Genomic DNA, 72,089 nt, shown 5'->3' with positions numbered 1-72,089 from the left:
TTAAAAGATTACAAAATAAATAGTAAATATTTTTACTGGTTCAATTTCAATTAATTACAGATATATTAGAAACAGAAAATATCTACAGTGTATAGAGAATTCTAGCTCAAAAAGGCTCTCCTCTAAAATTTGCAGGAATCTACTCTCTTGTCTTATAAGAATAGATTAATAGCCAGCTTCTCACTTGAGATATAATGAATAAAGACTAATGCCAGACATCTCTGAAGGCCAAAGGAATAAAGCTCCAAATGGAATTATTCTTTAATAGGAAGATATGATTAAAGCCAAAGTTATAAATTAAGTTTAAACTTAAGCAAACTGTACCACCATCATGCTTTTAAATTTTATAGCGTGTTGACCATGAAAACCAGCTTTGTTAAATGGCCAGAGAGATATTGTAGTAGAATTGAGTAAGGCACACATTTTGGAAGGAAAGAAGGGAAGAAAAGAGGGAGGAGAGAAGGAAGGAAGGAAGAGAAGAACGGGGGGAGAGGAAAGGAAGACAGTCCATGGCTTCTAGAAACTTGAAGCTTTATGGTAATTGGTCAAAACATAGTTCCAACAAGTACAGACTGTGTGAGGCAGAAAAGATACATTGTTTTGGCAAATTAAAAACAGAAAAGGCTGGGTTAATCTGGAAATTTTTCCTGATTAACCCAGTCCTTTCCATGTAGGACTAAATCAGTGGCTCAGCTGACACTTACCACGAGACTATCAGTATTCCTAAGAAACTACTGGTAGTTTGCCCAGCTCACTATTTGGCAACAATCTCATTATAAGAATAGTGGATCTGCAGCAACTCCCCCAAAGAATTTCAGAGAGGAATTGCCCCTATACCTTATACCCCAGAAATGTGGACCATTTGAGTGAGTACTTTCTTCAAAGCCAATTTCACATCCTTGTTTCTTAAGGTGTAAATCAAAGGGTTGAGAGAAGGAGTGACAATATTATTCAACACTTGAATAACAGAATCTAGCCAGGGGCTGGAAGCAGGCCTGAGATAGATGAGCATCACCGGCCCATAGAACAAGAAGATTGACATCAGGTGGGCACTGCAGGTTGAAAAAGCTCGGCGCCTGCCTTCCGCAGTGCTGATTTTCAATATAGAAAGGACGATGTGACCATAGGAAGTAAGGATAAGGAAAAAGCATGTAAGCGTCACAACATCCACGTTAGTAAAACTCACTGTCTGAGCTAGAGAGGTGTCTGCACAGGCCAGGGGTAACACCACTGGGATATCACAGAAGAAATTGTCCACCTCATTGGAGCCACAGTAGGGTAACTTAAAGACCAGAAAGGTGAGGATACTTCCATGGAGACAGCCGCCCAGCCAAGTGCCCAATGTCAAGCCAGTGCACACCCTGCGGTTCATGATGACCGTGTATCGCAAAGGGTGACAAATAGCCACAAATCGGTCGTAGGCCATCACGGTGTACAGGAAACACTCAGTGCCACCCAGGAAGTGGTAAAAGAAGAGTTGGCAGGCACAGCCCTGGTATGAGATGGTCCGGCTTTGCCCCATTAGGTAGAGCATCATTTTGGGGGAGCTCACAGAAGGGAAAAATATATCAAACACAGACAGGTTTCCCAAGAAGAAATACATGGGGGTGTGCAGGTTGGAGGAGACCAGAATGGTGAGGAAAATGAGCAGGTTTCCCAACAAGATGAAGAGATAGAAGGCCAAAAATAAGACAAACAGCATGTTCTCCAGCCCTTCGGTATTGGGAATTCCCAATAGGATGAACTCCATCACAGAAGTGTAGTTCTGCATGTTCACGCATCAGAGGGTCCTGGAGAAGTAAAGCAATAATCATGATATAAGACCACAAATAACTGCAAAAATATCTTCCAAGTCAAATTATTTATGAGGCACTGGCTACAGGCAGAAGGAGACCAAAAAAAGAGAAAGGAGACCAACACTACATCTGGTCCTGGAGCTAAGTCATGTGTCACATTTGGCTTCCTTTTTCATGTGTTAAATTAAGTAGCAGAGGAATGTTATCTTTATAGTTGGCAAACCTCTTGCAGGAATCAACTCTTATTACCAGTTTTTTGTAGTTTCTCCCAATATGATTTATTGTCACACAAACTGGCACATTTCAGAATCATCTTCTCCATGGAAGATTTGTCATCAGGTGGCAATCTTATTTTAATATCAGCCAAGTCATAATCAGTCGGTGGTAAATAGGCCAACTACCCAAACATATACACATAAAAACATGAACCTACATAGAAATGATATACACTTAACTACTCATTTTTACTTTCAACAATATTATTTCCATTCTCCAGTGTTTATATTTAACAAATAAGTGTACAATTTATATTTATAACCTACCCACACACTTACAGAAATGGGACTGAACCTAGAAGAAGGCACTAGGTGATAGAAGGTAATAGAAATACTATATCCCACTAGAAACATATCTCTCTACAGATAGATTTTATTTCTGTACTATAGAGCTCCAAATCTAAATTCCAATGACATTAACATCATTTAGCTTTATTAATGAACGTTGGTTGATAAACCATAAATAAAACCTCAATTATATTTTCAGAAGGACAATACCTTCTTCTGTTCATTTGTATCCCATTTTATGTTAGCCTTCCATATAAATATTTGTCATCGAATATAACTCTGTGATCAATATTTGTTCATAGGAAATCATCTGATAAATATTTTCATACCAGCTTTAAATGGCTGATCTGTTACTATTTCCTGCATTATTTCCATTTCACAAGGTTAAAGAACTTTGTTATGGATAAAAATCTCAATAAGTAGAATTTCTAGCAAGAATTAAGAAGTAGAGAAAACAGGAGTTTTCAGACCATTCTTGAAATCAATCCATACATGACGTATCAGATAAAGGGCTAGTTTCCAAGATCTATAAAGAACTTATTAAACTCAACACCAAAGATACAAACAATCCTATCATGAAATGGGCAAAAGACATGAAGAGAAATCTCACAGAGGAAGACATAGACATGGCCAACACGCACATGAGAAAATGCTCCACATCACTTGCCATCAGGGAAATACAAATCAAAACCACAATGAGATACCACCTCACACCAGTGAGAATGGGGAAAATTAACAAGGCAGGAAACCACAAATGTTGGAGAGGATGCGGAGAAAAGGGAACCCTCTTGCACTGTTGGTGGGAATGTGAACTGGTGCAGCCTCTCTGGAAAACTGTGTGGAGGTTCCTCAAAGAGTTAAAAATAGACCTGCCCTACGACCCAGCAATTGCACTGTTGGGGATTTACCCCAAAGATACAGATGCAATGAAACGCTGGGATACCTGCACCCCGATGTTTCTAGCAGCAATGTCCACAATAGCCAAACTGTGGAAGGAGCCTTAGTGTCCATCGAAAGATGAATGGATAAAGATGTGGCACATGTATACAATGGAATATTCCTCAGCCATTAGAAACGACAAATACCCACCATTTGCTTCAACATGGATGGAACTGGAGTGTATTATGCTGAGTGAAATAAGTCAGAGAAGGACAAACATCATATGTTCTCATTCATTTGGGGAATATAAATAATAGTGAAAGGGAATAGAAGGGAAGGGAGAATAAATGGGTAGGAAATATCAGAAAGGGAGACAGAACATGAAGTCTCCTAACTCTGGGAAATGAACTAGGGTGGTAGAAAGGGAGGAGGGCGAGGGGTGGGGGGTGAATGGGTGATGGGCACTGAGGGAGGCACATGACGGGATGAGCACTGGGTGTTATTCTGTATGTTGGCAAATTGAACACCAATAAAAAATAAATTTATTATAAAAAAAATCATCCATACAACCACACCCCTATATAAAGCTGGCCTTGTTCAAAATGTTTGAATAGACTTTTATCCAAGCAAAGATAGACAGGAAGACAAAAAGACTCTTTTCCAGCCCAAAATATAATTTAAGCATTGAGTTTAGGCCATAGCAAGCAATTTAATCTCACAAACATTTATTTTTTAATCTAACTGATAGAAATATAAAGATGAATAAAATGAAATATTCTTTCTGTAAAACCTAGCTCTAGAGTTATATAAAATGGGTTTATAACCCTGACCCTATCTCTAATGCTGGAGCCATAAGCAATATACTTAATGTCTCTGGGCCTCATCTTCTGGAAAAAGAGTAATGGGTCATAGTACTATCTGCCTCAGAAGGTCTTTGTGAGGTTTGAGTGAGATAATCAACATGAAATGTTTAGCTCAGTGCTTGGCACTTAGTAGTAAATGTTCAATATTAATTTAGCAACTAACCTCATGCATATAAGACTGTGATAGTGTAGGTGATAACGTAGTAACAACAAAAGAGATGTGATGGAGTTATAATTAGAAATGGATTTGAAAAAGATCTGTGAGATTTGAAAAAGCAGAGAAAGCATAAATATGATCAAATGATCTTTGAAAAAAGAGCAAAGGCAATACAATGGAGAAAAGATGGTCTTCTTAACAAATGTGTTTGAAAAAACAGTACACCCATATGAAAACGAAAAAATCTAGACACAAACTTTACACCCTTCACAAAAATTAACTCAGAATGAATCATGGACATAAATGTGAAATGCAAAAGTATAAAATTCTTAGAAGGTATCATAGGAGAAAAGCTAGATGACCTTAAGTATGTCAATGACCTCTTAGATACAACACCACAGGCACCATCCAGAAAGAAAAAGTTGATAAGCTGAACTTCATTATAATTTTTAAAAATTCTGCTTTGCAAAAGATAGTCAAGAGAATTAGAAGACAAGGCATAGAGTGGGAGAAAATACTTTATAAAAGAATACCAGATAAAGTACCATTATAACTCTTGAAACTCAATAATAAGAAATCAAACAACCCAATTAAAAATTGGGCCAAAGACCTTAACAGACACCTCACCAAAGGAGATGTGCAGATGTCAAATAAGCATATGAAAAGATGTTTTCCATCATTTGCCATCAGGGAAATGCAAAGTAAAACAATGAAATATGCTACAAACCTATCAGGATTGGCTAGAATCCAGAGCACTGGCAACACCAAATACTGGTGAGAATGTGAAGCAATGGGAACTCTCATTCATTTCTGGTGGAGTCACTTTGGAAGACAGTTTGGCGGTTTCTTAAAAATTAAACATATTCTTACCATATGATCCAGCAATCATGCTCTTGGTATTTCCTCAAAGGAGTTGAAAACTTACATCTCTACATAAGACCCTGCACATGGAAGTTTATAGAAGCTTTAGTCATAATTGCCAAAACTTGGAAAGAACTAAGATATCCTTCAGTACATGTATGAGTAAATAAGCTATGGTATATCCAGAAATAGAATATTATTCACCACTAGCAAGAAATGAGCTATCAAGCCATGCAAAGATATGGAGGAAACTTAAATGTGTGTTACTAAGTGAAGGAATCCAATCTGAAAAGGCTACATATATAATTCCAAGTATATGACATTCTGGAGACAGTAAAAAAAAAAAAATAGTGGTTGCTAGGGTTTGAGGGCAGGGGCAGGATGAATAAGTAGAGCATGGATTTTTAGGGCAGTGAAAATACTCTGTGTGATACTATACTGGTGGATATATGTCATTATATATTTTCCAAACCCATAGAATGTGCAACACTGAGGGTGGACCCTAATATAAACTATGGACTTTGAGTAATTATGATATGTCAATAGAGATTCATCATTTAACAAAGAACCACCTGGTTGGGGGGAATGTTTAATAATGGGGCAGGCCGTACATGTGCAGGCAACTGTGATATAAGGGAAATCTCTATACTCTTTGTTCAATTGTGCTGTGAACTTAAAATTCTTCTTAAAAAAAAAAATAAAGTCTTTCCTTAAGAAAGAAGAGAGAAAAATACTCAGGTTAGGAAAATGTTATTTTCATTAGACCCACAAGAAAGTATTAGGAAAGTATTAGGTAAATATACCAGCAGAATTAAAAGATCTCTGCATAAACTCTCCCGTTAATCTGAACCTTTCTGTTTCTAGCTCAGCAACCAAATTCACAAAGGTGTCTGGTCCAAGCTTTGCCCTAGGCAAAAGTGTAAATTTCACAAATTACCTTAGATCCAATTTCAAAATATTTCTCAGTCCTCCCCTGCAGTCTGCATTCAATGACTCATCTCCATCCAAACCTATTCTCAAGAAAGAATGTGACATCAGTCCAAAAAAAAAAAAAAAAAGTTTTTCTAAGAACAGATGTTGCATAATCACAAAGTTATTTGGAAAAGTACTGAATTTCCATCGCAGAAGATTTTCAAGCAGAATCTATAGGCTCATGTCTTGGGGAAATGAATGAAGGAATTATCCTCCTGCAAAGGAAGGTAGATGAGATGTTTTCCTCGAACTGGAAATTCTAAAATTTTATATTATTAGCTTTTTATAAATTTTGTGTTTCACTATCACCCCATTCACTAAAATTTGCATTTTAAAGCCTTAGTCTTCAATGAAGGAATGAAAACATGCCTGTAAAAGGAAATTCTCATATTGATAAGAGTGGATTGATACTGATAAGATGTTAAGAGCAGAGATAATTTCTAAATTTTATACCATCCGCAAGACAGAATTCATAAATAAAGACTATCCCCTTCAATTTCACCATCTTCCCCCTACCAGCCACTCTCCTGCTACACAAGCACACTTTAATCCCCTTCATTTCTTTCTGGGTGGAGACTTACTATGGGTCGCTGAACTCAGCCACATATAAGAATTTTCTAAAGTTCCGGGATTTTCCTTCTTCAGTCAGTTGAGCAGGGAAAATGACCAGGACAAATACAAAGAAGAAATAGGGTAGAGAGAGAGGAAGGAGTCATATAAGCAGAACAAAAGTTAAAGAGAAGCAGACAAAGTTTTAGATGGATACCAGCTAATGGAAAACACATCTAACATGAGAGATTTTTCTAGTTTCTAGGCAAGAAGAATGTGTTCTTAAAAATAAAATCTTATTTTGGTGTAAGATGCCATACATAGAGCCAAGGTTTTGCACCATCTGCTCTTAAACCCAAGACACTTAGATTCTACACTCAGCACTGCTGTGTAGTCTGATCCTGAAATTCAGGATTTATGTTTGCGAATTGGAGAGTTTCTTTTGAGACAATATCCCCAGTGGCCTAATACTCAGACTTATGGATCATGAATGAACAAAGGGAATAATTAAAGGACTTCCTCTCTTCCCTCATACCCCTCTTCCATTATATATCTCATTATTTCATAACAACATATATTCATTATAAAAGTAGCATTGCAACTTTATATGCTATTTGGTAAATTTCCCAAAGGCAAGAAAATATACAGTTGTTCTTCTACCTTAACATTACCAATGTTAACAGTATAGTAGTTTCTTTCCAATCACTGAGCAACATGGTTATGGTATATTTTTAACAACTTACAATCATACCACATATGTAATTTTGTATGTTTGTCTTTTAATTTCAATTTTTAAGTTAACAGTTATCTTTATATCCTTATCTTTCCCAAAATAAATAAAGTAGATAGGTAGGTAGATAGATAGGTATATACATAAAGCACACTGTGATAAACCTCTTAACTCATACAGTTATCCATACTTGAGACCTTATTAAAAATAAGCTAACCTATGGGGTGCCTGCATGGCTCAGTCAGTTAAATGACTGACTATTGGTTTCAGCTCAGGTCACGGTCCCAGGGTTGTAGGATTAAGATCCACACTCAGCTCAGAGTCTGCTTGGGATGGGATTTCTCTTTCTCCTTCTCCCTCTGCCCGGACCCCTGTTTGCACACACTCTCTCTCTCTCTCTGAATAAATAGATAAATTCTCTAGAAAAAAAAGCTAACCTAAATAGAAATGTCATTTATGAATACTTTGGGGTTTTTTTTTGAATACTTTGTTTTTAAGATTATTATCAAATTATTTTATTTTGTTGGGAGTAATGCTTAGGAGAGCCAGTTTCACCAGCATTTTGCAATAACATTTAGAAGTTGCAAAAGATGTATCATAAGCAATTGACAACCCACTGTTTATTAATATTCATTTTTGGTAACTCCTAACACTCAAGGGTAACAAATTAAGAATGTAGATTGGTCAGTAAATACTTTTTATGCACATTTTTAAAATTTAAATTAAATTAATTAACATATAACATATTATTGGTTTCCGAGGTAGAGCTCAGTGATTCATCAGGCTTATGTAATACCCAGTGCTCATTACATCGTGTGCCCTCCTTAATGACCATCAACCAGTTACCTCATCTCTCCACCACTTCCCCTCCAATGACCCTCAGTTTCCTTCCTGTGATTAAGAGTCTCTTACGGTTTGTCTCCCTCTCTGATTTCATCTTGTTTTATTTTTTCCTCTCTTCCCCTATGATTCTCTCTTTTGTTTCCTAAATTCCACGTTTGAGTGAGATCATATGATAATGGCCGTTCTCTGATCAACTTATTTCACTTGGCATAATATCCTCTAGTTCCATCCATGTTATGGCAAATGGCAAGATTTCATTTTTTGTAATGGCTGAGCAGAATTCCATTGTATGTATATAATACAGTTTCTGTTTTCATTCCTCTGTTGATGGATATCTAGACTCTTTCCATGGTCTGGCTATTGTGGACATTGCTCCTATAAACATTGGGGTGCAGATGTCCCTTTGGATCACTACAGTTGTATCTTTGGGGTAAATACCCAGTAGTGCAATTGCTGGGTTATAAGGTAGCTCTATCTTCAGTTTTTTGAGGAACCACCATACTATTTTCCAAAGTGGCTGCACCAGCTTGCATTCTTGCCAACAGTGATGAGGGTTCTCCTTTCTCCACATCCTTGTCAACATCTGTTGTTTCCTGACTTGTTCATTTTTAGCCATTCTGACTGGTGTGAGATGGTATCTCACTGCCATTTTGATTTGTATTTCCCTAATGTCAAATGATGTTGAGCATATTTTCATGTGTCCGTTGGCCATTTGTATGTCTTCTTTGGAGAAATGTCTGTTCATGTCTTCAGTCCATTTCTTTTTTTTTTTAATTTATTTTTTATTGGTGTTCAATTTACTAACATACAGAATAACCCCCAGTGCCCGTCATTATTTGTTATTTGGGTGTTGAGTTTGATAAGTTCTTTACAAATTTTGGATGCTAACCCTTTATCTGATGTGTCATTTGCAAATATCTTCTCCCATTCTGTCGGTTGCCTTTTGGTTTTGTTGCCTGTTTGGCTATGCAAAAGCTTTTTATCTTGATGAAGTCCCAACAGTTCATTTTTGCCTTTGTTTCCCTTGCCTTTGGAGATGTGTCTAGCAAGAAATTGCTGCTGTTGAGGTCACAGAGGTTGCTGCCTGTGTTCTCCTCTAGGATTCTGATGGATTCCTGTCTCACATTTAGGTCTTTCATCCATTCTGAGTCTATTTTTTGTGTGTGATGTGAGGAAGTTGTCCAATTTTATTCTTCTGCATGTGACTGTTCGATTTTCCCAACACCATTTATTGAAGAGATTGTCTTTTTTTCCATTGGATACTTTTTCCTGGTTTGTCAAAGATTAGGTGGCCATAGTAAGTATATTTTAAGAACAAGAAATCCAACTTTAAAACAGGTAAATGACTTGACCAGTCTTCACTAAAGAAGAAATACAAATAACCAATAAACAACAAAATATCTGCTCCATCACCTGAAGAAATAGGAAATGAAAATTAAAATTGTAATAAAATTTGCTTAAACTAGATGCCCAAATCATCAAGTACTAGAACTTTCACATTGCTAAAGGGAGAATAAATTTATAAAACCACTTTAGAAAATAGTTATCATTTTTGTATGAAGTGGAAGATATTTTACCTATAATACAGAAATTTCTCTGTAGAAACCCAAGCACATGTGGATCAAAATAGTGCATGAGTATTCAAGGCAGAATTTTTGCTATAGCTAAAATTTAAACACACAAATATCTACCAAGAGTATGTTTTACAATGGAATAATACACATTAATATAAAGAATGAATTTACAGCTATGCATATCAAAATGTACATGTCATTCAAACACAATTTTAAATAATAGAAACTAGAAATTAAGTAGTAGTACATGATCCCATGAATATGAATTTTAAAAAGACAAAGTTATGCAACTGTCTAGTTGTAACTTCAAAATTAATAAGAAATTAGAATTCCTGTAAAAATCATGATAGTTGAATGGAGTGGATTGGCTTCAAGGAAGGGATATGTGAGGGCTTCTAGGTTGCGACCAACAGTTAATTTCTTAATTTGGGTTGTGGTGACATAGTGTTTGCTTTACAATAAATTCTAACTGTACATTTATGCCTATGTGCCTTTATATATGTAAGTCATATTTCACAACACTAGCAAATGACTAAATTAGAAATTAAATAAAATTTTTTAATTTTATAAAATTTTAAATAAATTAAAAATAAAAACTGTTGAACTAGGATTTTCTATTCTGGCCTATGATAAGATAATAGGGGCTGTATTTATTCTTCAGCAATAAATATAAAGCTAAATCAAAAAATATGAAAACAGGTATTTTCACCTATTAGACAACAGTCAATAAGACTGTAACTCCTGACAGAGGAAAAACAAATGCAATGAGCACTTCTGCTAGGAGACACCTACCGGACCACGATACATGAAGGGGATACTCACATTGAATGCCAATTGTCTTTCAGAAAATTGATTAAGTGACAAACTTTCCGACACATCCTATGATTCCAGCATTACCTTGATACAAAAACTAGTCAAAGACATTGCAAGAGGGCAGCCTGGGTGGCTCAGCGGTTTAGCGCCTGCCTTCGGCCCAGGGCGAGATCCTGGAGACCCGCGATCAAGTCCCACATCAGGCTCCCTGCGTGGGGCCTGCTTCTCTCTCTGCCTGTGTCTCTGCCTCTCTCATTCTCTCTTTCTCTCTCTGTCTGTGTGTCTCTCATGAATAAATAAATATTCTTAAAAAAAAAGACATTGCAAGAATAAAGGTACTAATTAATATCCTTTATAAGCATAGATACAAAAATTCTTTTTTTTTAAAGATTTTATTTATTTATTCATGAGAAACACACACACAGAGAGGCAGAGACATAGGCAGAGGGAGAAGCAGGCTCCCTGCAAGGAGCCCAACTTGGAACTCCATCTTGGGCTGAGCCACCCAGCCGTTCCTAGATACAAAAATTCTTAACAAAATTTTATCAAATTAAGTCCTTTATATATGAAAAACAACCATACATCATGATCAAGTAGGGTTGATTCCAGGAACATAGGCTTGGTTTTACATTTAAAACTCAAGCAATATAATTCACCATATTAACTTGTGATCATCACAATAGTTGCAGAAAATACATTTGACAAATTCTAAAATACATCCTTGATTTAAAAAAAAAAAACCTGTAGCTAATTAAGAATAGAAGGTATCATTTTCAACTTATTAAAGAGAAAAAACTGAAAAACTACATAAACTCACACCTTCCATCATACTCCATGTTTAAAAAAACAACATTTTATGCTTAAGATCAGGAGCAAGACAAGGACGTTCACACTCACCATTTCTATTCAACATTATATTAGAGTTTCTAGATGGAACAATTAGGCAAGAAAGAGAAATAAATGTCATCCAGATTATAAAGGAGAAGTAAACAGTCTTACATGTGTAGACAACAGGATCATCTATATACTAAACCTGATGGAATATCTGAAAAAGGTACAAGAACAAATAAATGAGTTCAGACAAGTTGTAGGATATAAATATTATACAAAATCAACTGTATTTTTATTTGTTAGCAATGAATAATTAGACATTGGAAGTGTTAAAACCATTGAAAATAGCATCAAAATAGAATATAGTGATAAGTCTGACAAAAGATGTACTAGGCCCAGAACAGGAAGGTGATATGACACTATTGAGAGAAAGGGAAGAGATACCCAGTATTCATGGTCAGATACTGCTAAGATGTCAATTCTCTCAAATTGATCTATAGATTCAATGCAATTCAAATGAAAATGTCAGTGGGCTTTATATGTACACATTGATAAGATTATTCTAAAATTTATACAGACATACAAAAGACCTTGAACAGCAAAGACATTTTTTTAGAAATAATGATGTTGGAGAAGTAGTTCATTGGCAGCACAGGCCCAGTGAAGAAGAGGGGTGGCAAACACAAGTGCATGGGGCTCCGCCTTTTCCTAGTCTTTGTTAAAATATTAACAGAAGTCCCAAGAATGTGTGGGTGGTCTCAGCTGTGAATTTTCCTGTGTGCAAAAGACTATCAGTGCAGAATTTTCAATGATATTGGAAGTTCTGGCTCATTTATCACCTAGAACACTATTGGGTTTCAGTGAAATATAATCCAGAAAGGTAGATCACTCCTTTCTCATTCCTGAAGAAGGTAAAAGTCAACAAATGTCATTACTTCCTGAAGGAATAGGGACTGAACAAATTGTACAGTTACACATCTAGTTTAGCACATCTAGCTAAGTAATACCTGAGCAATAAAAGCTGGGCAACAATAGTGGTTTTGACCAATGCAGTAAGATAGAAAAAAATTAATGGGTGTCTACTTTTGGAAAGGAAAAGAAAATTCATATTTTATAAAAATATGATTGTATGTCCATACAGCTAGAGAGAATCAAATAGAAATTAATAGCTTTCATAAAAACATATAAAAGAAATTGATGAGTTTAAAGTAATAAAATTATTGGTATGTATTTTATAAGGTGACTGTAGAATATATTAACTGGAGCTAAATTGCAAATAATTCTTGAAGTAGCCATTCAAGATAGCATTGTGACTTCACGGTGATTATATATGCCTCATACAAAGTGATTAATCAATATGAGAAAATTGTGTAATGTGATAGGCTACCTGATAGAAATATTAATTTGGAGGACTTCAATTCTTCAAAATCCATCCTACGAAGGGTGATATCCTTCACACATGGGTAAGCTATTCTAGCAACAAAAGGCTAGTAAAGCTACAACTTTCTTTCTCCAAAACCAGCAGTGCTTTGGGCTTCTGCTGCATTAGATCAGGTTTTCTTTGTTTCATAAAGCCCTTTTCCTGCGAGGACATACATTAATTGTAGAAGAAAAGTGTATTTCCCCCTCTTCAGTTATATTGATTCAAGTTTAAAAACATCAACTTTCACAGAGAATCTAAACATGTTCTAAGAAGGAACAAAGGCAGGAGTCCCTGAAAAAAGAAAATCTCTGAATCAGACAAGATGAAGTGGCATATATTCCTGATTAGAAACTTGCACTGTCTCAAGCCCTGGAGGGAGAAAGTTTAATTAGTAAAATGTTTATCTAGGAGGAGTAATACTCTGATCATCCCTGGAGCAAAAAAGCTCCAGAGCTCTGGTTCATACTGGCCACAATCACCAGAAAGTAAAGATTCATCAAGGAGACTATGAACCTCATTAGAGAATTGTCCCTTTGGGAATGAAGGCCCATATTTTCTACCTTGAATTTAAAGAAGAAATGTTCTTCCTTAAATGTTCTTCTGTTCTTTACTCTGAAAGAAAAACAACAACAACAACAAAAAACCGTAATTGTATCATCATCAGGATAAGGCATTTTGGTTAGAAAATGTGTCAGGGTCATAGAGTGTCAGGGTTTTTTATTTAGGAATTAATTTTTGGCTAAATAAAATGTTTTCTGGAATGGTGGACCATCAATATAAAATCAAGTTAAACAAAGGCATTTGGAAAAAATTCTGAGTATTTATCATGATAGGGAAGCATTATCCTCATCCATGAAGACTCAGGGGTCAAGGCAGTATCTTCTGAAACATTAAATCAATTTTAAGCTCTGTTATTTAAAATGTTTGTCTCTATTGATTATTCTTCCTGCGGTTTTATTTATGCAAGAAAAAGAAGCATCCTACTCATCAAAGACTGAGAGTTGCTTTAAATTTTGAATTTTGGCTTATGATCCAAAACTTAGTTGTACAATTGGTATGCAGCAAAAATTGCTAACCTTAAACCAAAAATTTGCTAACCCTCAGCACTTTTTATTGTTGAGAATTTTGTGGTGATTATGATGCATTTATATTCATAATTTTGCTCTTAAAAATTTTTTGCTTTTCTTCTTCTGTTTTGGCTTATATTGCTTGGTTGTGGTGGCAGGACCAGGTTTGCAGTTTAATAAAACACGCAAAATTCTCTAAAATCATGGTCAATACAGTGCTTTCTCTATAAAACAGCATTACATCTGTGAAAAAGTTGTAATTACAACATTACAACAGGAAAAGTCTGTTTTTATCAGATGCACCAGAATGGAGACATGTTTCTGACTTGACTTTGTATGGCAGAAGCACCTTAAAAATTAGTAAACAAATGCTCTTTTGGGATGTCTGAGTGGCTCAGCGGTTGAGTGTCTGCCTTCGGCTCAGGGCGTGATCCTGGAGTCTTGGGATCAAGTCCCACATCGGGCTCCCTGCAGGAAGCAGGGAAAAAATCCCTCTGCCTGTGTCTCTGTCTCTGTCTCTGTCTCTCTGTCTCTGTCTCTGTGTGTGTGTGTGTGTGTGTGTGTGTGTGTCTCATGAATAAATAAATAAAATCTTTAAAAAAGTGCTCTTTTGCTATCAGAGAGTTCCAAGTGTGGAATCAGATTTCTCTTCACTTCTTCATCCCTCTTTGTTTTCTCTTTGGACATATAATTTCAAGGACTTTCAGATCACTCAAAAGAAAGAAACTATGGAAGAAACAAAGGAAGGAAGGAAGGAAGGAAGGAAGGAAGGAAGGAAGGAAGGAAGGAAGGAAGGAAAGAAGGAAGGAAGGGAGGGAGGGAGGAAACCTGCAGTCTGAGCTGTGGAATAACACTACATACTTTTCCTTTATTTTTGAAAGAACATTGGTGTCTGTCTTACAGTAAACATAAATATTTGGTCTTGGAATTCAAAACTCAAATATGCGGTTTGGTCCTCTTTACTAATTAAGCAGACCTAATGCTTCATGGACACCTCAAAATATACTCTGAGAAGATCTGATGACACTCCAGAAGGAGGATGATTGATTGCTTAAAGCTCTGGAGAGAGAAATAATAAAAATTTATAAATAGAAATAAACATAGGATAAGAGGAGGTGGGGAAGGTGATGGTACTCTGACCGCTACTGCATCAAGTAGGGGTCAGACTTCACAACTGATTAGAGGGTTATGATCATGGCTCAGCGTAGGACTGATGAACCTGTGATGCTAAAACCTTGCTAGGGTCCTGCCCTGACACATCTGCTGCTGACCAGAGAGCTTTAGGAGGGAAGTTTTCTCAGCTACTATGGATGAAGCTTTCTTTAGAAATCTGTACTTATAGTGGAAATTATCTGATGAGAAGAGATTAAATCTGTATATATGCCAGTGTGTGTACATGTTCACGTGTGTATTTATGTGTATTTTCTAGTGGGGGGTGTGATGGTTAGAGAGGAAAAGAGAGAGAGAGAGACACCTGGATAAAGACTTATCCATGAGAGAGCATGCCAACTCTGGAAAGTTGTTGGTTTGGGTATAGCTTTTCTAATTCTACAGAAAATAGAAAACACAATTTACCTCTCTTTTCTATTTGGCTGATTTGGGTACTGTAATAAGGAAGTGACCAAATCTCCTCAAAGCCCCATGTAAAGTAAAAATGCCATATAACACATAAATGACAATTACATCTTGTGTTTTTCCATCAGCAAAAATGTAGTTGCCATAAAATATGATCTCAGTAAATGTTGAATTTGCTTTCCTTCCAATAGGGACAGAACTCCATATGTGAGAAGAAATGACAAACATGAGTGTAGTGACAATGTTCATCCTCATTGGCCTTCCCCATGCACCAGCCCTGGACATCCCCCTCTTCACAATCTTCTTAGTGATTTATGTACTCACCGTGATGGGGAACCTCCTCATCCTGCTGGTGATCAGGGTGGATTCTCACCTCCACACCCCCATGTACTACTTCCTGACCAACCTGTCCTTCATTGACATGTGGTTCTCCACAGTCACTGTGCCCAAAATGCTGATGACCTTGGGGTCTCCAGGAGGCAGGATGATCTCCTTTCACAGCTGCATGGCCCAGCTCTACTCCTTCCACTTCCTGGGCAGCACCGAGTGTTTCCTCTGCACAGTCACGTCCTATGACCGCTACCTGGCCATCAGTCACCCACTCAGGTACGCCAGCATGATGAGGGGGAGAACATGTGCCCTCCTGGCCACCAGCACGTGGCTCAGTGGCTCTCTGCACTCTGCTGTCCAGACCACACTGACGTTCCGTTTGCCCTACTGTGGGCCCGGCCAGATCCAGCATTACTTCTGTGATGCCCCTCCCATCCTCAGGCTGGTCTGTGCAGACACCTCTGTGAACGAGATGGTGATCTTTGTCAACATTGGGGTGGTGGCCTCGGGCTGCTTCCTCCTCATAGTGTTGTCCTATGTGTCCATCATCTGTTCCATCCTGAAATCCGCACCTCAGAGGAGAGGCATAGAGCCTTTCAGACCTGTGCCTCCCACTGCATTGTGGTCCTTTGTTTCTTTGGCCCTGGTCTTTTCATTTACCTGAGGCCAGGCTCCAGGGATGCTGTGGATGGGGTCGTGGCAGTCTTCTACACGGTGCTGACACCCCTTCTCAACCCTGTGGTGTACACCCTGAGGAACAAGGAAGTGAAGAAAGCTGTGCTCAAGGTGGGCAGAAAGTCAGTGTTGGATCAATGTAAATAAAGAAGAAAGGCCAGATATGACTAGCTTCTCTTTTATTTATTTGGAATTAAATTGAACCACCAACCTGAACATTATACTTGTAAGGAACATTTCAAATTATCCAATCTTAATTTTTTAATTAAAATTTAATCCATGTTTAATTTTTACTTCTGCATTGCTTGCCAGAACTCCAGTAGAAGCTGCCATTTATGGTGATAGGTAAAGACTCTGAACAGTTCCAAGACTGTAAGGATGTCTGATGTGAGGATGTTTAGCTAATATACATATTGGCCACTCAATAAAGCTATCAAATATTAGTAGTTTAATTGATAGAGGGTTGGATAAAACAACTTTGGATTTGTTTTATCCAGACCACTAACATTTTTTATGTTCTTTTTTTCTCTCTCCTGCTGAAATCCACCTACTTATCCATTCAACATATAAATATGTGTTAAGTCCTACACACCACAGATACAAAGATTACAGAGACAAAGACATCCCTTCAAGGAGCTTATAGCCCCAATATAAAAGATGCATAGGGGCATAAGAAAAGGAGTCGGAAAAATTAGACAATAAGAAAAGGACTTTCATCTTGCACATTCTGGAAAGTTATTAAAATACACAAATGTGACAGCAATATGATGGCATTTCCATTTAGAGACATAATGGCAACAAGGAAGATAGTTTAGAGGAAGGCAAGCTTTAGGGGAGAAACATCGAGAGAGCCTTTTCAGCTGCATCTCAGAAAAGAAGAAACACACACTCTTGATGATCCAGGTGAGGCAGTAGCAGACATTGAGAGTGGTGCAGCAGGTGGCATGTGGTAGCCAAGTGTGTGAGGAGGTCGAGTTTGATGGAGAAGTTAGTATGCTCTGACAGCTGTGACATAACTCGAGAGTAGAGAAAGTAACAAAGGTGAGTTCTGGGGGTAGAATGAAAGTCTCATTTTGGAACTGTTTGGGCTAAGTACCTGAAGGGGCTTCAGGTGAAATTATCTGGTTGACAGTGTAACTTAGGAGACAAGGCAGGTAAAGCCCATGAGGTTAAGTAAGCAAGAGGACTGGTCACTACATTCTCTGGTCTGTTCTGGCCTTAAACATCTGTTTCCTCCTCCCATTCAATGAGTGGCATAAGGAGGGTCCGTATAAGGAAAGGGTAACCTCCAGCTTTCTTACTTTTCCAAGTAAGCCCAAGAAGCACAGTCTTTGGGAGATTTGCTCAAATCTGTTGCTGAACCTTACAGAACTGTTTGTCACAATAACACCCAAAGACTTTTATAGAGACTGTAAATTTAAAGATCCCCAGAGATAGTGCTTCTAAGAGCATCTACGTCTTGATAACATGGCCCTGGGAGATACCAAGGGACGGAAGGCCCAAACTTCAACCCCAAAAGGTGTAAAGATATCCCACAAGTCAATAACCAAAAACAAATGACTCATGAGAAACAGGCATAAAACTTGGCCACACACTTCACAAAGAAAATATGTGAGTGGCCAACAGGAAGATGAATAAATACTCAACGTTATTAATAAACAGTGAAATCTAAAGTAAACCATAGTAAGATACTACCACACATAATCAAAGGGCTAAAATTTAAAAATTGACAACATCAAATATGCATAAAATGCAGAGCAGTTGGAACTCTTGTCTTGCCAGTGGAGATAGAGAAGGTACAATCAATTTGCAGAACAATCAGATAGTTTCTTAAGGAATTAAACATGCATTTGTAACTTGACTTATCATTTCACTTAGCAGTTCCACCATCTGATATTTACTCAAGAGAATTGAAAACATATGTCCACACAAATTTTGCAAATGATTCTACATAACATCTTTATAAATAATATGCCCAGACTGGAAACAAGACAAATGTTAAGCAATGGGTGATAAATTGTGACATATTGACACCATAGACCACATTCAATGAGAAATGAATTATTGATAGGCACAAACACAGATGAGGGAGAAGAAGATGGATGAGTGAAAGAAGCTGGTCACAGAAGTGTAAGTACTCTCTGATTCTATTGTTGGAAACTCCAAAAACACAGGTGTCATCTGCAGTGAGAGAAAGTAGATCAGTCTGCATCTCAGACTGGTGAAGAACAACAGAAAGGACACAGGGATTCCATTGGGATGATGGAAAGATTTTTATCTTGATTGTGGAAGTAACCAACATTTGTTAAAGCATCAAAGTGGGCACCTACAATGGGTACTTTCAGCATATGCAAATTATACCTTTGTAAGGTTGCTTTTTCAAAGCAGGCAAGCAAATAAGTCAAATTCTAAATTAAAAAGCCATACCTGGGTGGCTCATACCTGGGTGGAACCTGCCTCTGGCTCAGGTCATGATCTAGGGGTCCTGTGATGGAGTCCCACATCGGGCTCCCTGCAAGGAGCCTGCTTCAACCTCTGCCTCTCTCTCTGTTTCTCATGAATAAATAAATAAAATCTTAAAAAAAAAATCCAAATTAAAAACAAAAAGAAAGCCATTATTTTTATACAAGCGTAACAAAGTAGCTGTCAGATATAACCTACCTCTGAAAAAGAATGAACTGCATAATAAAATATAAAAATTACTAAAAGAAATTCCAAAATTGAATAAAATGATCCTAGATCAGGGTACAAGAAGGAATAAATAGGATCAGAAGGGAAATTATAGGTAAATATAAAAACACTATTAGGTATTTAAAGCACATTAATAATAAAAATGAATTAAATAATAAAGCACCAATAATAATGTCCTTTGAGGTTTATAAGATAATTAGAAATAAAATACAGGACAAAATATAAAAATATTTAAGATATTACATGGCTTTAAATGATTGTAAGAGTCTTGGATTATTTAGGATTTGATGAAAGTACTAGTGTAAGTAAGTTATAATATTAAAAATTATATTGAATATCATAAAAAGATAATGGAATAATGAGAATAGTTAAATAACAACAAAATAAAATGATGAACTCTTGTTTAATACATTAAATACTTTATTAATACAAGGAAAACAGAAAAAGCACAGGAATAAAGAAAGAGAATTTTTAATGTATTTTTTTTATTGGAGTTCAATTTGCCAACATATAGCATAACACCCAGTGCTCATTCCATCAAGTGCCCCCCTCAATGACCCGTCACCCAGTCACCCCCACCCCCCGCCCACCCTCATTTCCACCACCCCTTGTTCATTTCCCAGAGTTAGGAGTCTCTCATGTTCTGTCTCCCTTTCTGATATTTCCCACTCATTTAAGAAAAAAGAATTTAAGGTAGAATGAAACAAGTAGCAAAATATTCAATTTAAATCTAACTGTATCAGCAATTACAGATACAGTAATCACCTCAAATAAAATAAAAGTATTACAGACAGACTTAAAAATTCCTAATTATCTATCGCTTCTCGGCCTTTTGCTAAGATCAAGTGTAAAATTCTTAATTATCTACTTTAAAAGAAACTGTATCAGATACAAAGAATGGAAACTTGGAAACTTAAAAATGGAAACTAACAGTAGAAAACATATGTCACAAAAACACCAGTAGAAAACCCAAGTCTATATACATCAAATAAAGTGATTTTTAAGGTTGGAAGTAAGAAGCATAAAGTTATTTTTTTATTTTTATTGAAGTCTAATTGACCTACAATATTATATTGGTTATAGTAATGTGACAATAGTCTGCATTAGGAAATGTAGGATAGGTGTAGTCACCATCTGTCACTACAGAAAATTATGTATTTGCTGTATTTTAATCCCCATGACTTATTATTTGAATACAGGAAGTTTTTATCTCCTTATTCCTTTCACCTACTTTGCTCATCCTCTTTTGACACCATTAGTTAGTTTTCTATTTAAGCCAATTTGCTCTTTGTAGAGCCTGCTTCTGTTTTATTATTTGCTTGTTTGTTCTTTTGTTGTTTAGATTCCACATGTAAGTGAAATCATATAGTATTTGTCTTCCTCTGTCTGACTTATATCACTTAGCATAATGCCCTCTAGGTCCATCTATGTTGTTACAAATGCAAAATTTCCTTTGTTTTGTGGCTGAGTATAAGGGGCATTTTATAAAGATAAAAGAGTCAACTTAAGAGGAAGATATTAAACTCCCAAACTCTACCGTATTAGCAGAACAGCTTCAAAATATATGACTTGTGAAAATTGCTATTAGTAAGTTATTCTTCAGTGAAATATTTTAACAGCTGACAGAGCCTCAGCAATGATACAAATTGACAAATATTGACATAAAGTGCAAAGAGTGTGAGAAGATAAATGTCAATCAAGAATGTTCTGCTAATAAATACAGAGAACAAACTGGAGTCTGCCAGAGGGGCAGGGCTGGGAAGGGGGTGAAGTGAGCAAAGGGGACCCGGAGGTTCAGGCTTCCAGGTATGGAATGAATGAGCCATGGGAGGAAAGGCACAGCATAGGAGGTAGAGTTGGTGATATTGTAACAGGGTTGTAGGCGACAGAGGAAGCTACACTTGTGGTGAGCAGAGCATAATGCATAGACTTGTGGAATAATATATGTTGTACATCTGAAATTATTATACATTGTGTGTCAACTATACTTCAATAAACATAAATACAATTCAATGTTGAGCAACTATCAAATATGAGTGAAATAATGATATTTGGAGACGTTAAAAAATGGAAAGATTTTACCACTACTACAACCATATCTAGTAACTTAAATATATATAACATAATAATAAAATTAATCCTGAAAGGAGTATTTGAGCTATAGGAAGGATCAGAAAGTTTAAAAACTCAGACATATAAACAAATCTGAATAAATATTATATCATTAAAAATGTTCAGTTGTTGAGCTTAAGAGTTATGATTTGTGACTTCTAGTTTCATCTCCAGTATTAGAAAAGGCTTGGAAGCTGTCCCTTGCCTTCTTAAAACAAGACAAATTGGGACATATTGAACATCAAGGCTTTCCTTGGACCCAGCAGAAAGCTGAGGTCACAGGGCAAATTGGCCCATGTCAGTGATGGATTAATTAACGTGGCAGGCTGCCCATTGTACATTACTCTTCTGTGTTGATTTTACAGTTTGTTCACCTATGAATGGTTGGTCACATTTCATTAATGATTTTAAATACTTTCATATCACATCGACACATGTGTGAATATACAGTCTGCAGGCAGCTTTTAGAGGACATAACTAGAAATTCTTGCATGTCTTACCTACTAAATATCTCACTCCACAGGAGCCCTTGCCATCTACTTGTATCTAATGATCATTAGTGCTATCATTAGGGCATCTGACTCCCTGAGACTCGCTGCACAAATTTCCATATTTTCAAAATTCTACTATGGCTTTCCACAGCCCCTGCTCTGACTATGGGTGGACTGGAGGAATAGAGTGGTACTGAATCAGTAGAGTTTCACCAATGTCTTTTCTAATCTAATATGTACATCCCCCAGTCACTTCGATAGTATGAGTATCCAAATATGAGAACAAGGTCTTTGAAAATACTTGATAGTGACAACTTTTGAATAAGGATATGACCCTCCCATTCCACCAAGGAGGATAAGATATGCATTTGTCTTAATTTTACCCACAGTGAGAAGAATAGGATCAGACTGCAAATATTTGAATTAGACCTTAGTCTTGCTTAGTGAAGCCCACCTAACACATCCTTGTCTCTACCACAGGGACATGGCAGGATTATACATTCTGGCCTTCCTGTGGTTGAGAGCGGGCAGGTCGTGGTCAATACATGAGCATGGTCTGGATGTAAAGATTGTCAGGCAATAAAAATAAATGTGAAATGCCTTGGGTTTAATCTCTTGGGTCCCAATTCTCTACTTGTTAGAACTAAAAGAGTCAACATGCATTATGACTTGGCCTGGAAAACAGAAGCTCTGTGAATGTGGAGCAGACTCCAAAACACATAGACTGAAATCATCTTTGTATTACTCATACTCTGTATGGACTAATTATTATGAGTTATGTGGTTGAAGTAAGCATTAGTTATCTGTAAATATTATTTTCTTTATTTTCAGGGAGTAATTCACTGTACTACCTCATCTGTGTTAGATGTCATGATGTTTTCTGTAGCACCCCATATATACTCTAGGACGCTAGTAGATTCTTTTGTCTATTTATGTGTCTCCAATTGGGATCTGGAGGTCTGGAGCACAGATAATATCCTGACGCCCTGTGTTCCTTGTATATTAAATAGGGGTCACCTAATTTAAATTGTTGAAAGGATTATTGCATTGATGATTATTTCGGATAGCATGAGTGAATGAACAAGTATCAGCATTGGGATCATTATAAATTTCCCTTTGTCATTCTGGTTTTGAGCCTGATTTTTCCCATATTAGTCATCTACTTCTTAAAATTCAGCCACTACCATTTTCAACCACTAGTGAACTCAGAAGATAAAGCTTCAAGAAATCAATCAGACACATCATGCTATTACCAAACAATATTTTAAAAGTTCAGGTTAAAGTGGAATAGCACCACTAATAACGAGCCTCAGGGGACAAGTTCAATACTCCAGGTCTGCTATTTTGAGGAGAAACCCAGGAGAATACATCAAAATGTGGCACAATGTGATGAGACATTTGCTCAGATTTCACCGTTCCTTACGTGGGATGCAAACATCAGTTCTCCACTATTTTATTTCTTTTTATTTTCCTCTTCTGAAAAACTTCTAATGGCTCTGGAAGCATACCAACAACACAATGGAGTATTTACAAAATAAGCTTTTCCCAACCATTATTTGATAGTGTAAAACATTTATTATTGAAGAATTAAAATTATCCAACATTTTTCTTTATTTTCTGGAATTTCTTCATGCCATCTTGCCTCTGTCCTCTTTCCCTATTTCTTCTCTTAACCCTTTTTAATTGCACAAAGAAGAAATATGTGAGCTGAGACTATAGGAAGACCTTCGGAGTTTCAGAGTAAATTTTGTCAGGCCAATCATATCCCTAGAGAGACAAATGTGGAAGAAGAAGGAAAAAAAGTTTTGGTTTAGACGAAGTTTGATGTGATAGCTTTATCTTCAAATGGAAATATCAAAAGAACTCAAGTCATCAGGGACTTGAACAAAGAAGATAAGAGCAGCATGGAGAAAAAAAAAAGACGGCCTCTGTGTAGGAATGATATCTAATATTATTGAGTGTGGATTAGAAGTTGAGTCCCTCAAAAAGTAAATATTTGGAAATATAAAAGGTCTGTAGCAGGGAGAACATTCTAAATACATCAGACAAATATAAATGTAGTGGATTAGTACAGCCCTATGACAGTATTTTTCCCAGAGGAACCACAGTTTAATGTGGAACACATAAGTAAACAGATGGGATGATACTGTGTGATGACACATTTGCAATATCAGTTAGTGGAGGTAGAGAAGGCACTTTTCATAATCTATGGGGAGAATATGTAGTTTCTAAAAAAATCCTACATTTTGTTTATAAAATACACATAACTATTCAAAAACCTATGTTTTTGTTACTGCAATAGTTAGTGATATCCATTGATACTGCTCTGCTTCCTCCAAAATGAAACTTTCTTGAAATTAGTGATGATAATGTACAGTAGGTTTTAAAACCATGGGCTTTGGTGTCACATAGCCTGAAATTAAACCTTGATCATATTCCTTACTCTTGCATAAATTTTTCAAGTTATCTAACCTGCCTTCATTTTCTAATTTTTTTTATAACAACAGAAACTATCTTATAGGGTTCTTGCAATGATTAAATTATAAATTGCCTAGCATATCCCAAGCTTAATAATGTAACTTTTTGTCTCATAATTAATCTATAATAATTTAATTCATAATAATTTTAATGTTCCAGGTATTTTCTTATAGTTAAATTCCTTGAAAGCTAGGAAATACAAGGGTAGCAAATATATTAAAATATTTAATGAATCAGGATGATTTCAATGTCCATAATAAACTAGAGTGATTTATTATCTATAATTTAAGGTGATTTTTTTTAAAAAAGCACACATTCATGCATCTTCAAAAATGCAGTTCAGTTGCTGGGAATCATTGACATAATGTGCGAAGGGAAGGATTCGGAGAATCAGGCTAATGACTGGTGGCCCCAGGATTGAACTTTAAAACTTAATTAAGAATTTATTATAGGGACACCGAGGTGGCTCAGTGGTTGAGTGCCTGTCTTGCGCTCAGAACATGATCTCGGGGTCTGGGGATCCAGTCCCACATCGGAATCCCTCCAGGGAGCCTGCTTCTCCCTCTACCTATGTATCTGCTTCTCCTTCTCTGTCTCTCATGAATAAATAAATAAAATATTTTTAAAAAAGAATTCATTGTGATTCAAACCACTTGTATACATCCTTTTGATCCTCATAACAGTATTTTGAGAGAGGGTAATTTTTTGAGATGGAAAATTGAGGTACTGAGTATAAAATTATTATCAAAGGATTTGAGCCAATATTTGTTTTGTTTGGATGCAAGTATAGCATTTCATCCATTACATGTGGGTGCCCACAAGTATGAGCAAGGTAGTCATTACATAGGTATTTTCAGGGTGTTTTGTCCTGGCTAGGGTTTTTTTCTGATTTGCAAAAGAAATATGTGGAAATCTCATGTTGACACATTACTTAAATATCTTTTCAATTTTTATCTTTCACGTAGGAAACATCATTGGTCCCAGCTTGCAATGTGGGGTGCTCTTGTCCCAGAGCAGGTTGTAGTTTGGGGCAGCTGAATTTCTAAGACCCTAAGATGGTGGGAGCGGGGGGACCTGGCCAGATGACCAGCCGCCACCAGCTGTGGCACAGCATCCAGCATGGAAAGGTTTGGTACCAACCGGGGACATCTGTCAGGTAGCACAGGAGACCCAGGTCAGAATATGTGATGGAGACTAGTGGTTTCTGCCCTTACCTTCCTGCTGCTCCACCTCACCCAACCTGGGAACCTACAGGGCTCTGGCAAGATGGTGGATGTTGGCAGTTCCTGAGAGGAACGTGTCAGCACCACAGCCTGTCTTGGCTGACCCCCCAGAGCAATAAGGAGCTGCTCACAGCTTAGAACTCATTCAGTGTGGGAGTAATGAACATGATCAGGATGTGCCATGAAGACGAGTGGTCACACGGGGACCCAAACACACACACACACACACACACACACACACAAAGCCATACACTGCCATTGATAAACTGAGAAGGTAGTCACACAGTTACAATCATGAGTAAGTGACACTGATATCTGCTGTTGTCCTTGGACACTATGACTAGGAGTGTAAATTCCCAAGTTGTGTACATAAGCTTTAAGAAAAACTTAGGTATTAAAACTTAGCTATATGAAAAATACAACCCTTGTGTCAGAGATCCAACCAGAATACTTATTTTTAAGAAGGCAAAACAATGGTATATGTCAATTGTAGCTCCATAAGGTGGAAAAAATTAAAATAAAACTTTCACAAAGAAATAATTTATAGATCAAAATATAAGCAAGCTCAACATCAATAAAACTTTACTTCTGGTGTAAAAATTCCTAAGACCAATATGTGAAACAAATATTCATGAGTGGATGATTGTGGACAACATTACCACGGAGAACTACACATGTAATATATTGCATGTTGATGACTGAATATATCACTTTTTTTAATGAGCACATCTACTTTCCAGTGTTTATTTGCTCTGAGACTGTGTTATTTTGTCTTTAAGCTTCAACAGAGCTTTCTTCACTTCCTTGTTCCTCAGGGTATACACCACAGGGTTTAGAAGGGGTGTCAGCACCGTGTAGAAGACTGCCACGACCCCATCCACAGCATCCCTGGAGCCTGGCCTCAGGTAGATGAAAACACAGGGAACAAAGAAACAAAGGACCACAATGCAGTGGGAGGCACAGGTCTGAAAGGCTCTGTGCCTCCCCTCTGAGGTGCGGATCTTCAGGATGGAACAGACAATGGACACATAGGACAACACTATGAGGAGGAAGCAGCCCGAGGCCACCACCCCAATGTTGACAAAGATCACTATCTCATTCACGGAGGTGTCTGCACAGGCCAGCCTGAGGATGGGAGGGGCATCACAGAAGTAATGCTGGATCTGGCTGGGCCCACAGTAGGGCAAACGGAACGTCAGCGTGGTTTGGACAGCAGAGTGCAGAGAGCCACTGAGCCACGTGCTGGTGGTCAGGACGGCACACATTCTCCCCCTCATCATGCTGGCGTACCTGAGTGGGTGACTGATGGCCAGGTAGCGGTCATAGGACATGACTGTGTAGAGGAAACACTCGGTGCTGCCCAGGAAGTGGAAGCAGTAGAGCTGGGCCATGCAGCTGTGAAAGGAGATCATTCTGCCTCCTGGAGACCCCAAGGTCATCAGCATTTTGGGCACAGTGACTGTGGAGAACCACATGTCAATGAAGGACAGGTTGGTCAGGAAGTAGTACATGGGGGTGTGGAGGTGAGAATCTACCATGATCACCAGCAGGATGAGGAGGTTCCCCATCACGGTGAGTACATAAATCACTAAGAAGATTGTGAAGAGGGGGATGTCCAGGGCTGGTGCATGGGGAAGGCCTATGAGGATGAATGTTGTTACGAGGCTCCTGTTTGTCATTTTCCACAGCTTTGGTGTCTCTCCCTATGGGAATAGAGAGGGTACTCAGCATTTAACTGAAAACTTAAAATCCATTTTCATGTGGCAAGTACATCATCCATGGTAGATAATTCTAGAATTTAACTCAATTGTCTTCATCATCATCCTCTCTCTCTCTTCCTCTCTCTCTTTTTCTCTCTTTGCACACAGAGAAACACAGGCACACACAAATATATGCACACACAGCTACATGTAGAAGAAAGTTTGAAATCCATTATATTAATCTCTGGTATATATCATGAATGAACACAAGCTTAGCAGCATAAAACAACACAAATTTCCATTCTTACAGTGTTGAGTCAGGTAAACTGGGTGTTCTGCTCAAGGTTCAAATCAAGATGTCAACTGTGTCTGGAATCTCATCTGAGGTCTGGAATCTTCTTCTAAGTCTCTGGATATCATTAGCAGAATTCAGTTCCTTGCAACTTAGGACAGAGGTGTCTGACTGTCTTGCTGGCTCGTAGCAGGGTTCATTAGTCAGCTTTAGAGCCCACCTTCAAGTCCTAACCATCTGGCCACCCGATTAAGTGGCAGTAAGCTCCTTCAAAACCAGTAGGAGAACCTCTCTCCAGTTTGCTGTGACAAATTGTGATGTAAGAGAATACATCAAGAGTGTTATGCCAGGACAGTCTCAAGGGGAGACGATTCAGCCAGGAGTGTACACTAAGGGGCAGCAATGGGGTGGGGGTGGGGGGCTTTTGCAATCATCTTTTCTTTCCAGTTCATGGGGAAATTAAAAAAAAAATCAAGAATTTAATGGTTGATAGCACTGCACATTTCAAAAGTCTACAGTACTCCTGAATAATGTTCTCGGGTCCTCATATGCAATTCAGCAGTAGTAATGCCAGCTGAGATATAAGTTAAATAAGACAGTAGTTGTAAAATCCTTAATAAAGTCTGGTACTTGAGAGATACTCAAGAAATGATAATGAATCATACAAAATTGTTGCCTTGTGATACAGATCTACCTGCCTATCTATATCTACCAATCTGTCTATCTACCAATCTATCAGACTGGGAATGGATGGGAGAATAAATTTTCTTTGTGCTGTAGAGGCTTCTCAGTTTCAAAGCTAGATGTTTGAGGAGCCCTTCATCACTGTATTGGGACCGGTATCACACTACAATCACTAATTGGTTAAAAAGGAACTTCTATCAAAAGAGGTTGAGAAACTCAACTCCATGACATGATCCTTGTAATCTTTCATATGATCCAGAAAATTCCAAGCCTTGTACATTGCTGGCTCCATGCTTCTCTTACACTAGGCTATCCTTTCTGAGGCTCCAGGAACATAAAATTCATATGTGTCCTCCCAAACACAATCCACTGGCAGTTTTCTACTTATATCCTTCCATCCTAAATATCTGGATATTTTCTAATTTGCCATACCTTGAGATAATATCCGTCTATCCACCGTCCACTCCTCATATTCATAAATTCAGGCAATGTCCTTCTAAAAGAAGACCTCTCCATCAAGTGTATGGCTCTTATTTATAACCTACTACCTGAGACAAGAAAAACAGAACCAACTCCAGAGGAAAGGATGCATGTCAGCTTGATGTCAAGAAATGTTGGGACTCTGTACAATGAAAGGTCAGACAATATTGATATTTTTATTTAATCCAAATTTGTCTTGAGTGCAGGATTCTTATTATTATTGCTGTTATTGTTATTATTTTTTGAAGGAAGACTATGTAACTGGCTCCACAATATGAGAGAAGCCATGATCTCTGTTTTCAGCAAAGCTTAGGCAAAATATATCCTGTGTTTAGACAATGTGGCTTAAGCTAATCAAAGCTACAATTTTCATGGGTGAAAAAGAGTGGGAGATTCAGGCTTCCAGGTGTGGAATGAAGAAGTCATGGGAATAAAAGGCACAGCATAGAAAGTACAGTTGATGGTATTGCAACAGCGTTGTATGGTAACCCATGATAGTTATGTTTGTGGTGAGCATAGCATAAAGTACAGAGAAGTTGAATCACTATCTTGTATACCTAAGAATAGTGTAATATGGTGTCAGTTATACACATGAAAACACTTTGAAACCAGATATTTCAAATCAGAGAATAACAGAGCCAGAATTATCATAATCACCCATATGGATATCAGAATTCAAAAAATGGTACAAATGTATCTGAAATTTCTTCTTTACCAGTGGGATCCCCTACTCAGGATAACTTCACAATCAGATTAGATGAAATAGGAACCTTTTCATTGGGTAAATTGCAAAGTAGCCTAAAACTTAACACAGACTTTCAATCACATGTGTCAATGTGCGTGTGTGTGTGTGTGTGTGTGTATGAAGAGAGAGAGGGAAACACACAGAGAAAGGGAAAGAGAAACTTGGTAACCCACTGTGGAAGGAGGTCTAACAATGCCCAAGCATCTTATCTCTCAGTGGAAGTTCAGAAGGGAAAGTAGGAAGACTAAGAGAAATCTACTATTTTAAGAACTCACCTTACAGTATATGATTCATTTCTGTATAAAACTCATCTGTGTTTTTTCTTTCTTTCAATTTTTCACTGTCAAGGCAGTAGGTCACAAGTTATTACTCAAAGAACCAGTACACCTATGATTCTTTGGTGAGAAAGAATGGCTCATATCTATTCAAGATTCAGCTAGTAGAAGTGCAAGGAATGGAAACTAAGATGGCTAGATAGGCGGGAACTTAACTTGATTTAGTGTCTAAGGGAATGGATTCCTCTTGGGTCTTCAGATTCCCTTGATGAGCAGAAAAACAACAAGAAGAGACTAATGAAAGGTTTCTGATAATCATGAATATTTTACCCACTGTGTTTGCTTTTTGAACCCTCCTGAGAAGAGTTCATTTCTTTCTGAAACTGATATTTATACCTAAGTAGAGGGAAGGAGGACCTTTTCCCCCAACAGGGATACAGATAAACACATAAGTGGTGTCTCTCAACTTAATATTGTCCAGAATCCATAAATGGTCATCATCTGTTCCCAAGCTCCATTTCAATGCAACTCTCTCTTCCACCATCTTTTTAAGGTGTGATAAAACATCTAAATTTCCAAACTTGTTTTTTGTTGTTTAGAGTTTTAGAGTGTCTTCACTGAAGGAAATACCTAAGGACACATAACTATTTCCCAGTTGTATAAGTAATAGAGTGCATTGATGTCTCAACTTTTATGTTCTTATAAGCATGTGTAAACACTTGATATATTAAAGTAGTTCTTAATTTGTAAGTAAGCTTTTTATGAACTTTATTGATTTCTTTGTTTTGAGGCAACAGTCTTTTTCTTATCGGTTTGTCAGAACTTTTACAAAAAAGATAACTAATTTAAGTTACTAATATCAACGCTGTTGCTGGCTTGGATACAGTGAAAAGCTTCATCCTACTAATATTGGTACAAATCTATACAGTTACAGAGCCTTCTTTAGGAAAGCAATATGACAGTAGTTATTGATGTTTAGAATTCATATGCTCTTAATTCCAATAATTCAACTTTAGGAATCTATTCATTGGTAAAAAAAAAAAAAAAAAACACTAATCAGAAGTGGCCTATTTCAAACAATTGTGTTGGATATCCTTGCTGGCTCAGTCAGAAAAGCCTCGGACTCAACCTGGGGTCATGAGTTCAAGCCCCACTTTGGATGTAGAGATTACTTAAAAAAATAAAAAATTTAAAAGTGTGTGTTCATACATGATTTCTAGTGATGAAACAACTGAAAACCAAGTGAATATCCTTAAAGAGAAATTGCTGAATAAAGTGTGGTACTGCTACATCATAAATATTAAGCAGTACCTGAAAGATTATAACTACACCAGTTAACTCTGTGTGGCTTTCATGAGATATTTTCAATAATGCACAGTAGTGTTGTTAGCACTGTACCATCTTTTTAAGGAAAACAATGACAATTTGTATATCGTAGGAGATAGATAAAGGAGCAGAAGGATAAAAATGAGATTATTGATCTGCAGTTAAGAGGTGATGTTGAAAAAAAAGACAAAAGGATTTTAAAGATGGGAGCAATAATATATCATATATGATACAATCTAATTAATTTAAATTAGGTACATTGTTATGTGCCTAAAGACACCAGAAAATTAAAGATTTGGAAATTGATCAGTTGACTTGCAGTGATGGTCACAATATATATTTTAAGTGTAAAAAGTAAGCTAAACTAAAATTTATACTTCACTTGAAATACATTCTTTCCCTCTCCCCACGACCCACACACACTCATGTAACAAACCCCTAGAAAAGCCAAGTTTGATTAAACTTGGAAAAGGAACAGGAAACAGGAAAACCAGGAAGAATTATTTCAGAATTGTGCCTAATAAGTTTGTGGTGATGGTCCACTGACATTTCCATGGAGAGTTCCTGTCCACGGGGGCTTATACCCCCACCACAAGCATGAACATGCTGCAGGATGTTGTCACCCTGCCTTTCAAATCTCTATGCTGCTAATCCTGTCATGGTCATCACCCAAATCATCCTCTCTTGCATGTGCCTTTAATTGCCCTTACTTCTGACCCAAAATCTAGGTTGATATATCTTATTGGTCAGTCCAGATCCCATGACCATGTTCCATATTTACTAGAGAGAATGGGAAAGTATCTGGTATTGCTGTTTCTGTAGCAAAATGCATGCCCACTTACTGCAAGAGTGTTTAAATGATACATAGCCAAAGTGTATGAACAAATAAGTGTGCCAATAAAGATCCATGCCTGACCATGGCACTGACTGCACATCATCTGTATACATCCTCTCCTGCCTACTTACATGCACACAATGTCAGCACCTGCTACAAAGCAGTTGTATTCCTCACATCATTCCCTTCACATAGGGAGCCATTCTGATACATCACCATTTATTCCATCCAGATCCAGATCTGAGTGATGTCAATTCCATCTCTAGTCTGAAACAACTCTAACTCAACACGGTGTGCCTTATGGACAAACTAGTAAAATTTCTGTGAACACATCTTAGATAAAATAATGGACTGCATAGAGAAGAGGAATGAAGCTCTGTAAACACATACATGCCAAAGTAATGTAGAAATATATGTAGAAGTACAAGACTTATTTTGCAACTGGTTATGAGGAAATAGCTAACATTAAGGACATCTTCTTCAACACATCCTCTTATAAGGAAACTCAGCATGTCAATGTTGCCGATGGGGTGAATCATGCCATTGTTTCTGCAAGACACAACCATGTTTTGATCTTGCCAATTTATGCTGCAGTCATTTATGATTAACTTTTACGTCTGGATGTAGTTATATGCAGGGGCTTCCCATGGAATTACCTAGCTTCACTGCCCGCGTCAGGAAGAAAGCAAAGTAGACAAATTACTGCCTTACATGTTTGCCCAAATACTTTTTCAGCCGGGGGATAAATGCCAGCAATTCTACATTTTATGTCAGATGACAGGGCAGATATTTTTCATCATGTAATGGGCCAAGAAAATGAAACCTTGGAGATCCCCGCCATGTGGAAATAGGAATAGCAAGGGAAGTCGTGTCCTTCATCCTATGTCAGTACATCACATAGATCCTTGAAACTACGTATTTGGTATTTCAGGAGTAAAATGAAATAGAAGAAACTGGAGCATAGTACAAGCTGACATTGCTGAACATTATCAAACTGGACCGGATATTGTGGACTAGCCTAACTCATCCCAAGACAACTAGATGACCCCAACTGTCATTGAGGTGGCAGTTTGTTTCTGTAGGTTTTACTCCCACAAATCAGTACAGATATGAATTTGCAGGTCATCTTGGTTATCTTCTATTTCCTGCACACCAGCTCCTATTAGTGTTATGTCACCAGTATAGTTAACTGACATAATATTCTGTGTGTCCATAAGTGCATGAGTCACTACAGCTAAATCTTTACCCAACATAACCAAAACTGTACCTGTCATATATGTGATAAAATCCATTCTCCAGTCAACGGACATTTGGGCCCTTTCCATAATTTGGCTATTGTTGATAGTTCTTCTATAAACATGGGGTACATGTGTCCCTTTGAACTAGTATTGTTGAATCCCTTGGGTAAATACCTAGTAGAGTGATTGCTGGAACGTAAGGTGGTGAGTATTCAGGTGTGCACTTTTGATGAGCCCCAGGTGTTGTATTTAATGCTGAATCACTAAATTGTACACTTGAAACTAATATTACACTGTATGTTAACTAACTGGAATTTAGATAACAACTTTTAAAAAGACACACAAAAAGTTAAGTAGGAATTCTTAATTTTGATAAGGATGAATTATCAAAAACATTCTAAAGATAGAGCAAGGGGTAAGTTACACCTTGAGAGAACATGCTTACTACACATAAACTAAAGAGAAAAGAAAAAGTATTAGTGGTAATGTAGAAAAATATTTAAATCAAGAAGTAAAAGAAAAACAAATATAATAGGCAAAAGTCACATATAGACTTTACAGAGAAATGGGAAATAAGAAAGGTTGAAAAAGCAAAGAAATCATGCTCAACTTCCTTAGTAATCATATAAATGCATATTAAAACTACAATAATAGAGTCACCTCGGTGGCACAGTCAGTTAAGCATCCAACTCTTGGTTTTGACTCAGGTCATGATCTCAGGGTCATGAGATCAAGGCCCTCATCAAGCCCCATGCTCATTGTGGAGTCTGCTTGAGTTTCTATCCCTCCCTCTGCTCTGGTCCTCCTCTCCACCCTCTCTCTTTCTCAAATAAGTAAATAAATCTTTTTAAAAACCTACAACAATATGTAAATCTATGCTTTTAAGATTGGTGGAAAAAAATGTGTCATCTGCGAATATACCAAGTACTAGCAAGAATGTGGACCACAAGAGCTTATATATATATATATATATACATATATCTATATATATGTATATATATGAATATTGCTCAGCAATTAAAAAAAGAATGAAATCTTGCTGTTTGCTATGATGTGAATGCAACTAGAGGGTATTATGCTAAGTGAAATAAGTCAGTCAGAGAAAAATAAATACCATATGATTTCACTCTTATGTAGAATTTAAGAAACTAACAAAAGCAAAGGGGAAAAAGAGGGAGAGAGAGAGAGAGAAACCAAGAAACAGATGCTTAACTGTAGAGAACAAACTGATGGTTACTAGAGGAGAGGTCAGTAAGGGGATGAGTTAAATGGGTGATGGGAATGAAGGGGTGCACTTGTTGTGATGAGCATGGTGTGATGAATAGAATTGCTGAATCACTATATTGTACACCTGACACTAATATTCCAGTTAACTAACTGGAATTTAAATAAAAATCTTTAAAAAAATAGTCCCTCCTTACCCCAGCATCAGGAAGCCTATCTGGAGATTCTCTCAGTTGCTGAGAACACCAATTCCACCCTCACACTTGTGAACAAGGAAATAATTGCAGGGTAATTTCACATTCTGCTAAGGTGGACTTGATTCAGATCAATGTTTTTATATATTATAATGTCCCTCACATTACTTGTAGATACGTATCCTTGATATTTCAACCAATTCAGTTTAGATCTCTCTTCACATCTAGTGAAAATTTTTTTTTTTTAAAGAACAAGCAGTAACAGGTGTTATCAGATGTAGAGAAACTTAAATCTCTTTACATTGCTTCTAAAAAAGCAAAAACGTATAGCCACTTTGGAAAAAAATTTGGCACTGTCTCAAATAATTTCACTTGAATTTACCATATGATCTAGTATTTCCATTTTTACAAATCTTCACAAGAGAAATGAAAATTTATGTCCATAGAAACATGAATTCATAGCAGAATTATTCATAATAGCCAAAGCATGGAAACAATTAAGTCTGTTATTCATTGACTGGTAAATGGATTAAAAAAGAGAGCATATTCAAACCTTGAAATAGCATTCAGCAATAAAAAAGAAAAAAAAAACACTAATGCAGTTTATAAAATGGATGGAACTCAAAAACAGTGTGCTAAGTGAAAGAAGCAGACAGAAGCCAGACACAAAAAGTCACATATTGTATGCTTCCTTTATGATGACAATCTATAAAGAGAAAATGTAGATTACTGGGTGCCTGGGACCCAGCTAAGACAGGAAATGACTACAAATGGTCAAACAGTTCTTCCTGAAGTGATGGAAATGTTCTAAAATTCAACTGTGGTAATAGTTGCACAACTTTGTAAATTCACTAAGCATCATTGAATTGTATACTTAAACAAGCGAATTTTATGGTATGCAATATATACTTTAATAAGCTGCTGAAAAGAAAGAAATCTAAAGAAGGAAAGTCAACGGAGTGACAAAAAACAGCATTTAAGTAAATGGAAAGATAATGTTTGCTCAAGAATGAGTATAATAAAACATTTAAATTTCTCCTGAGTTTTACAAATTTTTATTTTGAAATGTTAAATTTACAAGAAAGTTTTAAAAATACATGTCATGAAAATAAAAGGCACAGCATAGGGAATATAGTCAGTGGTACTGTAATAGTGTTTATGGTGACAGATGGTAGGTATACTTGTGAGCATAGCATCACGGGTAAACTTGTAGAATCACTATGGTGTACACATGAAACTAATGTAACATATTATGTCCACTATATTCAAATAAAATTTTTCAAAAAGAGTAGAATCACATATAGTTGGAGCCACCTTCCTCTAATGTTAACAATTTATAAGCCAGAATAAAAGTACAAAAATCAGGAAATTGACAGTATCATATTATAAACTCAACTACACACCATGTTGAAACATTACGAGTTTTCCCCCAATATTCTTCTTCTACTCCAGAGTCAAGCACAGGATCTTAGTCATTTCCAATCTGTGACAGTCCTCATTCATCCCTTGTAGTTAATGAGCTTTACCATTGTTTCTTTTGTTTTGTTTTGTTTTGTTTATAGCTTTACCATTTTGATGAGTACGGGTCAATTATTTTATACAACGTCTCTCATGTTGGGTATGCATGATGCTTTTTCCTGGGTAGATTGAGCCTATGCATTTGGGGCAATAATACCACAGAAATAATTTTATATCCCTTCTAGGGCATCATTTCAGGGCATACATGATGTCAGTATGTCGTATTATTGGTTATGTGAAATGTCTTGGGGTGAGATACTTTGAGGCTATGCTTAAATTCCATGTCCTGCCAAACTATCACTCACTGATTTTAGAATTCATTCCTGTATTTTGCCTAAAAATATTATTACTTTGTTGATTTGTCTAATGGTGACTTTAAAGAAATTTTCATTTGATTCTCTGCATTATTAATTGGAATTTTTGTATGGAATAACTGGTTCTTGTTCCCCAGTTATTTATTCAATTATTTATATAGGTAAGGATTCATGCATATTTGATTCTGAGATTAAATAAAATCCAATATGATAATTATTTATGTTGTTATTCAATTGTACTCACTTTGGTTATTTGGAGATCCTCAGTTTGTCCCCTCTATCTTCTTGACATGTTCCATTTTTTTCAAAGACTTCCTTATTTCCTAACACAACAAGATATTCCAGGATCCTCTTGTAATAAAATATATATATATATATATATTGGACATCTGGGTGGCTTAATTGGTTAAGCATCCAACTCTTGATTTTGGCTCAAATCATGATCTCAGGGTCATGAGATCAAGCTCTACATTGGGCAATGTGCTGGCATGGAGCCTGCTTGAGATTCTCCCTCCCGCTGCCCCACTTCCTCCCCTGAATGCTGTCACTCCCTCATTCTCTTTTTTAAAAAAAAAAAACTACAAATATTGGAAAAAATGGTGGAGAAAATGGAGCTTTCATAGATTGTGGGTGTAACTGTAAAATGGTGCAGATACTTGGGAAAACAGTTTGGAATCTCTCCAACAAGTTACCATAAGGCCATTAAGGAGGGCACTTGAAGTAATGAGCACTGAGTGTTGTATGCAATTGATGAAATACTGAATTCCACCTCTGAAAGTAATATACAGTATATGTTAATTAAATTTAAATTAAAAAAAAATTAAATTACCATATGACATGGCAATTCCTCTCCTAGTTAGATACCAGTGTTCTCATGAAACATGTTCCAGGGCAGCCCCAGTGGCGCAGCGGTTGAGTGCCGCCTGCAGCCCAGAGCGTGATCCTGGAGACCCTGGATCGAGTCCCACATCAGGCTCTCTGCATGGAGCCTGCTTCTCCCTCTGCCTGTTTCTCTGCCTCTCTCTCTCTCTCTGTCTCTATGAATAAATAAATAAAATCTTTAAAAAAGTTCCATTAAAACGTATCTATGATGGGACGCCTGGGTGGCTCAGTGGTTTAGCCTCTGCCTGTAGCTCAGGGCATGATCCCGAGATCCTAGGATTGAGTCCCACATCAGGCGCCCCGCAGGAAGTTAGCTGGACTTGGGTTTACAACCCATCATCATCATCACGGTAGCCTTTACTCTATGACATGTGACATAGCACAATACCCTCACTTTTTCTGAACTGGTTCCCCAACCCAACAATTTCTCCATGACCCTTTCCATATGAGATATTACTACTTCAGAGAAAAACCTATTACACAATTGACAGTTCATATATATTAGAATATTCTTTACATGCAGTTTAAATCAAGATACCTCATTTCCATCATTTGGTTCTATCATGGCCCTTTGCATATCAAACTATGCAATAAATGCAAACAGAAACAAATTTTTTATAAAATTGTCCATAGTATATTTTATCACTTCTGGCATATGAAGAAATCTGGCTAGTAACTGTCAATCTCTCATATTTCTATGTGATTCCTCTTTTCCTATCTCTCGTCAAGGAACATTGCCTGCATATGCCAATTTTCATGAGCAATTAATAGAAGCCCTGGGAATAGAGGAATGATAGACCTTTCGAATATCAAAATAAAGAATAGCATAGAGATCGTGTTGCTTAACTTTATTTTACAGGTAATAAAAATGAGTTCTAGAGAGATTAAGTGAAAGAGGGGTAAAGTGAAATGTTCTCTAGGAACTTAGAAGTAAGGATAATCAATTTCTTGCTGAATATTAAAATTAAGAAATCATGGGGATCCCTGGGTGGCTCAGTGGTTTAGCTTCTGTCTTTGGCCCAGGTCATGATCCTGGAGTCCCGGGATCGAGTCCCACGTCAGGCTCCCTGCATGGAGCCTGCTTCTCCCTCTGCCTGCGTCTCTGCCTCTCTTTCTCTCTCTCTCTCTCTTTCTCTCTCTGTTTCTCATGAATAAATAAATCTTTTTAAAAAATTTAAAAATTACTACATAAGTGATAAACAGAAATATAGAAACATAACTTAGTTAAAATGACTATTAGGTCATGACAGCAAAACATATAAGTCAATGCATTTACAATAACATAATATACACTATAAAACACAAGATATAAATAACATATTTAATAATACAGAATATTTGTATATCCACTGAAATAAATCTGAGAAAATGCTGGAAGTATTCTAAGCATGAATAGAAAACAGTTCTACTAGATATTTAAAAGTATTTTTTAAATGCAGCTATTTAGGGATCCCTGGGTGGCGCAGCGGTTTGGCGCCTGCCTTAAGCCCAGGGTGCGATCCTGGAGACCCGGATCGAGTCCCGCGTTGGGCCCCTGGTGCATGGAGCCTGCTTCTCCCTCTGCCTGTGTCTCTGCCCCTCTCTCTCTCTCTCTCTCTCTCTCTCTCTGTGACTATCATAAATAAATAAAAATTTAAAAAATAAATAAATGCAGCTATTTAAAAGTTTGTGCTAACAGACATATATTAATGAAATTTGTATTTATTCGTACCTATATATAAAGGATATGCATATATAGTACATATTATATAAAGGATATCTGAAATAAGATTAGATACATGTATGAATTTAGTACCTTTGGAAGGTAGCATATTCAGCAAGCATACGTGTGTGTGACAAGTATTTAATAAGGGAATGTGACAATTAGTCATTTGGGATAAAAGTTAAATTCCCAATCTGCTTCGTTCTCTAATATAAAATTCTAATTGGATCAATTATTTAAATTTTAAAATATGAAGCCAGAGAGTTACTTGAATTTTAAAATATGAAGTCAAAGGTAGAAGGAAGCCAAAGCATAATGAATATTCAAACTCTAAGCAGTGGTATGTTCTGAGTTTCCATTTTTAACGCTGGAGAAACATTCAGGCTGGTACTTTCCCTCCACTTTATTTATTCCCACTCCCAAGCCTAGATAACCTCAAAACAAACTTGAAAACAAAACACCCTCCCAAGAGGTGAAGTTCCATAGGAAACATTACTCCCCGTGGTTCCTTCTAGTGAAGAGTTCAAACTCTAGACTCAGACTTAGGTTCACCCATCAGCTCTGCTGCGGCTGTAACTGTGGTTGGAGGCTGCAGTAAAATTTGTTGTGTTATGTTTTTAGATGTCTTTTTTTAAATTGAAGAAACATATATTTCTCTGTTAAAAGTCAAACAACAAATGGAATTTTTGATGTAAGCCTTCAGTTTTGTGGATGATGTGTCATCAGCCTTAGTGGGAAGAGAAGTCCTTATGTTTGCTTTCATCCAACTTCTAGGTGGTCTGTTCTGGCCCAGAGGCTTATTCAATTCAGCCTCCTCTTGGACTGTGGGATGTTGAGGTGCCCATGACACCCGAGTTTGTTTGTGTGCCAAGTAGAGTTTGTAACTGCTTTTTCCTAGCCCCAGGGCTTCTCCTCCTAAAATAGGTATCTAGACTTTTCTAGAACAATTCTCTTAGGATTATCCTTAGGGGATTTTTGTTTTTCCCTTCACACAAAAACTTCTATCTATTCTTTTCTTCTGAATAGATTTTTCAAGACCTTCAAACCATAATGCCTGCTTTACAAAATCTAGACCCAATGCCCTTTCTTTGTCCCCTTTTCCTGAACTACTACGTACTTATTGTACATCTCTGCCCCCTTTTCCTGAACTGTACCAGTTGTTTCTTACTCATTATCTTGTCATAAATTTTATTTCTATGCTCAGATACAAATGCATTTCCTTCTCATAAGACTATAAACTCATTTGAAACAGACAAAAATGTCACACTTTGTAAGTTACACTGAATACATTTCTGTTGAGTTGAACTGGCTTGCCTCCTCACGCAAAGTTAGGTGTGCAAGCTTGCATTCCCTGCTCTTACAGCAGACAGCAAGAAAAGCCACTGACCATATACATTTCATCTCTGAGAGTTTCTGCTCCATAGTTCTTACTCATTATCATAGTTTTTTTTTATTAAACAATTGGAATTGGTTTTAGAGACTATAGTGATCCTTTCTGGGTTGCACTCTCTCACATACATCCGAAACAATGAAACCATGTCTTGCAGCCTGTAACCATAACCTAGGAATGAAGGGCTTCCACTACATACTAGCAATATTGTCACAAGGAAAACCAACAGGACTGGCTTCAGATCATCATCTCGCAACCAGGTCTATGCCCCACGCCGTCCTTCTCCTCATTCATGCTCAACAGTTGTGGGAAAATGCCGGAATGCGGTAGCACATACATTCTCACACCACCTCATATGATCTGTTTCACTGCTGTCCATGGAAACACCAGGGGATCTGGTCTATGTTTGTGGAGAGATAAGCTTATCCTTGACATACTTCCCTCAGTTTTATCAAAGTGGAGCCCTGTACAACCCACAAAGGCTAGAACTGGTGAGGTAGTGATGCAGTGCACACAAATGGCTCCCTCACAGTGTGGTGGAATTGCCTCCTCAAGTTTAAGTTCATCAACCACTTTTGTTAAAGTAAAAGGTTGAGAACAGGAAATATGAAAAAACCACTCCATCCCCTGGCTTCAGTTTCCCGCAGCTACGCAGCTACGTTACAAAATAAGATACACTTCAATATGTCATGTGTTCATACATGCTTATAAGACCATAAGAGTTATGACAGCACTGCAATCTAATATTATACAACTAGGGATAATTATGTATCCTTAGATATTTCCTTCAGCAAAGATATTCTAAATCTCTAAATGACAAAAACAAGTTTGGAAATTTAGATATTTTAAACAAACTTTAAAAGATGGTGGAAGAGAGAGTTGCTTTAAAATGGAGCTTGGGAACAGGTGGTGACCATCTATGGATTCTGGAAAATTTTAAGTTGAGAGTCACCAGTTGTATGTTTATCTGCATTAACATTGAGGAAAAAGGGTTACTGGGTCCTACTTTCTTTTTCTTACATATAAACATTAGTTTCAGAAAGACATGAGCTCTTCTCAGGAGGGTTCAAAAAGCAAACACGGTGGGTAATATATGCATGATTATCAAAAACCTGTCATTAGTCTCTTCTTGTTTTTCTGCTCATCAAGGGAATCTGAAGACCCAAGAGGAATTCCATCTCCTGAGACACTTTATCAAGTTAAACTCCTGTCTATCTAGCCATCTTAGTTTCCATTTCTTGCACTTCAACTAGCTGAGTCTTGAATAGAAAAGAGTCATTCTTTTTCACCAAAGAATCATAGGTGTACTGGTTTTTTGAGTAATAACTTGTGAACTACTGCCTTGACAGTGAAAAATTGAAAGAAAAAACTAAGCTGAGTTTTATGCAGAAATGAATCATATACTCTAAGGTGAGTTCTTAAAATAGTAGATTTCTCTTAGTCTTCCTACTTTCCCTTCTGAACTTCTACTGAGATAAAAGATGCTTGGGCATTGTTAGACCTCCTTCCACATTGAGTACCAAGTCTCACTTTGCCACTGTCTCTGTCTGTATCTCTCTGTTCTCTCTCTGTCTCCTCTCTTTGTCTTCTCTTTGTCTCTCTCTCTCTCTCTCTCTCTCTTTTTCTCCCCCCACACACTCAAAACTATTAAATAAAAACCTACAGATAGAGATTAAATTGCTGCATCATGGGCAAACAAGTCAAATGCTGATAGCTCTAATTGATACTCCTGCCTTAAATCTGAGGCTATTTGCCATTCACATCATGAAAGGTTCCTATGTGATCTAATCTGAATATGGTGTTATCTTGGGAATGGGATACTACAAGTCAAGTAGAAATGTCAGATACATTTATAAAAGTTTTTGAATTCTGATATCCATTAGGTGATTATAATAATTTTGACTCTTATTTATTCTCTGATTTAAAAAATATGCGTTTAAAAACTTTTTTGTATATATACTTCACATAATGTCACACTAGATTTAGATGTACAACATAGTGATTCAACTTCTCTGTGCTTTATGCTATGCTCACCACAAACGTCGCTACCATGAGTCACCATACAACGCTATTGCAATACCATCAACTGTACTTCCTATGCTGTGCCTTTTATTCCCATGACTTCTTCATTCCACACCTGGAAGCCTGAATCTCCCACTCTTTTTCACCCATGAAAATTGTAGCTTTGATTAGCTTAAGCCACATTGTCTAAACACAGGGTGCATTTTGTCTAAGCTTTGCTGAGAACAGAAATCATGGCTTCTCTCATATTGTGGAGCCAGTTACATAGTCTTCCCTCAAAAAAATAATAACAATGACAGCAATAATAATAAGAATCCTGCACTCAAGACAAGTTTGTATTAAATAAAAAATATCAATATTGTCTGACCTTTCATTGTACAGAGTCCCAGCATTTCTTGACATCAAGCTGGCATACATCCATTCCTCTGGAATTGGTTCTGTTCCTCCTGTCTCAGGTAGTAGGTTATAAATAAAAGCCATACACTTGATGGAGAGGTCTTCTTTTACAAGGGCATTGCCTAGGGGGGAACCCTGGGTGGCTCAGGGGTTTAGCGCCACCTTGGGCCTGGGGCGTGATCCTGGAGACATGGGATGGGGTCCCACGTCGGGCTCCCTGCGTGAAGCCTGCTTCTCCCTCTGCTTGTGTCTCTGCCTCTCTTTCTCTCTGTATCTCTCTCATGAATAAATAAATAATCTTAAAAAAATAGAAGGGCATTGCCTGAATTTATGAATATGAGGAGTGGACGGTGGATGGAGGGATATTATCTCAAGAGATGGCAAATTAGAAAATATCCAGATATTTAGGATGGAAGGATATAAGTAGAAAACTGCCAGTGGATTGTGTTTGGGAGGACACATATGAATTTTATGTTCCTGGGGCCTCAGAAAGGATAGCCTAGTATCCTAGTAAGAGAAGCACGGAGCCAGCAATGTACAAGGCTTGGAATTTTCTGGATTATATGGAAGATTACAAGGATCATGTCATGGAGTTGAGTTTCTCAACCTTTTCTGATAGAATTTCCTTTTTAACCAATTGGTGATTATAGTGTGATACTAGTCCCAATACCAGTGATGAAGGGCTCCTCAAAGATCTAGCTTTGAAACTGAGAACTCCTTACATACAAAGAAAATTTATCCTCTCACGCATTTTCCCAATCTGATAGATGGTTAGATATAGATAGGCAGGCAGATCTGTATCACAAGGCTCAATTTTCTATGATTCATTATCATTTCTTGAGCAGTTCTCAAGTGCCAGACATTGTACTAAGGATTTTACAGCTACTATCCTATTTAACTTACCATTTCTCAGCTGGTATTACTACTGCTGAATTACATATGAGGACCCGAGATAAAATTCAGTACTGTAGACTTTTGAAGTGTGTAGTGCTATCAACATTAAATTCTTGGTTTTTTAAATTGAACACCAATAAAAAATAAATTTATTTAAAAAATAAATAAATAAATTCTTGGTTTTTCAAGTTATCACATGAACTTAGGAGAGAAAATAGAATTCTAATAGCCCCCCTGATAGTTACCCACTTATGTCTACTTCTTGTTGAATGTCTTAATCATGGGTGACATCTGAGACTGTGATGGGTTAACACTCTTGATGCATCTGCTACATCACACTTTTTCAGAACAAACTGGAGAGAGGTTCTACTGGCTTTGAAGGAGATGGTCAAGTGGTTAGGACTTGAGGGTGGGTTCTAAAGCTGAGAATGATGATCCCTACTAACAGTCAGCAAGACAGACACCTCAGTCCTAAACTGCAAGGAACTAAATTCTGCCAATGATCTCCGCAGGCTTGGAAGAGGATCCCAGCTTCAGATGAAATTCCATTCTCAGCTGTCATCTGGTTTTCAGCCTTGAGCAGAACATCCAGCTCACCTGACTCCAACCCTGTAAGAATGGAAATTTGCATTGTTTTATGTTGCTACATTTGCGGTCACTTATAATGCATAACAGAAGACTAATACAGTGGATACCTAGCATTTTCTACTGCATAGATCTGTGTGTTCCTCAGTTTGTGTGTGCATGCCGTTGTGTGTGTGTGTAAGACAGAGACAGTACATGCGGGAGAATGATGATGAAAATTCTATCATCTTTACCAAAAACTTTTGTAAGAAACAAAGTTGAATTAACTCTAGAATTATCTACCAAGGATGATGTACTTGCCACATGAAAATGGATTTCAGGTTTTCAATTAATGCTGGGTGCCCTCTCTATTCCCATAGGGAGAGACACCAAAGCTGTGGAAAATGACAAACAGGAGCTTTGTAACTACATTCATCCTCATGGGCCTTCCCCATGCACCAGCCCTGGACATCCCCCTCTTCACAATCTTCTTAGTGATTTATGTACTCACCGTGATGGGGAACCTCCTCATCCTGCTGGTGATCAGGGTGGATTCTCACCTCCACACCCCCATGTACTACTTCTTGACCAACCTGTCCTTCATTGACATGTGGTTCTCCACAGTCACTGTGCCCAAAATGCTGATGACCTTGGGATCTCCAGGAGGCAGGATGATCTCCTTTCACAGCTGCATGGCCCAGCTCTACTGCTTCCACTTCCTGGGCAGCACCGAGTGTTTCCTCTACACAGTCATGTCCTATGACCGCTACCTGGCCATCAGTCACCCACTCAGGTACGCCAGCATGATGAGGGGGAGAACGTGTGCCCTCCTGGCCACCAGCACGTGGCTCAGTGGCTCTCTGCACTCTGCTGTCCAAACCACGCTGACGTTCCGTTTGCCCTACTGTGGGCCCAGCCAGATCCAGCATTACTTCTGTGATGGACCTCCCATCCTCAAGCTGGCCTGTGCAGACACCTCCGTGAACGAGATGGTGATCTTTGTCAACATTGGGGTGGTGGCCTCGGGCTGCTTCCTCCTCATAGTGTTGTCCTATGTGTCCATCGTCTGTTCCATCCTGAAGATCCGCACCTCAGAGGGGAGGCATAGAGCCTTTCAGACCTGCACCTCCCACTGCATTGTGGTCCTTTGCTTCTTTGTTCCCTGTGTTTTCATCTACCTGAGGCCAGGCTCCAGGGATGCTGTGGATGGGGTCGTGGCAGTCTTCTACACGATGCTGACACCCCTTCTAAACCCTGTGGTGTACACCCTGAGGAACAAGGAAGTGAAGAAAGCTCTGTTGAAGCTTAAAGACAAAGTAACACAGTCTCAGAGCAAATAAACACTGGAAAGTAGATGTGCTCATAAAATAAAAAAGTGATATATTCAGTCATCAACATGCAATATTATTACATGTATAGTTCTACATGGTAATGTTGTTCAAAATCATCCACTCACGAATATTTGTTGCACAAAGTGGTCTGAGGATTTTTTTATATCAGAAGTAAAGCTTTTGGGGCAGCCTGGGGTGGCTCAGCAGTTTAGTGCCACCTTCAGCCCAGGGTCCAAACCTGGAGTCCCAGGATTGAGTCCCACGTCTGGCTCCCTGCATGGAGCCTGCTTCTCTCTCTGCCTGTGTCTCTGCCTCTCTCTCTCTCTCTCTCTCTCTCTCTCTCCCCCTCTGTCTCTCTGTGTGTCTCATAAATAAATAAGTAAAATCTTAAAAAAAAAAAAAGAAGTAAAGTTTTACTGATGTTGAGCTTGCTTATTTCTGATTTATCTATTGCTCATGAATGGTTTATTTTGTTTTCTTCCACCTTATTGAGCTACAATTGACATATACCATTGTTTTGCCTTCTTAAAAATAAGTATTCTGGTTGGAGCTCCGACGCAAAGGTTTGTATTTTTCATATAGCTAAGTTTATAATATATCTTTTTTTTCTTAAAGCGTATCTACCCAACTTGGGAATTTACACTCCTAGTCACAGTGTCCAAGGACAACAGCAGATATCAGTGTCGCTTACTCATGATTGTAACTATGTGACTACCTTCTCAGTTTATCAATGGCAGTGTATGGCTTTGTGTGTGTGTGTGTGTGTGTGTGTGTGTGTGTGTGTGTGTGTTTGTGTCCCCGTGTGACCACTCGTCTTCATGGCACATCCTGATCATGTTCATTGCTCCCACACTGAATGAGTTCAAATTGTGAGCAGCTCCTTATTGCTCTGGGGGGTCAGCCAAGACAGGCTGTGGTGCTGACACGTTCCTCTCAGGAACTGCCAACATCCACCATCTTGCCAGAGCCCTGCAGGTTCCCAGGTTGGGTGAGGCGGAGCAGCAGGAAGGTAAGGGCAGAAACCACTAGTCTCCGTCACATATTCTGACCTGGGTCTCCTGTGCTACCTGACCGATGTCCCCGGTTGGTACCAAACCTTTCCATGCTGGATGCTGTGCCACAGCTGGTGGCGGCTGCTCATCTGGCCAGGTCCCCCTGCTCCCACCATCTTAGGGTCTTAGAAATTCAGCTGCCCCAAACTACAACCTGCTCTGGGACAAGAGCACCCCACATTGCAAGCTGGGACCAATGATGTTTCCTACGTGAAAGATAAAAATTGAAAAGATATTTAAGTAATGTGTCAACATGAGATTTCCACATATTTCTTTTGCAAATCAGAAAAAAACCCTAGCCAGGACAAAACACCCTGAAAATACCGCCACCGTGCAGTCTGCCTGCACAGTACCAACAGATGTGGATAAGTGGTTCCATCACCAGAAAAACTAAGGAATCTTCTCTGGAATACAAGCTGATATTCCTCCATCCTATTCATCTGGAGAATTAGATGCAAAAGTAGTAGCTTTTCAGAATTCATAGAACTAATCTAACTAAAGCAAATTCTGCTGTGACCAATATATTCAGGATGTTATATATCTAAAAGCATTTTTCATATCTCATCTAAGATAACTGTTGGTACACTCTTCAATATCAAAGCAGTTGTAATTTGGAAGTCATTTGTGAATAAATGTGCAAGATGAGTGCATATTGGATGTATATGTTTACCATGTGTTAGAAAATAAAATTATTTTGCTGAAATTGCAAAAAAAAAAAAAAAGCTATTTAGTAGCTACCTTGCCCCTACTTGCGGGCATCCACATGTAATAGATGAAATGCTATACTTGCATCCAAACAAAACAAATATTGGCTCAAATCCTTTGATAATAATTTTATACTCAGTACCTCAATTTTCCATCTCAAAAAATGACCCTCTCTCAAAAAACTGTTATGAGGATCAGATGGATGTATACAATTGTTTTGAGTGATACTGATTCATTATAAATTCTTAAGTAAACTTCTAAAGTTCAAACCTGGGGCCATCTGTCAGGTAGCCTGATTCTCAGAATATTTGCCTTCAAACATTATGTCAATGACTCCCAGTAACCAAAAATAGCATTTTGAATGCATGATTGTTGCTTTTTTAAAAATCATCTTAAATTATAGATAATAAATTACTCTAGCTAATTATAGGCAATGTAATCATTCTGGTTCATTAATTATTTTGATAAATTTGCTACATCTATATTTAATGGTTTTCAAGGAATTTCACCTTAAAAAAATACCTGAAGCATTAAAATTATAATGAATTAAATAATTGTAGAATAATTCAGAGGCAAAATAGCAACATTATTGAGCTTGGAACATGCCAAACACTTCCTAAATTAATCATTATAAGAGCCCTATAAAATAGCTTTTGCTATTATAAAACATGAGAAAATGAAGGCATTCCACATAGGGAACGATGAAATCTGAGCAAATGTCTCATCACATAGTGCAAGATTTTGATGTATTCTCCTGGGTTTCTTCTCAAAATAGCAGCCCTGGTGTATTGAACTTGTCCCCTGAGGCTTGTTATTACTGGTGCCATTCCATTTTTAAGCTGAACTTTAAAATATTGTCTGGTAATACTATGATGCATCTGATCGGCTCCTTGAAGCTTTATCTTCTGAGTTCACTAGTAGTTAACAATGGTCTGTTTTATAAAAGTAGTAAGTGAATTATAAGGAGTAAATAACTAATTTAGGAAAAATCAGGCTCAAATCCAGAATGAAGAGGGGGACTTTATAATGATCCCAATGCTGATACTTGTTCATTGACTCCTGCTACCTCAAATAAATCATCAATGCAATAATACCTTCAACAACTGAAATTAGGTGACCCCTCTATTTAAGATACAGGAAACACAGGGCATGAAGACAGTATATGTTCTCCAGACCTCCAGACTCCAATGGGAGACACATAAGTAGATAAAAAGAATCTTCTAGGGCAGCCCAGGTGGCTCAGCGGTTTAGTGCTGCCTTCAGCCCAGGGTGTGATCCTGGAGACCAGGGATCGAGTCCCACGTCAGGCTCCCTGCATGGAGCCTGCTTCTCCCTCTGCCTGTGTCTGTGCCTCTCTCTTTCTCTGTGTCTTTCATGAATAAATAAATAAAATTTAAAAAAAAAAAAAAAGAATCTTCTAGTGTCCTAGAGTATATATTGGGTGCTACAGAAAACATCATGACATCTAACATAGATGAGGTAGTACAGTGAATTACACCCAGAAATAAAGAAAATAGCATATACAGATAACTAACGCTTGCTTCAACCACATAACTCATAATAATTAGTCCATACAGAGTATGAGTAATACAAAGATGATTTCAGTCTATGTGTTTTGGAGTCTGCTCCACATTCACAGAGCTTCTGTTTTCCAGGCCAAGTCATAATGCATGTTGATTCTTTTAGTTCTAACAAGTAGAGAATTGGGACCCAAGAGATTAAACCCAAGGCATTTCACATTTCTTTTTATTGCTTGACAATCTTTACATCCAGACCATGCACATGTATTGACCACAACCTGCCCGCTCTCAACCACAGGAAGGCCAGAAGGTATATTCCTGCCATGTCCCTCTGGTAGAGATGAGGATGTGTTAGGTGGACTTCATTAAGCAAGACTAAGGTCTAACTCAAATATTTGCAGTCTGATCCTATTCTTCTCACTGTGGGTAAAATTAAGACAAATTCATATCTTTTCCTCCTTAGTGGAATGAGAGGGTCATATCCTTAATCAAAGTTGTCAGTATCAAGTATTTTCAGAGACCTTGTTCTCATATTTGGATATTCATACTATCGAAGTGACCAGGGAGGGGGTGTACATATTAGATCAGAAAAGACATTGGTGAAACCTTACAGATTCGGTATCACTCTATTCCTCCAGTCCACCCATAGTCAGAGCAGGGGCTGTGGAAAGCCATAGTAGAATTTTGAAAATATGGAAATTTGTGCAGCGAGTCTCAGGGAGTCAGATGCCCTAATGATAGCACTAATGATCATTAGATACAAGTAGATGGCAAGGGCTCCTGTGGAGTGAGATATTATTAGGTAAGACATGCAAGAATTTCTAGTTAGTTGTCCTCTAAAAGGTGCCTGCAGGCTGTATATTCACACATGTGTCAATGTGATATGAAAGTATTTAAAATCATTAATGAAATGTGACCATTCATAGGTGAACAAACTGTAAAATCAACACAGAAGAGTAATGTACAATGGGCAGCCTGCCACGTTAATTAATCCATCACTGACATGGGCCAATTTGCCCTGTGACCTCAGCTTTCTGCTGGGTCCAAGGAAAGCCTTGATTTTCAATATGTCCCAATTTGTCTTGTTTTAAAGAAGGCAAGGGACAGCTTCCAAGCCTTTTCTAATACTAGAGATAAAACCAGAAGTCACTAATCACAACTTCTTAAGCTCAACAACTGAACATTTTTAATGATATAATATTTATGCAGATTTGTTTATATGTCTGAGTTTTTAAACTTTCTGATCCTTCCTATAGCTCAAATACTCCTTTCAGGATTAATTTTATTATGTTGTTGTATATATTTAAGTTACTAGATATGGTTGTAGTAGTGGTAAAAACTTTCCATTTTTTTAACATCTCCAAATATCATTATTTCACACATAGTTTATAGTTGCTCAACACTGAATTGTATCTATGTTTATTGAAGTATAGTTGACACATAATGTATAATAATTCAGATGTACAATATATATTATTCCACAAGTCTATGCATTACGCTCTGCTCACCACAAGTGTAGCTTCCTCTGTCGCCTACAACCCTGTTACAATATCACTGACTGTACCTCCTATGCTGTGCCTTTCCTCCCATGACTCACTCAGTCCATACCTGGAAGCCTGAACCTCCAGGTCCCCTTCGCTCACTTCGCCCCCTTCCCAGCCCTGCCCCTCTGGCAGCCACCAGTTTGTTCTCTGTATTTATTAGCATAAAATTCTTGATTGGCATTTATCTTCTCACACTCTTTGCACTTTATGTCAATATTTGTCAATTTGTATCATTGCTAAGGCTCTGTCAGCTGTTAAAATATTTCACTGAAGAATAACTTACTAATAGCAATTTTCACAAGTCATATATTTTTAAACTGTTTTGCTACTACAAAAAATCTGGGATTTTAATATCTTCCTGTTAAATTGATTCTTTTTTTTTTGAGAGAGAGAGAGAGAAAGGGTGTATGCTGGGGAAGGGGCAGTGGGAGAAAGGGACAATCCAAAGTAGGCTTCACTTTGTGCAGGGCCCTATGCAGAGCTAGACCTCATGCCCTGAAATCGTGACCTGATTAGAAATCATGAGTGGATACTTAACTGACTGAATCATCCTACCACAGCAAATTGATTCTGTTATCTTTATAAAATAAGCTTAATACTCACCGACAAAAACAAAGGTAATCTTGCATTCGTGACAACATGGTTGGACCTCGAAAGTGATAACAAGTGTAGTTAAGTGATATAAGTCACAGAAAGAAAAATAGCATATGATTTCACTTACACATAGAATCTAAACAACAAAACAAACAAATAAGCAAACAATAAAACAGAAACAGGCTTAACAAATACAGAACCAAGGGCAGTGCCAAATTAGGTGCAAGAAATAAAGGTAAAATTTTCCAGTTATCAAATAATAAGTCACAGGAATTAGAAGTACAGAAAATACATAATTTTTTGTGATGAGAGATGGTGACTACACTTATCCTACATTTCCTCATGTAGATCATTGTCGAATCACCATGACTAATATAATACTGTAAATCAACTAGACTTCAATAGAAAAAAATTTAAATATGTCTACACTTCTTACCTCCTACCTTAAAGTTCACTTTTTTTTTATATGAATATAGACTTGAGTTTTTTCCTGGTGTTTTTGCATATATTTTCCACTCTGTTTCCATTTGTAAGTTTCCATTCTTTGTATTTAATGAAGCTCCTTATAAACTAGATAATTAAGAATTTTTATGTCTGTTTGCAACATTTTAATGTTATTTGAGATGGTTAATATATCTGATTTGCTGATATAGTTGGATTTAAATGGAACATTTTGCTATTTGTTTTCAATGCATACCTTAAACTTTTTTTCTTTATTCCTGTGCTTTTTCTGTCTGCCTTGTATTAATCAAAGTATTTAATGTATAAAACAAGAGTCCATCATTATATTTTTTGTTATTTAACTTATCTCATTATTCCATTATCTTTTTATGATATTCAATATAATTTTTAGTATTATAACTTACTTACATTAGTACTTTTACCAAATCCTAAAAATCCAAGACTCTTACAATCATTTAACTCCATGTAACAGCTAATATATTTTTATATTTTGTCCTATATTTTATTTCTATGTATGTTATAAACCTCAAAGGATATTATTATTGGTGCTTTAAATGGTCAACACTGCTAAAAAGTGAACAGTGTTTTATATTTACCTATAATTTCCCTTTCCAGTCCTATTTATTCCTTCTTGTACTTAGATCCTTCTCACCTGCTTTAGATATGCTTATGATGCTATTTACATGTAATCTCTATAGCAGAATAGTTCAATAGCATTAGCAAACTGGAAGAACAGCAATTTGGGACCTTCAATGCCTTGGTATCTCCCAGGACCATGCTATTAAGAAGTAGCTGCTCTTAGAAGCACTAGTCTCTGGGGCTCTTTAAATTTACAGTCTCTATAAAAGTCTTTGGGTGTTATTGTGACAAACAGTTCTGTAAGGTTCAGCAACAGATTTGAGCAAATCTCCCAAAGACTGTGCTTCTTGGGCTTACTTGGAAAAGTAAGAAAGCTGGAGGTTACCCTTTCCTTATACGGACCCTCCTTATGCCACTCATTGAATGGGAGGAGGAAACAGATGTTTAAGGCCAGAACAGACCAGAGAATGTAGTGACCAGTCCTCTTGCTTACTTAACCTCATGGGCTTTACCTGTCTTGTCTCCTAAGTTACACTGTCAGCCAGATAATTTCACCTGAAGCCCCTTCAGGTACTTAGCCCAAACAGTTCCAAAATGAGACTTTCATTCTACCCCCAGAACTCACCTTTGTTACTTTCTCTACTCTCGAGTTATGTCACAGCTGTCACAGCATACTAACTTCTCCATCAAACTCGACCTCCTCACACACTTGGCTACCACGTGCCACCTGCTACACCACTCTCAGTGTCTGCTGTTATTGCCTCACCTGGATCATCATGAGTGTGTGTTTCTTCTTTTCTGAGATGCAGCTGAAAAGGCTCTCTCGATGTTTCTCCCCTAAAGCTTGCCTTCCTCTAAACTATCTTCCTTGTTGCTATTATGTCTCAAAATGGAAATGCCATCATATTGTTGTCACATTTGTGTATTTTAATAACTTTCCAGAATGTGCAAGATGAAAGTCCTTTTCTTATTGTCTAATTTTTCCTACTCCTCTTCTTATGCCTCTATGCATTTTTATATTGGGGCTATAAGCTCCTTGAGGGGATGTGTGTGACTCTGTAATCTTTATGCCTATGGTGTCTAGGATTTAATACATATTTGTATATTGAATGGATAAGTGGGTGGATTTAGACAGGAAAGAGGAAAAAGAGAACAAAAAATGTTAGAGGGTGGTAAAACAACTTTTGATTTGTTTATCTAGCCCTTCAACAATTAAACGACTAATAATTGATAGCTTTGTTCAGAGGTAATATTTATGTTAGCTAAAAATCCTCACAGAAGACATCCTTACAGTCTTGCAACTGTTCAGAATCTTTACTGTGGTGATGGATACCCAAAACCACACAGGTATTAATACACACCTACGCACACATACAACACATGTACAAATAAAATTGGGCAAATTTGAATACAAATTGTGTATCAAATCAATACCAATATCTACTATAGTTTTACAAATTGTTGCCATTGGGGGAAACTCCATGTATTTATGCAGTGGATGTCTTCACTTTATTGGTTAAACTTTATATGATTCTACAATTATTTTAATAATATTTTCAACCAAAAAATGACACTGATATTTATCTTACATATCTTCATTAAACATTTAATTACTTTCAACATGGTTTGTTTAACATATATTATTACAGAATTTTTAATCGTTTACCATATTTCCACTTTAAAACTATTAATAGGTCTCTCCTTAGGCACTATACTTACCACAACGTACCCTGGATGATACTATACTTGTTTTTCTCCCTCTCCAGGTAACAACCTTCGTGAATACAGAATCCATCTATTCTTTTGGTATATCTATTGCTTATCACATGACTTAACATTCAGTAAATGTCCCATAATATTTTGTGCTAGTATGAATAAGTAAAATAGTAGGATGTTACAAGAAACTTGGAAGAATCTAAGTGACCCCAGTGGCTAAGTAATTTTGATCTAACTTGTCCTCAATTTTCTCCTTTATAAATTGAATAAGGTTATAGATAAGGCCATATCAGTCTGGTTTATTGAAATGAACACCGTAACTGACCTCTTAAATGGATCACGGTATCATGGTTTATATTGATCATGCCTTTATAGATGGTGCAATTCTCTCCCTAGCTTAGTTTCATAACTTACTTAGAGCAAGATATACATCCTAGCACAGATGGGTTGTCTTGCTAACGGGTCCCTGGAAGGCAGATGCTGTAAGTCTGAGGAGTCTGACAAGTAATCTCCAGTTCTAACAGGAATCTGCCAGGTTTCTCTTCTTTCTTGGTACGCTAGGTGGCATTGGCATTTATTGCATTAACAGGATACAGGTGAGACTCAAACCATTTGTTTTCTGAAAAATTACTTTAAGCACTAACAGTATAGGTACATATTTGAATGACTTCTTTGAGGTTCATGGCCGAAACCTTATCTCCCAATTATGGGATCCAAGTCCATTTTACATTTTAAGTCAAACAAACGTGACCCACAGACAACAATAAGTCCATGTAAGTAACACTTAGAATCTGCTTCTAAAATTGGTAGAGACTTTCAATATTTATTGGTAGCATATTTTTGTATCTAAGATTATTTTCTTATTTTTCATATATTTTCTATTCATCCCTTATTTACTCACAAAACTAATTTTGAGATTGCAGAAATTAGGAACTTTGCATTTAAGATAAAAGGAGCTCTTTAAATATTTAACAACAATCTAAATAGTCATTTCTGTGACCAATTCAGTACAAATATTGCATAAAGTACAAAGGTAGACAAATATGTACTTTAAAAAATCTTGGAAAAAAAATCTTGGAAGTCAAAGTGAAAAAATTAAAGAGTTCTACTTTGTAATTATCTCATAAATTTGAATAAAGCCATTCTTGACAATCAAGTATTTTTGGTGTGATATTGTATAATGTAAAATTTCATCTTTTAGGTACTATATTATAAAGTGAATTGCAATTATTACATGTGATGTTTTACAATATAAAGATTTAAAAATTGAAAGAGATTTCTAGATTGTTTAATTTAAATTGACAAAATAAAATATAGATATATTGTACTGAAGAGTAATTCTGGAAAATACTCATCAGAGTATAGGAGCAACCACTTTTCTGATGATTTACTTGGTAGAACATAAAAGGGAAGAAATAAGTCATCATCCTTTCTTAGATTGTCACCATAAATGACTGCTTATACTGGGGTTCTGGCAAGCAGTTAAGAGGGAAAATTAAATATGTATTAAATTTTAATTTAAAAATTAAGACTGGATAATTGAAATGTTCCTTACAAGTATAATGTTCAAGGTTGGTGGTTCAATTTAGTTCTAAATAAATAAAAGAGAAGCTAGCCACATCTGGTCTTTCTTCTTTATTTACATTGGGTGAATATTGACTTACTGCCCACGTTGAGCAGAGCTTTCTTCACTTCCTTGTTCCTCAGGGTGTACACCACAGGGTTTAGAAGGGGTGTCAGCACCGTGTAGAAGACTGCCACGACCCCATCCACAGCATCCCTGGAGCCTGGCCTCAGGTAGATGAAAAGACCAGGGCCAAAGAAACAAAGGACCACAATGCAGTGGGAGGCACAGGTCTGAAAGGCTCTGTGCCTCCCCTCTGAGGTGCGGATCTTCAGGATGGAACAGACGATGGACACGTAGGACAACACTATGAGGAGGAAGCAGCCCGAGGCCACCACCCCAATGTTGACAAAGATCACCATCTCGTTCACGGAGGTGTCTGCACAGGCCAGCCTGAGGATGGGAGGGGCATCACAGAAGTAATGCTGGATCTGGCTGGGCCCACAGTAAGGCAAACGGAATGTCAGCGTGGTCTGGACAGCAGAGTGCAGAGAGCCACTGAGCCACGTGCCGGTGGCCAGGAGGGCACACGTTCTCCCCCTCATCATGCTGGCATACCTGAGTGGGTGACTGATGGCCAGGTAGCGGTCATAGGACATGACTGTGTAGAGGAAACACTCGGTGCTGCCCAGGAAGTGGAAGCAGTAGAGCTGGGCCATGCAGCTGTGAAAGGAGATCATCCTGCCTCCTGGAGACCCCAAGGTCATCAGCAGTTTGGGCACAGTGACTGTGGAGAACCACATGTCAATGAAGGACAGGTTGGTCAGGAAGTAGTACATGGGGGTGTGGAGGTGAGAATCCACCCTGATCACCAGCAGGATGAGGAGGTTCCCCATCACGGTGAGTACATAAATCACTAAGAAGATTGTGAAGAGGGGGATGTCCAGGGCTGGTGCATGGGGAATGCCCATGAGGATGAATGTAGTTACAAAGCTCATGTTTGTCATTTTCCAGGGCCTTGATGTCTCTCCCTATGGGAATTGAGAGGACACCCAGCATTAATTAAAAACTTGAAATCCATTTTCATGTGGCAAGTGCATCATCCTTGGTAGATAATTCTAGACTCAACTTTGCTTCTTACAAAAGTTTTTGGTAAAGATGATAGAATTATCATCATCATTCTCCCGCATGTACTGTCTCTGTCTTGCACATACACACAAAGGCATGCACACAGAAACTGAGGAACACTCAGATCTATGTGGTAGAAAATCCTAGGTATCCACTGTTTTAATCTCCTGTTATGCATTATAAGTGACCACAAATGTAGCAACATAAAACAATGCAAATTTCCATTCTTACAGTATTTGAGTCAGGTGAGCTCGGTGTTCTGCTCAAGGCTGAAACCAGATGTCAGCTGAGTCTGGAATCTCATGGGAGACTTGGGGTCTGCTTCCAAGCCTGTGGAGATCATTGGCAGAATTCAGTTCCTTGCAGTTTAGGACTGAGGTGTCTGTATGTCTTGCTGACTGTTAGCAGGGATCATCATTCTCAGCTTTAGAACCCACCCTCAAGTCCTAACCACTTGACCATCTGATAACACAGCAGCGTACTGCTTCAGAGCCAGTAGGAGAACCTCTCTTCAGTTTGCTGTACAAAGTGTGATGTAAAAGAATGCCTCCCGAGTGTTTTCCCATCATATTCTCAGGTCTCACCTGAATTCAAGGGGAGAAGATTTAACAGAGTGTATACTACAGGGTAGCGGTGGGGGGGGGGGGGGGCGGGGAGGGACTTTTGGAATTCTGTTGTCTCTCCAGAATTCATATGGTAACTTAAAGAATCAAGAATTTAATTGTGATACCACTGCACACTTTAAATGTACAGTACACCTGAATAATTTTGGGTGGTCGTCATATATAACTTGGCAGCAGTAATACAGGTTAAAACAACTATAAGTATTAAATAAGGCAAGAGATGGGTCCTTAATAAAGGGTCTGGCACTTGAGAACTGCTTGAGAAATTATAATGAATCATACAAAATTGTTGCCTTGTGATATAAAATTCCCTCTCTATATACTTACCTATCTAGTCTCCTATATACCAATCTATCTATAGAGAGGGAGGAATGAGAGGAGAATAAATTCTCTTTGTGCTGTAGAGATTTCTCAGTTTCAAAGCTAGATCTTTGAGGAGCCCTTCATCACTGGTATTGGGACTTGTGTCTCACTATAATCACCAGCTACTTATAAAGGGACCTCCTTTAGAGGAAGTTGAGAAACTCAACTCCATGACATGGTCCCTGTAATCTTCCATATGATCCAGAAAATTCCAAGACTTGTATACTGCTGGCTCCATGCTTATCCATGCTTATCCTTCCTAGGTTCTAAGAACGTAAAATTCATGTGTTCTCCCGAACACAATCCACTGGCAGTTTTCTACTTATATCCTTCCATCCTAAATATCTGGATATTTTCTAATTTGCCATATCTTGAGATAATACCCCTCCATCCACCGTCCACTCCTCATATTCATAAATTCAGGCAATGCCCTTCTAAAAGAAGACCTCCCCATCAAATGTATGGCTTTTATTTATGACCTACTACCTGAGACAGGAAGAACAGAACCAACTCCAGAGGAAAGAATGTGTGCCAGATTGATGTCAAGAAATGTTGGGACTCTGTATAATAAAAAGTGAGGCAGAATTGATATTTTTTATTTAACCCAAATTAGTCTTGAGTTAAGGATTGTTATTATTGTTATTGTTATTATTATTATTGTTTGAGGGAAGACTATGTAACTGGCTCCACAGTATGAGAGAACATGAGGATCTCTGTTCTAGGCAAAGCTTAGACAAAATGTATCCCGTGTCTAGACAATGTGGCTCAAGCTACACCAAGCTATAATTTTCATGGGTAAAGGGAGTGGGAGGTTCAGGCTTCCAGGTATGGAATGAATAAGTCATGGGAATAAAAGCACGACAGAGAGGGGCACCTGGGTGGCTCAGGAAATTGTGCATCTGCCTTTGGTTCAGGTCAAGATCCCAAGGTCCTAGGATCAAGCCCTGAGTCTAGCTCCCTGCTCAGCAGGAGTCTGTTTCTGTCTCTCTCTCTCTCTGTAAAATAAATAAACAAATAAAATCTTAAAAAAAAAAAAGCACAGCATAGGAAGTACAGTTTGTATTGCAACAGCGTTGTATGGTGACCCATGGTAGCTATGCTTGTGGTGAGCAGGGCATAAAGTACAGAGAAATTGAGTCACTATGCTGTACACCTAAACCTAGTGTAGTATTGTGTCAACTATACACCCAAAAAGATTTTGGAAGCATATTTTTCAAATCAGAGAATATATAACAGAGACAAAATTATTATAATCACCTATATTGATATCAGAATTCAAAAACTTGAATAAATGCATCTGACATTTCTACTTGACCAGGAGTATCCCATACCCAGGATAACTTCATATTCAGATTAGATCAAATAGGAACCTTTCATAATATGAATTGCAAATAGCTTGAGATTTAAGGCAGGACTATCAATTAGAGCTGTCAGTTGTCAGCTGTCAGTTCTTTGCCCATGATGCAGCAACTTAGTCTCTATTTGTAGGCCTTTAATTAATAATTTTGAGTGTATGTGTGTGAAGAGAGAGAGAAAAAAAAAGGGAGAAAGAGGAGACAGACAAAGAGAGGAGACAGAGAGAACAGAGAGAATAGACAGAGACAGTGGCAAAGTGAGACTTGGTATCCAAGGTGAAAGGAGGTCTGACAGTGCCCAAGCATCCTATCTCTCAGTGGAAGTTCAAGAGGGAGAGCAAGGACACTAAGAGAAATCTACCATTTTACGAACTCACCTTACAGTATGTGCTTCATTTTGGTATAAAACTCATCTGTGTTTTCTTTCTTCCAGTTTTTCACTATCATTATTGAGACTGTACTTTGCATTTACTATGATTCTTTGGTGATTCAAGACCCAACTCGTTGAACTGCAGGGAATGGAAACTAACGTGGCTAGATGAATAGGAACTTAACTTGATTTAGTGTCTCAGGGGATGGGATTCCTCTTGGGTCTTCAGATTCCCTTGATAAGCAGAAAAACAGGAAGAAGAGACTGATCAAAGGTTTTTAATAATGCATATATTTCCCACTGTATTTGCTTTTTGAACCCTCTTGAGAAGAAGTCACATCTTTCTGAAAGTAGTATTTATACCTTGGAGGAAGGAGTGCTCGCTTCGAGCATTATACTATATACTATATAGTATACTATACCTAGTGTATACCATATACTATACCTAGGAGGAAAGAAAGAGGACCCAGTCACCATTTTCCCTCAACAGTAATGTATATAAACACATAACCAGGACTCTCAACTCAAAATTGTCCAGAATCCATAAATGGTCTCAACTGGTCCCACTCTCTATCTCATGCCACTCTCTTGCCTACTATCTTTTTAAGGTGTGTTTAAAACATAAGTCTTAAATTTTTTAGGTTGTTCAGAGTCTTAGAGCAGCTTTTCTGAAAGAAGTACCTAAGGATACTTAACTATTTCCCAGTTGTATATGTAGTAGATTGCATTGCTGTCATAATTTTTATGCTCTGTGTGTAAACACTTGACATATAGAAGTGGATCTTCATTTGTAAATAAGCTTTTCATGAATTGTATTGATTTCTTGATTTAAGGTAATAGTCTTTTGCTTATTAGCATTTTGAACTTTTACATATTAAGATAACTAATTCAAGTTACTAATATCAACATCTATTGCTGGCTTGGATGAAGGAAAAAGCTTCATCATCCCACAGAGTGTTGGTACAAATCTGTATAGTTACAGCACCTTCTTTAGAAAAGCAATATAACAGTAGTTATTGGGTTTAAATTATGTACACTTTATTTCCAGTAATTCCATTCCAGGAACATATTCACATTTATAAAAAGCACCAGGGTAAAGGGTCTTTATTCAAATATGTGTTGACACGTGGTTTTTAGTGGCAACACAATTGAAAACCAAGTGAATAACCCTAGAGAAAATAAATTATGCAGTTGGAACATCATGAAATCTTAAGCAGCTACTAAAAGATTGAATTATAACCACACCAGTTACCTCTGAGAGACTTTCATGGGATATTGTCAATGGGGAGACAGAAGTATGGTCAGCATTGTGCCATTTTTATAAAGCAAATAATCACAAACTCTATATTACAGGAATATAAGAAAGGAGTAGAAGGATATAGATGAGGTTATTAATCTGGAGTGGAAAAGTGGTGGTGAGAAAAACAGACAAAATATATTTTAAAAATGAGAATAATAATAAAACATATGATGTAATCTAATTACTTTAAATTTTTATTTGTTATTGTATGCCTAAAAAACCAGAAATAAAAGAATTGGATCTTGATCTTCTGACCTGTATAGGAACAGCAACATTATATATTTTAAGTAAAAAAGCAAGCTAAACAAAACTTTATATTTCAATTGAAACACATTCCCCACACACACACACACAAAAAGGAAACACATTTCCCCGCACACACACCAACATGAACTCTAGTAAAGAACACCTACAAAAAACAAAAGAATCAAACTTGGAAAAGAACAGGAAACAGGAAAAAGTAGAATTATTCAAAGATCATGCCTAATAAATAAGTGGTGAAGGTCCACTGACCATCAATGTGTGGTGAAATCCACTGGGGCTTACCATCACCACCACAGGGGCTACTAACACCACCATGTGTTAAGGGGCATGAACCCCCTAACACACTGCAGGATGCTATCACCCTACCTTTCAAATCTCTATGCTGCTAATCCTGTCATGGTCATCACCCGAATCATCCTCTCTTGCATGTGCCTTTAATTGCCCTTACTTCTGACTCAAAATCTAGGTTGATATATCTTATTGGTCAGTCCAGATCCCATGACCATGTTCCATATTTACTAGAGGGAATGGGAAAGTATCTGGTATTGCTGTTTCTGTAGCAAAATGCAGGCCCACTTACTGCAAGAGGGTTTAAATGATACATAAGCAAAGTATATGAACAAATAAGCGTGCCAATAAAGATCCATGCCTGACCACGGCACTGACTGCACACCATCTGTATACATCCTCTCCTACCTATTTACATGCACACAATGTCAGCACCTGCTACAGAGCAGCTGTATTCTTCATGTCACTTCCTTCACACAAAGAGCCATTCTGATACATCCCCATTTATTCCATCCAGATCCAAACCTGGAATCTCTGAGTAAAGTCAGTTCCATCTCTAGTCTGAGACAATTCTAACTCAACACCATGTGCCTTATGGACAAACTAGTAAAATTCCATGAACACAATTTCCATAAGAAAATCCAATAAATAAAGGGAGGAAAGTAAAAAAATGGCAGTACATACATGCCAAAGTAATGCAGATATATATTTAGAAAATACAAGTCTTACTTTGCAACTGGTTATGAGGAAATAGCTAGCATTAAAGACTTCTGTCTTCTTCAACACATCCTCTTATCAGGAAACTCAGAATATCAATGTTACCGATGGGGTGAATCACACCATTTTTTCTGCAAGGCACAACTATGTTTTGATCTTGCCAAATTTTGATCTTGCAATATATGCTGCAGTCATTTATGATTAATTTTTATGTCTGGATGTAGTTATATGCAGGGGCTTCCCATAGAATCACCTAACTTCACTGCCTGCATCAGGAAGAAAGCAAAGTAGACAAATTACTGCCTTATGTGTTTGCCCAAATACTTTTTCAGCCGGGGGATAAATGCCAGCAATTCTACATTTTATGTCATATGACAGGGCAAATATTTTTCGTCACATAGTGGGCCAAGAAAATGAAACCTTGGAGAGCCCCTCCATGTGGAAATAGGAATAGCAAGGGAAGTCGTGTCCTTCATCCTATGTCAGTACATCACATAGATCCTTGGAACTACTTATTTGGTATTTCAGGAGTAAAATGAAATAGAAGAAACTAGAGCATAGTACAAGCTGACATTGCTGAACATTATCAAATTGGACTGGATTTTGTTGACTAGTCTAACGTATCCCAACAGAACTGTCACTGAAATGGTAGTTTGTTTCTGTAGGTTTTATTCCCACAATGCAGTACACATATGAATTTGCAGGGCATCTGAGTTATCTTCTCGAAATTTCCTGCACACCAGCTCCTATTAGTGTGATGTCACCAGTATAGTTAACTGACATAATATCCTGACTGTTGGTGAGCATACAAGTCACTATAGTTAAATCATTATACAAAAAGCATGATCTCAAACTATACCTGTCACATATGAAATAAAAATTACCTTTCAATAAAAAAATGAAAGGTGTAAAGAAGGCTTTCTCTTTAAAAGGCACAAAATCGGGCAGCCCGGGTGGCTCAGCAGTTTAGTGCCGCCTTCAGCCCAGGGCCTGATCCTGGAGACCCGGGATCTAGTCCCATGTCAGGCTCCCTCCGTGGAGCCTGCTTCTCCCTCTGCCTGTGTCTGTCTGTCTGTCTCTCTCTCTCTCTCTCTCTCTCTCTCATGAATAAATAAAATCTTTAAAAAAATAAAATAAAATAAAAATAAAAGGCACAAAATGAATTAAGTAGAAATTCTCAAATTTGATATAGTTGAATTATCAAAAGACATTCTAAAAGTAGAGAAAAGGTTAAGTTATACATTGAGAAAAGGTATTTAATATACATAAAATAAATGGAAAGCAAAAAGTATTAGTAGTTTTAATATAGAAAAAATATTAAATCAGGAAGTAAAGAAAACAAACATAATAGGCAAAAGTCATACACAGACTTTTCAGAGAAATGGAAAACAAGAAACGTTGAAAAACCAAAGAAAACATGCTCAAAATCCTTAGTAATCACAGAAATGCATATTTAAACTACAATAGTATATAAATTTATGTTTTCAAGTTCAGATTAAGAAAAATGCCATCTCTGATATACGAAGTACTAGCAAGACCGTAGACTGTAAGAGCCCTTAAGCTCCTAGTTAATGTGAATATCAGTGTGAACACGAGATCTCCAATACAGTTACAGATCTGCATACTGTGTGGTCCAGCAGAATCTTCTCCAGGGACCTAATAGATTTTGTACATCTGTTTTCCTACCATATATAAATATATCCTTAGCAGCTCTGCTTGCGGGCAGCAAAAAATGTTCATAGCTCAAATGTTGTTTGGAAAGAGAACATTGTGAAAAGAGAGAGAGAGATGAAAAATATGCTTTTTTCACAAAAATGATACCACAGAGGTTTTAAAAAATAAAGTGAATTAACCACAGCCATGAAGATCAGTGAGTCTCAAAACACACCTTTTAGGTAAGAATACTGCAGTATGATGCCCTTTATATAAAGTTCAAAATAGAAATGAACACATATTTGGTAAACTGACAAAAGAAAATCAAGGAAAGAAATAACAAATTTCAGGATATTCTCTCTCTTATCTGTCGTAGGAGGAGTGGAGGATGCCATGGAAGAAAAGCACAAAGACGATGCAGTGGTTCTTGTAACATTTTATTCTTAAATTCGATCATGGTTACACATATTGTTTTATAAGTATTTATTCATGTGTATTTTGTATGCATCATATGAACCTAGTTTGTAAAAGTTTCCGAATACATAGGTGTACATTAAAACTTTCAACATACAAAAATGTGGAACATATTTGGAAACAGTTACAAATCAGATGTATTTATCAGTTGGAGACACTGATGTGCTGATGGCTGTGCTGATATATCCTAACAAGACCACATCTAGATCTGGAGCTGTGATATTACTCAATACTTCGTTAAGCTTGAAATTTTCTTGGTTCAGAGAAATGTTTATCACCTAACAAGGCAAAGTTCAATAAATGTGTTGGTCTGATTATTTTTTCCTGCGTAGTTCCTGTATGGAATACAGGTCCATTTGGAGAAAGATAGCAAGAATATGCACAGTATATACTTATGTTGTAACTGCAGGGAAATTTGTGTCTTTCCTTCTCCAAAGTGGCATTAAATCAGTGAACTGGCTCAACCAGGAATTGGGTAAGAGCATTTATACCTGTGGTGGCTCAATTTTGGCCTCTCTTTATGTGGGTTTTGTTATGTTAATAAGAATAGACTTCTTGGGCTGGCTAAATACCACCACCCCACCACCCCCACCTCTCATCTGTGAGTTAAGACCCACTGCTTATGATCCTTAAAAATACTGTAAAAATTAAAAGCTCATTTCAATCACAATAATTCCAGCCAGTATCTGGCTCCTGATCATATCCTGTATCAATGTCATTCTTAGAGTCTTGTTAAAGGGAATATCTTCTTGGCCCTTTCAGGGGATATTGTTTACACATGAGTTGGCAAGTTGAAGGTATGATAAATCCACTTCCATATTGCCAGTTTCTCAAGTCATTAGATTCCTTTCCCTGTATTATTATTTAGCATAAGCCACTGTTGAGTCCAACTGTCAGCCAACCAATCAGTAAGAAGAAAGAGTAAGGCTACTGTCATCTGATGAAACTGGCACGATGGCTGCAGAACTTCTGGAAGGCTCATCATGGTCATTTACCCAGATATTGCAGGGCAGTCTTTTCTCCTCAAATTCTTTTGGAATTCATGTTCACCTGACTAAAACTAATGCTGATGGTGGTGGACTGGGGAGGGAGAAAGGGCACTTGAGGTGTGTGACTGAGCAAAACTTCCCTCCTCCTAAAAGAGAGGCCTCGTGGATTTCCAAGCAAGGCAAGAACAGCCTCATCAGATGGAGCAGGAGGGCTTGATTCTTCTCAGTAGGGAGGTTCGGTGTGGGATTGGAGATTCAGGCATGACCTCATCCAAATCCTACCACCAGTTCCCAGTTCATCTCTTAGAGCTCTGTTCTTTCTAGTCATTCCCTAATTTTACATGACAGCACTAGCAAGCAAGGAAGTTCATCTGATATTCTAGCTAAAAATCCACCATCAACGTATGTGGGGTTTTGTTTTTGTTTTCCACTATTTCATCCCTGCTCCATGACAAAATAAAGTATTATTTATAATAGAAGGCTACTGGGCTTCAGTATGTTCTTTATTTGAACTGATGCAGATTGGAGATTCTCAGACCCTCCCTGTAAGTTGTCACTTACGTGAGAAATTCCTACCTCCCTCCCAGAGACCTTCCATGGCCCCATCCATAAAGAAACTCAAATGGTAGGCAAAGGGAGCTCTAGAATAGAAAAACAGCCACGTAGGCTCCCTAAACATGGATAAAAGGTCTTTCCTGACATTCCAAGGCCAAGAATCCACATCCGAATTAGAACCAAAGCCCCAGTTAGTAATCAAGTATTCTTTTGCCTGGTATTATTCTAGGTAAATATTTATTCCCATCAGGGATACCACAAAGTTTAAAATCCCTCTATGACAGAGGAATGAGGTGTCTAGAGTCTAAGTTCCTTCCATCTTTCTTTCTACATGTAGAATTCTCTCAGCAGAACCCTAAATCTCACTTAAAATCTGTATCATGAGGAAGTATAGAAAACTAGGGAATCGTGTCCTTATACTAAGGGAATGTACTAATCAACTGATGCTGATTTTCTTAAGTGGAGAATGGCTTAGTCAAAAAATAAAGCAATTGCAAAGTTGTGTCTCACAGCATGTTACATTAAAATTACGCACCAACAATGGTTCAAAGTAAATAATTAAAACATGCTAAGAAACAAAAACTTTTTCAACTAATTTTTATTGATCTATAGTTTGACCAGTACTATTCCAGAACTACACGTTCCTCTCTTCTCACAGATATAGTCCTTATTATATATCTACATAGACTTAGAGGAGATTGTATCTACTACATACACAGTACAATCTTTCACTTATGAACCTATTCTCTTTATTTTATTTTTTCTCTTTTTTTTAAGATAGATTTATTTATTTATTTATTTATTTATTTATTTATTTATTTATTTATGATAGACATAGAGAGAGAGAGAGAGAGAGAGGCAGAGACACAGGCAGAGGGAGAAGCAGGCTCCATGCCGGGAGCCTGACATGGGACTCGATCCCGGGACTCCAGGATTATGCTCTGGGTCAAAGGTAGGCACTAAACCTTTGAGCCACCCAGGGATCCCCTATTTAGAACTGTTTTTTTTTTTCAAGTGTAAAATAGGGGTTTGCTCTAGATCATTTCTCCAAAGGGCCTTCCAGCTCTAAGTGTGTTTCACTTTTAAGGGATTGCCAAAATTTCATACTCCATCTACCTTGGTCTCTTATTTGCATATTGGATGATCAAGACATTTCTGCTTGAAACAGTATTGTCTGTCTTAAGAATTTACCCTTTGAATTTGAGTGGAATTCAAAGGGCACTTTTAGGTGATTAGTGTATGGCACTCATGTAACATCTTCCGCTTTAAAGTTCTTTCATATTCCCTCCCCCACTTTTATGGGATAAACAGATAAGGCAACATTAGCTCCAATTTAGATAGAGGAGTGATCCTCCCTGACTCCTGATCAAATGAATGGTCTTAGCAGGATCCTATGCTTCAGGAACTCTACTAAATAAACTTCCTGGATTTGCCCTAGCTCACATATTGCTGCTAATAAAGCCCACTGCAACTTGTTTTCATGCAAGTTAATTGCCCCTGAAGGATGAAGCAGAAGTGATGTCAGCCTCGGCCCCCACCCCATGGGGACCACAGGAAGGAAGAAGCTACTGGCCAGAAAGTGAGACTCCAGAGCTCAAAGCCCAGAGACATCACTGCCAACACTTTCAAAAAGGCCACAAAGAGGAGGGACATGCTCAGAGAAGTGTACAGAAGGAATACAGTGACAAAATCAAGCTCGGGCATGTCAGAGGAGCCCAAGGACCCTGTCCAACTCAGAAAGGGACTTCCACAAGAAACAGCAAAGAGCAAGGAGCTGAAGCAAGCAGCAGGCCATGGTCTCATGGCAGACTCACAGCCAGGTAGAGGCCCTCAGCAGAGAAGACTCCAGAAGGCAGGCAGGGGTGTAGCGATGGAAGTTCTTCTGACACACATATTTATTAGAAGTATGTGAGAGGTGCTGGGAACAGCCAGGACAGCCAAGATCTCCTAACAGCATATGCTTTACAAATACACAGGGGTGGGGGTGGGGGTGGAGGTAACTTTATGCTCTGCTCACCACCTCTCAGAATTTTCTGAGCTACATGAGTTTCGGGGCCTACCTCAAGCCTAGTTCAGCTCATTCAGGATTTGAAATGGCCAAAGAATGCTAGTATATGGGTACTGGTGTCCTTTATCCCAGGACTGATTGTGGAGACTGCTTCTTTTTCTCAACACAAAGATGAGTATATCATATGTTGATAAGATCGTGTGACCCAGATTAAACTGTATACACCATGCAACTGGAGCAGTTTTAGTTTCTAATGGGTAAAGGAGGGTATTTCTTGGTTCTCCTAGGGGAGAAATTATAATTTCTGTGTAGAGAGAACAAGATATTATAAAAATGAATGAAAATGGAGATGGCAGGGCAGCAGGGAGACAAGAGAAAAAGTACAATACAAAAGAGAATTGGGGCTAGCAGGAAAATTGATCATCTATATGTAGAAACTAAATTTAAAATTGTAATTTATATGGATGCAGGAGAGATTGTGATTTCTTTTTGGGAGGCAGGAGTCACCTCCTCTCTCTCTCTCTCTCTCTCTCTCTCTCTCTCCTTTTTAACAAAAGAGAAACTGAGATTAAAAATATTAAGTGATTTGTTCAAAATAATGTAACTAAGAAGTAGGGACACTCGACACTGTAATTCTTATGATCTCAGGATTAAGACCTACCCAATATTATCCTGGATTCAGTATTTAGACAACAGGGACAACCAGACAGAGGAGAATGAATTTATTCAATAGGATTTAAGAATCTCAGTGCAAGGGGTGCATGGGGACTTTAGTCAGTTAAGTGTCCAACTCTTGGTTTTGGCTCAGGTCATGATCTCAGGGTCATGACCAGCAAGGTAGGGCTCTGCATTCTGTGTGGAGTCTGCTTGGGTTTCTCTCTCCCTCCCTCCCTTCTTTCCATTCTCTATAAAATAAATAAATAAATGTTAAAAAAAAAAAAAAAAAAAAGGAAGAAGAAGAAGAAGAATCTTCCAGTGCAAGATATGCCACAAACATGGGATGAAAAGAAAATGAGACAAAGTCCCTTTGGAGCTCACAGTCTAATAGGGGAATCCAGGCACTCAGAAGGGTAAATTGCAGCATGCTTCGTGAGCCCATAGAAACGTGAAGGATTGTGGAGGCTACTTAGATAGAGTGACCATCTGGGGAAAAGGGAAGAAAGGATTTCCTTAGTAGATCACACATGAATGAGACTTGGAAGATTACCAGAAAATGTGGGGGCATCTAGAACAAAGCCTTCTGGATTAAAGAGATTGATGTTTAAGGAAACAGGAAAGAATGTTTGGCTATAGCATAAATTAGCGGGATGGAGCAGAAAAGGGAGGCTAGGGAAGTAAATCAACACCATATCACAAAGCTCCTTGTTCTCTAGGCCATGCTAGTAATTTTGCACTTGCCCTTAGGTGCTTTGGTGCCAGTAAGGCTGGTAAGCAAAGAAGTGTCTAAGAAATCTCTAAGAACTCCCTCTGAAATTCTTTCAGAATAGATTCTCTACCTCTATGGTAAGAGATTATTTAGTTTCTCTGTGATTTAGACCCTTCCTGAGGGTGACCACCTGTCTCAGTTTGTTCTGGACTCTTCTAGGTTTAACAAGGAAATTTTCATGACAGAAAATTTCTCAGCCCGCAGAAACCTGTTTGCACTGTAAGAGTAGTCTCTGTGACACTGAAGAAGATGAGGAGGGCTAAGATTCTGGATACATAATGATTCACATTATAGGAGAGAGGAAGTAGCCAGATGGCAGCCATAGTTACAGTGTTGGGTCTTCTACCCTTTTAGAGTCCAACTGGAAACCAAATTTCATTCCACACCCACTGAAGCCTTCTGAATGATTCTGGAAGGTGCCACATCATTTTGAATGCTTGCCTCCACTTGGTAAACAGATTATTAAAGCAAAACTGCATAGAAAGAAGGTGATACTAGGAAGGATCCCCTCACATAAGCCCTCAGCATCTGAAAGAGCTCTGGTCATATCCCTGATTTCTACCTTTCACTGTTGCTGGTGCCAATCACCAGTAGTCCTAGGATAAAAGGTTCTTTGTCATGCTGCTTCAAATCTGGGGACTCAAATCTGCTATGGGACAACCCACAGGAAGCTACAGGTCCACTTCAGACCTCAGGCACAAATGCAATGACTGAATTTGCCTAATAATGAGGACCATGCCATATAGTGGATGGAAGATAATAGCTAATGTTGATGGAGAGCTGCTATAGATTATGTGATTTTATTTAATCCTTACAACAATCCCATGAAATGAGCACAATGAATGTTCCCACTTATAGAATTAAGCAAGGAAAGGGGAAGTGGCATTTCCAAATTTACCAATATATGAGTATAAGTGGAAGAGCTAGGATTTTTAATTCTGGTCTGACCTCTGAGGGCATGCTCTTCGGATATAATACATTCTTCCTTAGTGAATGGATGGATGGATGGATGGATGGATGGATGGATGGATGGACTGACAGACTGCATTTATCAAAAAGCAGAGAGAAAAGATGACAATAGGTGTCTTGTGAATGTGATTTTGTATTGCTTCACTATCTTGAAAGATTTAAAATGGCATGTGTGATTTTGAGATGCACTTCATGAAAATGGTAATTTCTACTTACAACTTCATTCAATGTGTAGCCCAAATAATGCATGTTTAAAAGTTTATGCTGATTTTTATTGGGCACACCTACATTAGGAAATATAATACCAACTCTCATGTTGTTAAAAAAAATGAATAAGTTGTTACTTATCTTTCTGCTATATCAATTAGCGATCAAAGTGAAGGAAAACAATGAAATGGCTATTTTTTCATGGATTGATTTAGGTTTTATATGACTGCTTCTTTCTGACGTGAAGACCTCTGTATATGGTCTTTCTTTCAGTGCCCTGAATTACAGACACATAATCTGTTCCATAGGTTTTAATCTTGGACAAAACAATTTCTTCCTGGAATCAAGCAGAATCCCAAAATCAAGGGTTGGGCAGGTGGGTGGGGATGAGGGGTGGTTGGGTGTGAGGGTGGCGGAATGATTAAGGATGAGAGCTAGAGCATGATCTCTCTTTCTGAGACACTTCTGTCCATGTTTGAGGATGACACAGAATATATGTTCTATGCCTAGAGAGTTTAAAGGGCCTTGAGCTTTCCCTTCTGCTACTTCTTCTGGCAGATGTGAACAGCAAGGAAATGCACAGTGGAAACCATACTTCTGTGTCCCATTTCATTTTGGTGGGCCTGCACCACCCGCCACAGCTGGGGGTGCCACTCTTCCTGGCTTTCCTTGTCATCTATGCCCTCACTGTCTCTGGCAATGGGCTCATCATCCTCACCGTCTTGGTGGACACCCGGCTCCACCGCCCCATGTACTGGTTCCTGTGTCACCTCTCTTTCTTGGACATGACCATTTCTTCTGCCATTGTCCCCAAGATGCTAGCTGGCTTTCTCCAGGATAGCAGGGTTATCTCCTTTGGAGGCTGTGTAATCCAACTTTTTTCTTTCCATTTCCTGGGCTGTACTGAATGCTTCCTTTACACACTTATGGCTTATGATCGTTTCCTGGCCATTTGTAAGCCTTTACATTATGCCACTATTATGACCCGTAACATCTGTAACTTCCTGGCTTTGGGTACCTGGCTGGGAGGCACCCTCCACTCACTTTTCCAAACCAGCTTCATATTCCGCCTGCCTTTCTGTGGCCCAAACCGAGTAGACTACTTCTTCTGTGACATTCCTGCCATGCTGCGTCTAGCCTGTGCTGACACCACCATCAATGAGCTGGTCACCTTTGTAGATATTGGATTTCTGGCCCTCACCTGCTTTATGCTTATCCTTACTTCCTATGGTTATATAGTGGCTGCCATTCTGCGAATCCAGTCAGTTGATGGGCGTCGCAATGCCTTCTCCACCTGTGCTGCCCACCTGACCGTTGTCATTGCTTACTATGTGCCCTGCACCTTCATTTACCTCCGTCCTGGCTCTCAGGAACCTCTGGATGGAGTGGTTGCTGTCTTCTACACTGTCATCACTCCCTTGCTTAACCCCATCATCTACACACTCCGCAACAAAGAGATGAAAGCAGCACTGTGGAGGCTGGGAGGCCGCAAGGATGTGCAGCCTCACTGACTCATGTATTGCAGATATGCAGAAGACACTAAAATTTAGGACACCAAATGGGACACAAATAACTGGGGAGATTTAAAACAGAAAGGAAAGAAGGATCCATGCAGACGCTAGAAGACTCCTAGGGGCAGAGATAGATATTCTGGATTATTTCCTGCTTTCAAAACAATTTTTTTCATATTTCTTCCTTGAAATCTAATGAGAATCAAGCAAAGCAGCATAGCAAGGATGGAAGCTTGCAGAAAATATCCAAGAAAAGTAAACATACACATAAAAAGTCTTTCTCTCTGGCATCAATCTACATGTTAATATTGCTTCTAATCCTTGAACTGATTGCCATGTTGCTTATTACATGTTATAAATAACCTTCATGCAAAACATGAAGACTGACATTGACATCAATTATATGAGGTAGGTATTGTTATTATTCCCATGTAGCTGTGGGAAACTGAAGCCAAGGAATGGAGTGGTTTTTTCATATTTCCTGTCCTCAGCCTTTTACTTTAAAAAAAAATGGTTGATGAACTTGAACTTGAGGAGGCAATTCCACCACACTGTGAGGGAGCCATTTGTGTGCACTGCATCACTACCTCACCAGTTCTAGCCTTCGTGGGTTGTACAGGGTTCCACTTTGGTAAAACTGAGGGAAGTATG

General features: G+C 37.9%; 5 protein-coding genes and 1 pseudogene across 5 annotated transcripts; 3 read left to right on the top strand and 3 right to left on the bottom strand.

The window, feature by feature from the left end:
* Positions 1-838: 838 nt before the first annotated feature.
* On the bottom strand, positions 839-1,771 carry LOC144305758 (olfactory receptor 10D3-like). Its single transcript, XM_077884833.1, has one exon. The coding sequence runs from the start codon at positions 1,769-1,771 to the stop codon at positions 839-841; it is 933 nt and encodes a 310-aa protein (XP_077740959.1).
* Positions 1,772-15,713: 13,942 nt separating this feature from the next.
* On the top strand, positions 15,714-16,648 carry LOC144305751 (olfactory receptor 10G7-like; annotated as a pseudogene).
* Positions 16,649-26,239: 9,591 nt separating this feature from the next.
* On the bottom strand, positions 26,240-27,175 carry LOC144305742 (olfactory receptor 10G9-like). The gene has a single exon (XM_077884823.1). The coding sequence runs from the start codon at positions 27,173-27,175 to the stop codon at positions 26,240-26,242; it is 936 nt and encodes a 311-aa protein (XP_077740949.1).
* Positions 27,176-44,575: 17,400 nt separating this feature from the next.
* Positions 44,576-45,511, top strand: LOC144305735 (olfactory receptor 10G9). Its single transcript, XM_077884809.1, has one exon. It carries the CDS (start codon positions 44,576-44,578, stop codon positions 45,509-45,511), a length of 936 nt encoding a protein of 311 aa, XP_077740935.1.
* A 9,798-nt stretch (positions 45,512-55,309) lies between these two features.
* On the bottom strand, positions 55,310-56,245 carry LOC144305729 (olfactory receptor 10G7). Its single transcript, XM_077884804.1, has one exon. The coding sequence runs from the start codon at positions 56,243-56,245 to the stop codon at positions 55,310-55,312; it is 936 nt and encodes a 311-aa protein (XP_077740930.1).
* Positions 56,246-70,487: 14,242 nt separating this feature from the next.
* Positions 70,488-71,438, top strand: OR10G6 (olfactory receptor family 10 subfamily G member 6). The gene has a single exon (XM_077884794.1). It carries the CDS (start codon positions 70,503-70,505, stop codon positions 71,436-71,438), a length of 936 nt encoding a protein of 311 aa, XP_077740920.1. The 5' UTR covers positions 70,488-70,502.
* Positions 71,439-72,089: the final 651 nt, after the last annotated feature.

Source organism: Canis aureus, chromosome 3, assembly GCF_053574225.1.
Source record: "Canis aureus isolate CA01 chromosome 3, VMU_Caureus_v.1.0, whole genome shotgun sequence".
Lineage (NCBI taxonomy): Eukaryota > Metazoa > Chordata > Mammalia > Carnivora > Canidae > Canis > Canis aureus.
Note: the sequence above shows the minus strand (reverse complement) of the source record. Positions and strands in the feature narration are given on the sequence as shown.

Coding starts and splice junctions, on each gene's coding strand:
- LOC144305758 (XM_077884833.1), bottom strand. CDS start 1,771: ATGCAGAACTACACTTCTGTGATGGAGTTCATCCTATTGGGAATTCCC.
- LOC144305742 (XM_077884823.1), bottom strand. CDS start 27,175: ATGACAAACAGGAGCCTCGTAACAACATTCATCCTCATAGGCCTTCCC.
- LOC144305735 (XM_077884809.1), top strand. CDS start 44,576: ATGACAAACAGGAGCTTTGTAACTACATTCATCCTCATGGGCCTTCCC.
- LOC144305729 (XM_077884804.1), bottom strand. CDS start 56,245: ATGACAAACATGAGCTTTGTAACTACATTCATCCTCATGGGCATTCCC.
- OR10G6 (XM_077884794.1), top strand. CDS start 70,503: ATGCACAGTGGAAACCATACTTCTGTGTCCCATTTCATTTTGGTGGGC.